This window comes from Saccostrea cucullata, unplaced genomic scaffold (assembly GCF_032062105.1).
Source record: "Saccostrea cucullata isolate Sc308-1 unplaced genomic scaffold, CSIRO_AGI_Scuc_v1 ctg1899, whole genome shotgun sequence".
NCBI lineage: Eukaryota > Metazoa > Mollusca > Bivalvia > Ostreida > Ostreidae > Saccostrea > Saccostrea cuccullata.
This window is the reverse complement of record NW_026924123.1, coordinates 530-72618: the sequence shown is the minus strand read 5'-3', so window position 1 is coordinate 72618 and position 72089 is coordinate 530. Positions and strand designations below refer to the sequence as shown.

Here is a 72089-nt window from a genome sequence, read left to right as displayed (position 1 = left end):
GTTATGATATGTTATGTTATGTATTTGTATTTGTACAATCGAGCAAAAACGCAGTTTCTTGGTATCGGTCGCGGAAGACGAACTACTGCTGTATATGCCGCAATTTCAGAGGTAAAACTGTAGATGGACATGTCATTAGTCTCCAAAATTTTTTAAAGAGATACAAAGAACATATGGCTGCAGCAGGCTAGATTAATTCGTAAAAACTTTATAACTAAAAATTTGTTCCGCACATTTTGTAAATAATGATGATCCGTCTGCAGAACATCCACTTAGTCTACCGAAAATTAGCTTATTAACTTTTTTTTTTTAAATAAGCCTATTCGAATATGTATCAGCATTTTATCAGTAATTTGTTTCGTTTATTTTTTTTGTAAGGGGGGGGGGGGTCACACAACATCTTATTATAGTACTACACAGATTAATAAAAATCCAGAAAGAGACTGTGAGTGGGCAATTTAAAAAAAATACGAATCAGATAAGATTTCTTTTTATTCACAAACATAATAACATTTTTCCATATGACTGAGGCATAACACAAAAAACATGTTTACATCAAGAACGTCCGCGGAAGTGACTTTATTTATAGCGCATGCGTATTAAACACAGTAAAAGAGTTCCCTTCAGGGGAGATAACTCACCTTTTGAAAATGGGGAATAGAAAATGATGAGGTGTATGTCATAACAGAATGTTTCTGCATGAAGTTAACAACATCCTGTGCATTGGCTTCTTTCAAACTCCACAAGAGATGATACACTATCCAATGCCCATCTGTTTTTAACTGTGAAAACAACTTGTTTTTATTACTGTTTCCATGTTTTTATTACTGTTTCCATGTACTTGGTGTTAATATTCTTGTCTTCTGACATGTTTCTTTCAGCTGCCGTTTGCAGCAGTTTAATAACTGACCCCCCCCCCCCCCCACATGTTGCATTTGTGGCCACATATTTTTCGATTGATTGGCAATGTGCTTTTGACTTTACAGGCTTTAATAATTTTCTGGTAGGATGAGAACTCAGTGATTTTACTCGCTCAACAAATTGTCCAAGTTCACAATCGAACAGTTCACAGAGTTTGCAACTGTTACAGTATCCGCCTTTTGCAACTCTGAAGTACAGCCAAGGAATTGTTTTCATATTTCACAGATGTGAACAAGCGAGAATCTGGTACAGGCACAAAGAACTTTATTCGGTAATAACCAATATTTGCCCCCCAAATCAAACTTTGATGGAGATATATTTAATTAAGTTCTTAAACAGGGGAGTATATGCTGACTTCAAAGCACTGAATATTGTCACAAGTAATGACGCCATATGTACGTAATGACGTCACAAACATGACGTAAATTTCAGTTTTTTATGAATTTTACAGAAAATTGTACATATTTCGTCGATATTCTGAGTAAAAGTCACCGAGCGCATGTGTGTTCAGGATCAATATTTTTTTATAATGTGTAGAATGATAATATCAATGAAATATGTCAATATTTTCCTGAACAAACTTGCGCTCTATAAATTTTAAAGCTAAAATTGTTGAAATTTTGTCTATTTTATCCTCTTTCTGAAAAAGGATATAAAATCGGAATTTGTGACCAAAAAACAAAAATTGTGAATACACTGCTTTGACACTATAATATTTTCTGTTAATTTATATTTCTATTTTGGGGTAGGTGTGTTGTACATCATGTGTTACAATTTATGTGAATTAGATTCATATCTGCACATTTCAGAAAGTTTTCAAAATTTGACTTTTGTGGGGGCAAAAATATGCAATATACCGCATATAGTTCTTTTTCAGAATGATCCGAGATACACTTGGTGTCACTGTCACAATTATCAGAGTCATACTTCATCAAAGTGTCATTAACGTCTTTTGAATTATTTGAATCACGCTGAACATTATCATTTTCTTCAAAATTTGTAGCATCTTCTTGTGGAATATCATGTGACTACTGGACCACACACATGACATCAGAAAAGCTATACAGGAGTTGAAGATTCAATGGAAATTACTCCGTTTGTCACCCTGAATACATCATTAGATGAACTTCTGTTATAAAAGACTATGTTGAACAGAAAGATGATATTTTTAGGTGCCTAGATTGCACCTATGAAAATGCTTTAATGCACTTTTATATATATTACATGCTGTTATGAGACATGATAATTACAAACAAACTACATAGTCGTAGTAAAACACAAGGCATCCATTTTTTGTGAACAACTTTTCAAAAACTGGTAAAATGTTACAAAGTACAAAAAATTTTGAGGAAAATATGCTCAACAATATTGAATTTTTTAAAAATTACATTGGTAATTTTTGGTCTATCAACATGTACAGAAGTATTTTTACCAAAATGTTCAGTCACTGTACGAAATTGGGAAATTATTTTTACAGGAAATATCCAATTGAAAATATTGATTTTTTAAATAGTAGCCTAATATAGTTTATAAAAGTATGCCCCCAAAGGGACCCCCCCCCCCCCCAAAAAAACACAATTTTATATAAATTCCCAATTTCAAAATCGACAGTGTCACCAATAAAAAACACAAATTTGCCTATAGAAGATTTTTAAAGATTGCACTAATTTTAGTGGTTTTGGCCCCAGGGGGGCAGGGACCATGAAATTCACAATTTTTATTCCCGTTTACCCATAGATGCTTTGTGCCAAAATTGGTTAAGTGTGTTGCAATATAGCTGAAAATTAACGAACAAAAAAAAACGGATAGCAATAGGTCATATATATTTTCTCTGGTGACCTAACATTTGAACAATCTGAAAGTCGGCAATTTGTAAGTTAAATGGCCTTAAAATTACTTTGTGTGTAAAATATATTTTACCGTTTGTTCGTATTCAGGTTAAATTGCTTCATATCAATGGGTTTTCTTTTTATAAAAAAAAAACAAATCGGACTACGGAATGATATCCGTCAATCTGATTAATACAATATATGAAGGGCTAACTCGGGCAGGACTGATCTTCATTTGATGCTTCATTCTCCTAGGCATTGATCCTACCAGTTAAACCAGGGGTTCGTGTTCTATGCCCTCTTCTGAGATGACTACTGTATCCTTCTTCTTTTTTTTTTTTAGATCAGTCCGTGTTCGTGACCGTCGCCCAAGTGGCGCAGTGTTAAAAGTGTTTGCTAGAGAGTCGTCGTTAGAAGTAATTCCTTACTTACGGGTTCGAACCACCCAGCAGGACTTGGAGACTAGTAGTGCGTCGGATAAGGCAACATAAATCAAGGTCCCATTTTGCTGACGCAAAAAGATAGGTACTTCATTGCTCAATGTTCAGCCCTGGCTCTGTCATCACCAAAATTCCTCAACCGCAATTGTTTTAGGTTGAGTCAATTGAGAAAAATCATCAAATCACCGTCACCGAACACTCTGAGGGTTTGTTTCCTCAGTTGAGGTGTAACAAATCTCAATTCAGCTCAGGTGAGACATGAAACTATTTGCGCATTTTATTTATGTTATTTTACGTTAAATATTGGTCTTCTGACGTTACGGTAGAAAATATGGCAGAAATTGACAATGAAGTCTTAAAGACAAATTTAAATCGGTAAGAATTTGTTAAAGGTACCGACGAGGTTAATATTCATACAACTGCACAAAAGAAAAAAACGGAGCTAACTGGTCGGCCGAAGAGATTAACTTAACAGAAGGATTCATAAAATATATAAACCAACCAACTTTTTGGAAAAATGTTGCGAGTTAGGGATCAGGGGTTGGACGAGAGCTTAGGCGAGTTAATGAAACATGGGGTATAGCCGACACTCTGAACGGGTAGCTACATATACATACCCTGCGGTCACCAGACAAGCTTTTTGGAATTGCTTGATCCTGTTGTAGAAGAAAGACTGGAGGTTGTGGTGTAGGGGGAGGATCCAGCGATTCAGGTAATTTTTGGTACGTCCTGGAAGTCCTGGTTCCCCGGCGCGCATAGGTGAAACCGACTTCCGCTTAGATTTTGCACGCAGCATGTCCTTGGAGTAAGAAATACAGGTTTAAAAGTAATCTAACTGACAAATGAATGATATATATGTTTACATATACATATACGATTTATATAATGGTGTTTATAGTTAAACACAAAGATTATATACACAAAGGTTTCGTGCCCACAACAGCACAAGGTGAGCTATGTGGACTCACTGGTCTTGTCAATTTAAAATAATTCACAGATAACTTGTATGCATACGAAAAAAAATGTAAAAGTGTTTGAAAATTAGATAAGGGGCCATTATTATGCCCCCCTTCGAAGAAGGTAGGACATATTGCTTTGCTGCTGTCTGTCTGTCGGTCCATTTAGTTTCCGTTCATTTTCTTCACAATCGTTGCACATACTGAAATGAAACTTGTTATACAGATATATCAGATGAATATATAGGTCAACCTCTGTTTGGGGTACGGTCACGCCATTTTTGACAGAGCTATGCCCCTTGGATATAGAAAATTTTCGATTATTTGCAGTTTCCATTCATTTTCTTCGCAGAGGTTGAACAAACTGAAATAATGTAAATTTAGTATACAGATTTATCAGATGACTATCTAGGTCAAGTTCTGTTTTGGGTACGATCACGCCATTTTTGACAGAGTTATGCCCTTTTGGACTTTCAAAAATTCCAATTTGGGGATGGGGGGCATAAGGGTTTTACAAACATCTCTTGTTTATATTTACCTTTGAGAGTATTTATTTAAGAAATAATTAAATGATGTATATAAACTCACCTACGAACCTTACAACAGTGTATGACACAACTGTGCAGAAAATATTGCAAATAAGTGGAAGTAAATACTCACAAATATAACTGAAAGTTACATTACTTAACCAAAAATTCGCACTGATGTTGAGATTGATTGTATATTGTTTAACGTCCCTGTTGAGAATTTTTCATTCATATGGAAACGCCATCACTTGCCGAGCTGAAAATTTTGTCCTATGCTCGGCACTCAGGGCCATTGAGGAGAGAGGGATCTTTTTCGTGCCAGCACCTACTAGAACACGGGATCTCGGTTTTAAACGGTCTCATCCAAAGGAACGGTCTCCATGTCCCATAGTGAGATTCGAAAAAGATTTTTAAAAAAGCGATGGTGTCGCTGATCTTCGAATTGCTTGTTTTCGTCTGTACCAGAAGTTTTGAAAAGGAAGAAAGATTTCGTATTGCTTCGTGACGACCTGGGTTTACGAAACTAACTACATTTACCGAAGCTAATGTCATACGAGTTATCTTTCTTGGACTAGATTTATCCATCTCAATAACATGACTTAACTCATAATAAGTTGAGTCGAATTATTTAATTTTGTTTCCTTTTATGATTTATTTCTACATGCACCAATTTATTTGTCAATAAAATATTAGATTTCGTTACGATAAAACATATTAATATAATGTTCTATTTCAACTGTTAAAGATAGTCAAGAGTTATTCCTCTTGTAAACATTTTGAAAATAATAATAAGAAAGAACAGACACTGAAGGTAACTAGATACCTGCGACCTTTGGAATGTCTTGTTTTTTCTGGCTGTTCAGTCCTTCGGACACATGATAAAGTCTTGTCGAACGTCATCGATGGCCTGCAGGGTTATTAATTTTTTCAACCGTACACTCCGACGGGTATGTTTACACTCTCCGGGGCCGCTTAATTTATGAAAAGCATCCGTAGCTTAAAACAAACCAACAGCTGCAACAGTGGAGGCAATGTTTGGTTTTGTGCATGATCTTTATTAGTTAATATTCTAATAGAGTCAACAAGTAGACGAGTGTAGGCCGCCAAAATCGAACTCCTTAATAAAGTTCGTCGACTGAGTTCACTTCCCTATGATTTTTTACTACCCTACATTCAGGTCTCTCTCTCTCTCTCTCTCTCTCTCTCCACAATAAAAAAACCTTCCTCTACGCCTTTCCGCAGTTTCAGTTTCTATTCGCTATTTTCTCGATTTTTAAACATTTCAGTATTTAAAACTCTGTCGAGGAAAATACAATATTTGCGTGTTGACGGTGACTTGAGGGTGATGGTATGAGGGAAACCTCAGAGATTTATGACTGAGTATTGAGTTGCGGGATATTGGTGACAGACTGACAGTAAGGCCTCTGTGCACAGCATAGGCCAAAATTTGCAACCATCAACCGACAAGTGGTGGTATCTCCATTTCAGTAAAAAAAACTCTCGAGAGGATATTAAGCAGCAAATAGAAATCATGATTTGTTTTGTTGTTTGAGGTCCCATCCTATCGCATTTACAGAAACGTCATCATATTTCAGGGAAGGGCTTCAAATTAATATATTTCGGCTCAACCTCATGGCTATTGCTCAGTAAGGGATCTTAATCGTATCATCTCCTGCCGACACGGTTTCGGGTCTCGGTTTTTAATGTCATATCCGAGAGATCGGGTCGCAAATTTCACTTCAAAGTGCCAAGCAGTTGGCGAAGGGACAGTCACATCATGTACCTATCTTTCACTACTGTAACTATGCCTGCTGCTCGCGTGTCACAGTAGTAGAGCGTCTATTCCTATACCTATGTCTACTGCTCGCATGGCATAGTGGTAGAGCGTCTGTTTTAAAGCGAGTAGTTGATCCTTGAATTTAAATATAAAAATTATTTTGTTAAAAATATTCTGTTTGTTCACAGGTACTCTAAAGTTGATATCAAAAAGATGTTTATGTTCTCCAGTGTAATTTTCAAGTTTACTAAGCTAGGTTTTTGCACACACCTATAACCTTATGTAGACCATATCACATCCACATTAAAGTAACACAAACACAAAGTTTGATGGATGAATTTGTCATTTATTATACATGTATAAATGACGAAAGATAATCAAAAGATTCATGAGATAAAAGGGGAGATCATTCTTTAAAATGTGTAAATTTGTACAAAATATTAGTTTCTCCCAAGTCTAACATATAACATGAAGAAAATCCAAATAAACAATCCAGAATCTGAAAAATAACAATCAGCAAAAAAGGTGGCAGACAAAAACTGCCTTGGCAGATAAAAAACTGCCAAAATATAAACATATTAAAATATATACATATTTTAAACAGTTTTTATCCATTTACTTTTTACATTGCATATTAATTTATCAGTACAAAGGTGGAATAATGATCAGGATGGTTGGTGGGCAACACTTGGAATACCCTTCTTACTGCGATCGAATCAAAACAAAAATTAAGTGACGTAGAATCTACACTCAGTGTCTCTTCTGATTGGTCGATAAAATTACCCCTATCGATCACTCGAATATTGACACAAAATCAAAACACGGATAAAAACGGATTGATTCACCTCTTAAAAGTACCAACTCCGTAAAATCATTACATGAGTACATAAATGCTATTATTTACAATAATGCAGTTTTGAGTTTCTGATTGACAATATCTATGTGGTTTTTGGAGACCAGGTCTTCCAACAATCTATTGGAATTCCCATGGGTACCAATTGCGCCCCGTTATTAGCAGACCTATTTTAGTATTCATATGAAGCAAAATTTGCCCAAAACCTTATATGTCAAGAGAAGAAAAACACTTGCTGTGGACTTCAGCTCGACATTTAGATATATATCGACGACGACGTATTGTCAATTAACAATGGTAACTTCCATTCTTATGTCGATACGAAATATCATAGGGAGCTTGAGAAAAAAGAAACTACAGAATCTGACACATCTGTTTCATATTTTGATATTTTGAAAAAGACGTTTATGAGAATCGAACAATCAAGCTCTATAATAAACGTGAAGACTTTAACTTTACAATCGTTAACTTCACTTACTTATGCAGCAATGTACCTTCATCGCCTGCCTACGGAGTTTAGATATCTCAGTTATTTCGATATGTATAAACAATTTCTAAAACGAGGTAAGTTATTGAGAAACAAGTTGATTTAACAAGAATATTATCTATCTCGTTTAAAGTCATCATTTCAAAAATGCAATGACCCTGTCTGCAAATACAATTTATCATTGCGTCAAATGCTGACTAACGTTTTTTATACATGCACAAATTATTAGTCCATTATTTATGTACTGAACTGACTACCGTTTTTCCGTTATTTCTCGATCATGACAAGGAGCACACGGCGGGTGTGACCAGTCGACAGGGGATGCTCACTCCTCCATGACACCTGATCCCACCTGTGATGTTTTGGGGGTCCATGTTTGCTCTGCTCCTATTTTGTAATGTTTTATGGACTTTTGATCTTTAATACTATTCGTTATCTTCATATGATTAATCCTTAAGTCGCGGGTTCTAATCCACCTGTTGGACGTGGAGAGATCGTATGAACCAAGATCCTGTTTCGCAGTAGGTGCTGGAACGATAAAGATCCCTTAGTGCTCATTTTCCCTGAGTGCCAAGTGTAGGTCAAAATTTGCATCTCTTCACCGGCAAGTTGTGGCATCTACATTGAGTTGAACCTTTTCGAGAGAAACTTTAAACAGACAAACCTATGTTTACACCTTATAGGTATATTGTAGTATGACGGTGCGTGCATGTACAATACATGTAATAGATGAACAGTTTCATATAACTAAGTATCTTGATGAATAATAGTCTCCCGCGTTGCGCAGTGGTTAGAGCGTCTGCTCTAGCCTCCTGAAGTAAGGAGTTGATCCTAATGTCGCGGGTTTGAATCCCACTCTTGGACTTCGGATGAAACCGTATAAACGGAGGTCCCATTTCGAAGTAGGTGCTGGCAGCTCTCCACCGGCAAGTGTTTGCATCTACATACATGTATGAGTGAAATATTTTCGAGAGGGACGTTAAACAACATACAACAAATTAAATTAATATTAATGAATAATAATTTAACGTTAAAGTGGATATATTTATGAACAGTATGGCAAAGAAAGTGGTTGAAGTTATTTAACTCCACGATCCTCACACGGATTCGATTACATAGTGAGATGAATGTTCAACTGCGATGGTGGAGGAACCTGGTTCATCCCTAAAGATACGAGGGTTGTCCCAAAAAGTCGTAGACAGAGTAAACAGTTAAGTTTCTCTTTGCTAAATTAAATTTCTTTTCTTTTCATAGGAAAAAGTAGCATTTTATGATTATGTATGTCAAGTTTCATGATGATATCACATTTAATAAGAAAATTATGAAAAAATAAAGAAAGCATGTAAGTGTATATCGGCGCACGAAAACAAGCATAATTTACGTCTTATAACGTCATGATCTCTTTTTCTGCTTCAAACGCGTCTGTCAACATCCAATACTTTCTTAGTGAAAAACCACTCAAGACTAAGGGGTTGATTTAAATTCACTAACGTCTTTCTTGTTAGCAGATTCAAATTCAGTCGAAAGACCACCTTACATTGTAGGCAGCAGAGAATTCACGTTCTGGCCCAGAACGTTCTCCACTGTCTGCGTTTAACTAACAGTACTCTACTTCTTCCATGCAATACCTATTTTCGGTAAAGAGCAAAAACCGTCATTGAATCTCATACCTTTTAAAAACAACTATTATACATGTATTAGAATCTAATGTGTAAGGTCACTTCTGTAACTCTTTTATCCCGTCTCTGATATAAACCATATCCAAAACAATTTATTACATCTCCGTGCACCGGTTAGGTGTTTGACGACGTCATTTTCATCAAACTCAATTCCAACAACAGTTTGAAAATCATGACAACAATCGTCTGTTTCTAATGCAATTCATCTTCGAAGGGGAGATAATTTAAAATTAGTGAAAAGTTAAGCATCTTCACAAGAACCACGGGGCTATGAAAGAAAAAAAACGCGTGTGGAAACATCTTCAGGTAGTATAAATTCCATTTTGTTCAAATCATGACCCCCGGGGATAGGACAGGGCCACAATCAACGATCAAAGTTTTACATAGAAAAAATACGGAGAATCTTTTAAAAACTTCTCAGCAACAGCAAAACCCTCGTTGGGCATATTTATGTGGAGCATGTGTAGATTCAAATTTGTTGAAAAAATGACCCCCGTGGTAGGGTGGGGCCACACTGTGTGATTGAACGTTTTAAATATAAACATTTAGGAACAAAATGCCCATGAGCCTCACTGCTCACCTGAGCACTGCGGCTAGAAAAAAAAGAAAACAGTTCAGTATTGAAAATTTGATTTAATAAGTGATCCCAACCTTTCCTTTGTCATCCGCATACGGCGTTTTATATCTCCCAGTTGATTCGATATGGAAGATCAGGTTCTACGGATGAACACTTACTTAAATAAAGTAATTAAACAAGTTGATGAAGCAAGAATATCAGCAGTTTAGTTAAAGTCACCATTTTGTTAGTTCTGTTGTTCTTTTTTGGGTCGATACAATGACCTTGTCAGCAAATACAATTTATCATTTAGTCAAATGCTGTCTGACTTTTTTCATACCGAGTTGTCCACGGATATTTCCGGAGCACACGGCAGGTGTAACCGGTCGGCATGGGATGCTCACTTCACCATTGCACCTGATCCCACCTCTGATGCTTTGGAGGTCTGTGTTCGCTCCTTTCCTAATTTGTAATGTTAAATGTATTTTTGAGCTAGAATACTGTTTATTTACACATATTTCATCCGTAAAGGAGAGGGGTATGATTTGAACCAACTTAAACTTACACTGTTTCTTGTTTGAAATATTTGTGATAGATGACAGCAAAACGCATGAATAAAGTTTGAAAACTGATAAACCGTGTCAGAAATTTAGGTTATGGGTCATAGTTGAAGATTAATGATAACATATCCGACACACGCACTGGATGACTTATCAAACCAGACACGAGACCCTAGTGTAACAGTCTTGTAATGCCTTACAAATATCTGCACTCGACTGAAGAACATTACACTTCAGTATTAGACTTTTCAACCATTGTCAATTTTGGTAAGAATATGTTGAAATATATTGAAGTACATTAGTAAGGTATTTAAAGGCTTCACACTTGAGGAGATGTTAATTTTGACTTTCGAACATGCACATGTGTACAAAACGTAAAACTCAAACCTTTTTGAAAAACATTATTTCAAAACTGAATCAATCTTGCAATTGAAACAAGATTTGAACCACAATTTCATTTTTATTTCATTGTGAATAATGATTTAACCCTCTTTTATCAACGATATATTATGTATGATGTAATTTGCTTTTTTATTATTCTTTACTGACACCAATTTTAGGGCTAGTAATTTGCAGAGTATTTTGTTTATTCCAAGGGCTTTTCCTGAAGAAGAAGGGAAACCGAGTTGTTGTTTGACTTTTAAAGAAGGAATTTATTGTATCGACAAGAAAGAGAAGTATTGGTTCTGGGTACATGTACGTGTTCGTCTGCATTATCAATATTTTGTCTGGCTTAGGGCATTTATGCTTACAAAGCGAAGTAAGGTAAGTTTGTTGTTGTATAGTGAGTGCATGATACTTTTTAAAAAATCGTAGGACCAAAACCCTCTCCCACTAACCATCCCCATTGCTTTATATCCTATTCACAGCAGTATAGGCATGTTTTCTTAAGCTGCCCTTTATAAAGGTATTCTCAACACTTCATGTGATTAGGACCGCCAGTTGATCATACGACAGCGGGAACATCTAGCACTTCTACGGCCTCTACTATTGACACAAGTTCGATTAGCACTGATGCAGTGTCCTCCGGAACTACTGGAGTATCTCCGACAGAAACCACGATTGTATCTTCTGGGACTACTGAACCTGCTACACCTTCACCATATGGAGGTATAATTGGCATTTATTTTAACTATACGTTTCATTGAAAAAAAGAGAATAATGTTTTTTGTATATATTAAATTAAAATAAGCCTTGGTTTTTTTTTGTGTATAAATAAGAGCAAGATACACAAATAATGCAAAACTTGTAATTGTAAAATATAAATGTGTTTCAATTAGAGAAAGTTATCCTTGTTACTGGTTTCCAGCAAAGGAGCAGATTTATATAAGTATTTACAAACCTAATTATTTCTATTATAATAAACAAAATGTGCTATTCAGATTGCAGAAATAATCCAAGTATCGACTGTAAGCTGTACAACTTCAACATGACATGTCCAGTTGATGGAATTTATTACCCATGGGCAAGAAAGAACTGTCCATTATACTGTGGTTACTGCCAAGGTACAAATGCAGTTTACAAGTATCCTCAATATACAAACTACAAAGATAACATCAACCATAGTTCATAAAATATTTCTAATTTGTTCTTTTTCATCTTGTTAATTAGTTCCAACACAGTCTGTGGAATGTAAAGATAAACTTCCTACTTGCGCCGAGTATCAGAGGGACTTGTGCACAAATAATCTGTTTAGACTATTCAGAGAGGAAAACTGTCGGAAATTCTGTAAAATATGTGAAGGTCAGTAGCAAACTATTGTAGCTCTTAGATAGGTTTCTTATAGCACTCAGTCTCCTATATTCATGCCCCCTCTCGAAGAAGGAAGGGGATATTGCTTTGCTGTTGATGAAGTTATGAAAACGAATCACTAATATAACCGCAAATAAAATACTGTAAATGCTTATAAAAGTTATAATCCATTTTATCTCTCCAAGGTTTCAATAACGTCAAAGAATTTTGACTCTTCAAATTAAATTCATTATTCATTATTCATTGATTCTCCATACAGAATACATGTATATATTTTAAAAATGAATATTTGTATCGGAGTAAATCTTCAAGTGAGGTGTCTAAGCGCTGATGATTATTTTGAATATTTTGTGGGGAGAGGGGGAATTTCGAAATTAGAGGTAATAAAAAAAGTGTTTGCAAATTACAAATGTTACAATATGTCTAGAAGTATCAAGAATAGTCTGTATATTGTTCATTATACAACCGAAGTATCTAATCATAAATGTAAAAAAAAAGTTTTAAAATTAATTTAAATCTATGGATAAAAGTCTTAAGAAAACATATCAGCTAAGTAGAAATGTACGACAAGTATACATTTTTATTAAGAAATGTTGGTCGAATAAATGCAGCGACCAAAAATTAACAAATCCCTATTGTATGAATTAGATGAATGTATGATGTTAAAAAAATCACATGGAGTAGGTTATACAATGTACATACAATATCATATAAAATCGATGCTTTTTGTTAAAATAGTAGGCTTATTGCTGTCCTTTTTTATTTTGCAGGAGTTGATTATATTCTGTCTCCACAGTCTTCATTTGGATGAAATGGAAACCATGAATTAATGATTGTCTTAATCATAATTTACATTGAAAAAATAAATACGAGTTCAATGCCAAGATTTTTTTTTATTCCAGTTATGCAAAATTTCAGTCACGAAAGAGAAAGGAAATAAAATGCTTTTTTTTTTTTAATTATATTTCCACAATAATCGCTTACTTGATATTTAGAAATTATTATTGATATATCTCTTAGTCGATTCGTTACGCAAGAACATGCTCTTCATGTACGTCTATGAACAATTTATTAAGTAAATACATGTAAGTAATTAAATCAAACTTCAATGTCGAGGGGTCAGAAATATCTTGTCAATTTTAAGAAAGATTTGCCGGTGGAGAGCTGCAAATTTTGTCATATACTCGGCACTTAGGGCCATTGAGCAGGGAGGGATCTTTTTCGTGCCAGCACGTACTGCGACACGGGTCTTCGGTTTATACGGTCTCATCCGAATGACCGGTCTCCACATCCCAAAGTGGGATTCGAACCCGCGACGTAAGGATCAACTCCTTACTTCGCGACTCTAGAGCAGACGCTCTAATTACTGCGCCACGCGGGCGACCGGAGGTACAGAAGTGATAATAGATAAGAAAATATTTCTAGTGGTCATCGGTATGGTGTTTTGGGCACTAGTTTGTAAAGGGCGGTATTTGAGAGTAGAGTTGTCGGATTCTTCATTGTATTAATAAATATTGAGCTAAATAATTTTATTACAAAAGACCTTCCGTAAATTGTCGACTGTAAGAGTCGGCGCTCCTTGCAAAATTCCATTAATATCTATGTGGTTTTAGAAGACAAGGACTTCTAAAAAAATATGTCGGAATGCCTTTGGGTACCAATTTAGCCCTATTATTAGCAGACCTTATCTTTTGTCATATGAAACAGAATTTGTTCGTAGTCTTAAACATGACAAGAAGAAAATACTTGCTGTGGTCTTAACTCGGCATTTAGATATGTCGGCTACATGTTTGTACTATTAATAAACAATCTTTACGGCGTTTTTCATTTATAACCTAAATTAAACTAAATTAGCATGTAATTCAAGATACCACAGAGTCTGACACATCTGCTTTATAATTGGCTACTTTACAAGAAAAAGAGGGCAACATACTACATATAGTATTAAACAAATAAGCTTTACTATGAACGTGTCGACTTAAAATTGTCAATGCCCCCCTACCTATGTACATACTGATGTCATTGAATATTCATGTACCCTTGTCATCTGCATATTATCATTTTACAAACAGCGTGACAGTTTGCTTGATGGGGCGTGCTAAACTTTTGTGTGCTGGTTATCATTTTACTCATCGATTGGATCAATGAAATCAATACTAGTTTGCATATGAAACTCGGAATACAACAATACCCCGATAATACTGGCCAATCACATTGAATGATTGTTTCCCAGTACGGCATTTGTAGTCAGGAGCAACACGTGGTCAGCCAAAGCCCGTTTTCTGTCCTCCCAAAAGCATGTATTATATTTGTTATGATTTGACCGGATGGGTTTTTAAATACGTATAAGAAAGTTTAAAGAATGGAATTAGTAAGGCTACTCTGCTACTGTTGTACTATGTAGCTATCAATATCATCATTATAGGAAGTAAAACTTGTTTTGTCCGTTCACAAGTAATTGTTGTTTACTCAATGCGACTGGTCAGTTTTGTCAGTGGCATTGCTGGGTTCTGTGTTTCATATGCAAAGTATCATTGATTCTATTGAAATCAAACATCCCATCGATGAGTATAATTAAATGATAATCAGCATACGAAATTTTAGCACGCCCTATCAAGCAAACTGTCACGCTGTTAGTAAAACGATAATACGGTGTTTATATCTTTCAGTTGATTCGATACGAAAGACCATGCTCTACTTACAAACACTTTCTTAAACGATTTAAATTATAAAAAACAAGTTGATGAAGCAAGAAAATCAGCAGTCTCGTTTAATGTCATCATTTCGCAAGTTCTATTGTCGGTACAATGTTCTTGTGCACATATAATCTATCAATTGGTCAAATGTTGACAGACATTTGACATACTAACTGTTAATATTATACTTTCATGTAAATTAGTTGAATCTGATTGGCCGAGAAACATTTGTCAAAAAACACTATTACCCGCTGAATAATGAAGCCACGCCCTCCAGCGTACAGTTGTAGCAGCAGTCAACATTGCTTGACGACAGGTGGTATTCCAAAAAATTGCGACTGCGTAGAATTTATGCGCGCACAGTTCACTGTTATATGTATTTGTATAAAACATTCAGTATGATATAATAAATATAGCATGTAGTTGAGTGTAACATTGAAAATTTTCACCCCTCGAAAACCATTGTCAACCTCGGCTGCGCCTCGGTTGACTATGGTTTTCTTGGGGTGAAAATTTTCAATGTTACACTCAACTACATGCAATATTTATAAATTGTTTACACACTGAATTGGATTTGTTTAATAATTATTTCCAGTTCAGCCCAGGGCAGGTGTGGCTGGTTGCAACCACTATTTTGAAAAAAAGCCTGTAATGAAATACGTATTTCAATAGTGGTTGAGAATGCATTTCAAAACCAAATAACAACTATTAATGAAATAATGTTCACTAATGAGATCTATAATGGATATAAATCATGCATTTCAGAAGTAAAACATGTTGCAATCATTATAATAAATATAACGTTCAGTTTAACAGAATTATTGTAAATGGTTGAGACTGCACTTCAAAAGGAAAAACACAATTTCACACACTTTCTAAAGAATGTACACCTTTGAAAAAGCTTTTGAAATATTGGGTTTTATAGTGGATGAATGAAATAAGTCATATAGTTATTTACATATACTAAAAACTTTTTCCCCTCATAGATAAATTCCTTTTTCAAATTAAAAGTGTGAATTAAAAAAAATGTGGTAAATATTACCGGTGTTGTAGAGTGGGATTTCCCCCAAAGCCAGCACTAGAGTAGGATTTCTCCCGTAGGGGAAATATCACACCAGAGCCAAATTTCCCCCTCTTTCTTTTCCAGAGAAGGATTTCCCCGTTATAAAGTCAATACAAACCACAGCCGCAATATTTAAAGTGAAAAAAAGATAAACGACAAGCTGATTTTTAAAAGATAAATGAGTGGGATTTTTTTACTTATGTTGTAAGGCAAATCATGGAATATCAACCAAAATATTTAGCTTTCAAATGAAATGTAAAGATTTTAGGGCGGAAAGCCTACTCTACAAGACCGGTATGTTATTCACAACAATATTGTAAAAATGTAGAAGAATTCTATTTTTTCGATCGGATTTGTATATCCAGATTTCAAGATACACTTGGTCACACTACATACACTGATCCTTTCAGATAATATAAAAGTCCAATTGATCTAACTTTTATTTCAATAGTTGGTGTTGTTTATAGTGGTTTAGTGAAATGATGGCCATTATTGAAATACTTACTGCATTTCATTAGCGAAATGGTTGCTTACAGGTTTTGATTTTGAAGTGCACTTTCAACCACTTATAAAATTATTATTTTAATGATTGTTATTTCAATAATGGTTGCAAACAGCGTTCGATTTTAAAATGTCCTCTCAACTACCTTTGAAAATAATTGATTATTTTAATAGTGAATGTTATTTCAATTGTGGTTGCAACAGTACTCGCTCCTCCATGGCACCTGATCCTAACCCTGATGTTTTGGCAAGCTTAATTGGTCCTTTTGTTCTCTTACTGAGCATAGCATAAAGTGAACCAACCTCTCTTTCTCTCTATCTTCTCATTGCCATGTTTTATTTCCTTTTATTCTGACTTGGTAACGCAGAGACCAATCATGGTAAGGTTAAAGCGATAAAAGTCATGACAGCAAAATGAACAGGTTAACGCAACCATGACCTAATAAAATTGATATGGTATATGTCTGTCTAAGCATTTCACATCTATGGTAATTTACATTTAACATTAAAAAAGACAATTATGATATACAAACAAAAGCTCGGAAATTCAAAATTCAATTGAACCATAAGCCATAAAATTATGTTGTACCGGTGTATCACCTAATTTTAAAACCAGTAATTGATCTTTTATATAAATGTAATTTTAATTATACAAGTTAAGAAGATTTTTAGCTCACCTGAGCTGAAAGTCCTAGTGAGCTTTCTGATCACCCGTCGTCCGGATCCGTCCGGCTAGCTGTCTGTCCGTCTGTAAACTTTTTACATTTCATTTACTTCTCACGAACCAATGGTCCATAATTAACCAAAATTGGAACAAAGCATCCTCGGCTGAAAGGGAGTTTACATTATAAAAACGAAGGTCCAAGTTTCCTTCAAATGGGAGATAACAGGGTAAGGCATTTTTTTACGTTTTACATTGACATATACAGTAAAAATCTTCTCACGAACCACTGTGTCAGAAAAGCTGAATCTTATGTGGAAATATCCTGGGGTAGTTGAGATTAAATTCAAATCATCAGCACTGGGTGTAGGGCGAAGCCAAAAAGGGGAATCCAATTTTTTTTAGGTCACCTGAGTAACTCAGGTGACCTATTGCTATCTGATTTCGTCCGTCGTCGTTCGTCGTCCGTCGTGTGTTAACATTTGAACATTTTCAGCTTCTTCTCTGAAATTATTGAACCAATTTCAACCAAATTTTGTATACGGCATTTATGTGTAAAGGGAAAGATAAATTCTGAATTTCATGGTCCCTGCCCCCCTGGGGCTTGGGGGGTGGGTCCAAAACCACTAAAATTATTGCAATCTTTAAAAATCTTCTCCTTTACTCCTGGACATCAAACAGGCAAACTGTTGGCATGAATGTATTGAGCATTGAGTCCTCTACCAAAATTGTGAAATTCATGGCCCCAGGGTCAGGGGTTCTAGTGCTACGGCGAGGCTATATAGATTATATAGTGAAAATGCATTATTTATTTAACAAATCTTCTTCTCTGCTGCTGGGTATTAAATAAACTAACTTAGTACATAGTTATGATGAACAAGAGTGCCTCTTCCAAAACTGTGAATTTTATGGCCCCAGGGCCAGGGTTTCTGGTGTTTGGGCGGGGCTCTATTGAATATATAGTGAAAATGCATTTATTCTTTGAAAATCTTTTTCTCCGCTTCTGGGTACTAAATTAACTAACTAAGCACATAGTTATGATGAGCAGAAATGTGCCTCTTCCAAAATTGCGAATTTTATGGCCCCAGGGTCAGGGGATCTAGTGCTAGGGAGAGGTTATATAGATTATATAGTGAAAATACATTAATTCTTTGAAAATATTTTCCTTTGCTCCTGGGTTTTATGCCAGTGATCCAAGTATATATATTTATGATGAAGAAAGGTGCATCTAGCAAATTGGTTATTTTTTTTATGCCCTCCCATCCCTGGGTTGGGGCGGGGGGTTACATAGTCTGAAAATAAATTAATGCTTTGAAATCTGCTCTTTGGTATTAATCAAGCATTTTATGATAAAATTTGCAAAATTTTGAAATATATGGCCCAAGGGTCCGTGGTTCCTTTGGGTGAGGTGCAAAACTGGTTATAAAGTGGAATTGCATTTTCTCTTTGTTACTCTGATCAACCTCTGGGTATTAATTAATAGAGTAAGCATGCTAAGTTTATAATTATGATAAGCAATGGTGCCTCTTTCAAAATTATGAAATGTAAATTTCATGGCCTCTTGTTTAAAACAAGAACCAAAGTTATTTGTTTGAAAGTTGTCACACGATACTCGGGTGACCTATATAGCCAGTGGGCCTCTTGTTGTGAAATATACAGGAAAAATCTTCAAAAATGTTCTTAAGAACCACTTGGCCAGAAAAGGTGAAACTTATGTGGAAGCAACTTGGAGTAGTTGAGATTCTGAATTCTCCAAATCATGACCCACTTGGGTGGAGTCATAATAAGTATTACAAGGGGGGAAATCTGGTAAAGAACAGAATAGCTAAATTACTCAAGTGAGCGATGTGACCCATGCAAAGGCCTCTTGTTTCTTCAAAAATAGCAGTTTTTATACAGAACCATTCAGTAAAAGACGATGGTTATTGAGCATTGTTTGCATTGAGATGCTGATTTCTTTAGAAAGAATCAATATTGTAGAAATGTAGCATTTAATTTTGGTTGATATGTGGACTTAAGAGATCTGAAAAGAATATCGGCCAAGCACAAAGTGCAAGGTCAGATGTTTTCACTAATATGTAAATATTTTAAAGGCTTTTAACGAATCCAAAGGCTATGATTGTTTTATTTTGTTTTAATATTATTAAATGTAAACAAATATTAATGACTAACGAATTTTAAAATTGAATAAATGTTATTCAAAATCTAAAAGGCATATAATTAGTAAATTACATCATAATTACTTTGAAGTGATTTTTTTAGTTATAAGCTCAAACTAGATCACGTGATCCTATCGCAACTTATCAGGCCTTTGAGACAGGCGGAAAAACAACCTCGAAAGTATAACGCAGAGACATGCCCCTCCCCGTTTCACAAAATTTGAAATAAATGTGAGAGAGCCTCTCTTATCTGTGAATAGTACCTAAAATATACTGTGAAGGGACTTTAAACTCCGTCTATCTGATACTTTATAATAAAAAGGAAGAAAATTATGAAAACTTTCTTCTGTGAACAACAATAGTGTCAATGTTACGAAGTCGCTTCTAAAAACAGATCCTCACATTACTTTTGCAGCAGAATACGAGGTACATGGTACAATTTTAATATGCCTAACAAGAACTTGGACAAAGCAACATGATGCATTCCTTAACGAAGGTTTTTGTATATCATAAAAATGTTCACTTGATATATGTACATGTATACGTTAGGTTATTTTTATCACACATACATATACATATTAAAGTTTAATTGTACAACCAGTGAGTTGTACGAAATAGGTCATCGATTTGAAGGCTAGAAAAATACGTGTCTGAAAGCATTCGAAAAATGAAAATCATATAATTATGCTGGTTTTAGCATTTTTTCTACTTTTATGTATATTTCTTTACATCCGTGAAAGAATGTAAGTGAAAGGATGAGAGAGAGAGAGAGAGTTCTGGACTGTATTTCACTAACGATCGTTCTCCAGTTCATTGTTATCTTTAGTACAAATTTTGATCTAAAATTCCGGTCACTTTGGCCCACTTTCTGCAAGACTTCTCTGCAGATGACCCATTATTGTGCTATATCTCTCAAGTATAATGTAACCAAGTACTTGACTTTCTTCTGCTGTTCAGAATTTTAAAAGATGTTTCAATCAAATTGAGTTAGGTTCCGTTCCTTGTATGCAAATCAAAACATGATATATCAAATATGTCAATTATTGTTACAATTTTATGTTTTTATTTGCATTTGTGTAATATTAAAATTTTCTAATACATGGTAATTTTTTAATCAGTATTAAAAAGAAAATATTCAGCATGTATTGCCTTTATAACCATATCATACCTATTTTTCTCCGTTTTAAAAGGAGGAAAAAACAAATTTAAATCGAAGAGACTTTCCTCAATGCAACACCTTAAAACACAGTCAAATATGATTCGGTAAAAAGACGGGCATTATGAAAAAAGTCACTTGGTATCTCTGGAACATATGCGAATTTGAACGTATAATTTACGAGAAACCACTTTACGTTGATCGTTCTGATCAATACGTATACTTAGTGCTAAAGGCGGATGTCAACTGGGGATCATTGCTACCCTTAGGCACGCGATCCCATCTGTTGAAGTACCTGGGCGCAAGCATGTTCACAGATTCATCTTATTTCTCTTTTTTTATTAATAGATCCATCTAATTTTCACCTTTTGGTATTTGGTATCATAATTTTCTGAGATCAAACAAATTGGGACATTAGGGCTTGAAGATTGCAGATTGCGTACATATACTTAGTATATAATATTTTCCTCCACATGCACTTGCCGTCTTTTAATATGAATTCTTCTATTTTAAATTTGTGTTGCATTATTAAGATTTTGAATCATGCATAAACTAACTCTTTAAAGATTGACATTTTCCAGTCACATTTTCACTTTTCCTCCCCTAAGAAATCGAATTACATCGTGACAGAAAATTTGTGAACAACAGAAATGTTATTCCGTCTTTAAGAAGTACAATTAGTACTTTTCTGTTGACAAGTCCATGTAGTTCTACCGAGTGCTACATTTTACGTCAACAGGTATAATATTGACCACTCAAAGAAAATGGCGCAGGGAATATGGGTAATTCAAGTGCAATGACTTTGCTTGGATTGTATAAAACCGAAGACCCTTCGCAAATTCGACCATAGTTAAGCCGTCACCAAGAAAGGTCCCAGAATGCAATAGGAGAATTAACAGGTGTCCTTATCTTATCGCCCACCGTATACTCAAAGACTCTCCCTTCGTTCACTTTAGCTGCGCAGGATCACGGGAATCACACCGGCAGCTTTTAGCTAACTTATAGAACAAATTATGAATTTCTGTGTTTTATTAACTAGCGCCATTTTGGCGGGATGTGTGAATGCACAATTTAGTCTTCATTTTGGAACAAATGCCCCAGCGCCTGTGGCACAAAATTCTGGTAAGAATACTCATTTCATTAAAACTGATAAGACTTTTGACCCCGAAAAGAAAACGAAAAATCGGAGAAAGTCGTCATCGAAATGTTGATGACATACGCCGGGACTTGATCACCACCAGTGGAAAATTATGATAAATAGGATATTGTCAACATCTGGAAGTCGTACCAACGGAATTAATCAAATCGAGGCTCTCCTCGATCGCGACTTTTTTTCTGAAGAGGAACGAAGAAAATGAAGAACTAATAACACAGTTATGGGTCTTTTTTATATTATTCTTCTTCTTTGTAGAAATCTTTGTAGTAGTCTCAGCCTTCTTTTTACGTTGGCATCTATTTAATAGGAGGAAATGTAATCGTACATGTCATGTACGTTTCGAATGTCCTATCGACTACCAAAAAATCATGTTATCGATATTTAGCTGTTGGGGTTCAATGTATATTAAAGTAAATCTAAGCTTCTAAGTTGTATGAAAAATGTGTTAATATTGTAATAATATTGTTTTTCCATCTTTTTTAAAAGTTTGTAAAGATAAGTTAGACAATTGTCCTGCATTCGGAAAGACGTCCTGTGTTGCTCCGTATTTGGAATGGGCGAATGAATATTGTCCGCTCTACTGTGGCTTCTGTCAAGGTAATGTGTACGACATTTAGTTCTTCCAAACTACATGTAGATATTGTAAATCTAATATTTTTTTTTAATTAATTGTTTGCCTAAGGCATACATCATATCGTATTTCAACAATAACATATAATCCAAAATAATGCAAAATCGCAATGTCAAAAATACAGTTTCTACCGAAAAATCTTATTTCATTGCAAAAAAAAACCTAATTTAAATGACTTTAAAAGAAACTAGTAAAAAAAACTTCCATAAATTTCAGAAAAGATTATTATGTCTAGAAAAGAATGAGTCATATTAAGAATTCCTTTAATGCACGATTACATATCGTATGTTGAAGAATTGAAATGAACAGATCATCAAATTGGTCATTTAAAATTAACATTGATTTCTTATAATGAAACAATTTCTTTCTATAAATTAATTACCTTTTTTTTACGATATAGGGCCCCCAACAACCCCTGCTCCTTGCGTCGATACAAGAAGTGACTGTAAACAATATGGCCAAGGAATCTGTAGTGATCCAAAATACGCACCCTGGGTGTTGGAAAACTGTCGCTACTTTTGCAGACAGTGTACTGGTAAGGTTTCTATTCTATTTCTTTGACGTGCGTTGAAATTTGTTGGTCCTTTGAACGTTTATAAAACAAAACAAAATCATGTTGTACTAATAGGATTATGCGTATTTAAAAATTAATTTTCAGAATTGCACTTCGGAAATGATTCTTAAGTTTGATCTAGTGTAATATAAGGAAATAAAAATTGCTAACTTTTATTACTGCAAGACGAAACGAATATTTAGCCAACGAAATTTATTGATTAATATATACAAGTACATGCACTTGAAATAAATGTGACATTTATTTGAAAAGAAAAAAAAATCTGAAATTGATTAATTACATGTCTTTAGCTGTCTTTAATATATCAAAGTATTAACTTTCTTGGTTTATTTCATTTTCATCAATAATTAATATTTCAGCGCAACAGCTTCAGACAGCTGATTCTAGGACTACAACTATTCCACCAGAGCGTAAGTTAATTTTTGTTCTTGTCTTCAATCACCATTCATTTATTGTCTGTTTCCATCCTTTCTGCTGTGCTTTTTTCGATTTTCCATTTTCACACTTTATATAACAGAGAATGTTCCTCTTCAGTTTTTAAAACTTAATTTTAGTTTGATTTAAATAAAAAAAATTTTATCGTGTCTTTGCAACATAACAAATTTAAAGTCAAAAGAACAAACTACAGTGTACCAGATACATTTAATGTATATATTTACATGTATTTATCTTCTGAATTATTCATTTTAATAAAGGTTGTGTTGATAAACTGGATAACTGTAAGGATTATGGACAACAAGCATGTAATACATATAAACCATGGGCTGAGGATAATTGTATGAATACATGTAAATTCTGTGTAGGTATGTAAAACCAATACAACTCCATTAGTTTACAGATTACTATTCAATGTCTTTATTCAACATTATCATATTATTAGTTGTTTAATTGATCTTGTTACATTTTTGGCTTTTTTTCGCCTTTTTAGGGCTTGCAACACCAGCGCCGCCTTGTATCGACAAAATTCCTAACTGTAAATCTTATTCCGCTGAGGCTTGTTCAAATCCTTCCTATCGCCCATGGGCTGAAGAGAATTGCCGAGCTCACTGTCAGTTCTGCACGCCATCTGGTGGTCAAAGTAAGAATAATTTAATTAAATGATCAACGCTACAAACATTTAAATCTTTTTATACGAAATTTACGAAAGACAACTGAAGCACATAATATGTTTGTATAGTTTTCTTATAGCTTTTTACACATTGAAATATTAAATTTATACCTATTTCTTTTGATGCGTTTTAAAATTTTTGCTGGATATTTGAATTATAATCATTTAAACGTTAAGGCATTTTTTGACAAAAGACTAATTCTTTTTTAATTTTAATGTCGCTGATTGTCATTTTAGAAATAATGTTTGTATTTAAATAACTTATCAACCCTTCTTTTGAATTCATATCCAAAACAAAGTTTTGGGAATAAAAAACATTTACCTAAAATACCCTAAAAAGAATATTTTCAAAATTATTGTCACAATTTAACATCACATGTTTTATGCTGGGAAACAGTGGAGAACAGGAAAAGAGCCCCGTATCCCCGATAATACATTCATTGATAATATTATCAGAATAGACTCCCTCTATCCTGACGCTGCGTGTCTTGATGATATTTTCAGCTCGAGGATTTCTTACTACCCTTCTTTGGTCGATCATGCTACCAAAAAACTTTAAAGAATTAAGTTGTGAACTTTATAAATGGGGGTCTTTATGTAAATATATGCAAATACAACATATTATTGACATAACTAATTCACTAGGGTAATTAAATCTTACTGAAAATCTACAAACAACATATTCGAAAAAAAAGCCCATCATTTTTTCTATCCTTTTGCTATTTTTTATAGTCTCTTTATAAGATATTATTGAGGTCTTTTTCTAGGCAATGTATTTTTTACAGGTACCATGGGAGTGCCCACACCTGCCATGCCTACGCCTGCACTGCCAACAAGTGGCCCTATGATATTGCCCGCAGGTAGAGGCGGGAGGAGAACAAACCTTTATCATTTCATTTTTGCTTTCAATGTTTTTAGGAGAAGCATACATGTTCTTCCTTGTTGCAGAGTTCATGTTTTTATGTTTTTTCACAAGGTCAACTTCTTCAGGAAGAAGACTTTTCAATGCACTGATTCCTGCTGTATTCAATGTTTATTACTGGATATCATCTTGATGTTTAATTTGTTTAAAAAAATTATCTACCTATACACCATTGAATGTACAAATATCCTTTGTTGCTTTGTCTGGTTCAATGTTCATAATAAATCTTTTGAAATTCGTGTCTTGTTCATTTTTGTCCCTCTCATGCCTGTATCCAATGTTTACCTATGTTATTTTGCCATCCTTATGTGTTAACATCGCCAATATTGAAATGCAACATAACTGTACTTGTCCATCTTCCTTTTGGATCCTCCCACACTTTCCCTGTATTATGAAAAGAATTTGAATAATATTTTGGGATTCTTTCTTTACTCATTGTTAATTCAGATCAGATAATATAATAATCTTAATTTAAAAAGTTAAAATTTAAATTTACCTGACATTTTCTTATAATCATTTAACTGTATCTATTAGGATTTGTCAACATTCCCACACCAGTTCCTGGTAGGACTTATGCTCCAAGCAAACGACTTGTTCCTCGTTAGTATAAAACTAAATATTTTGTGTGATCACAGTGTATTTAATCCAATGTCTCCTTAGAGGGAGGTAGCTTTATTTTTTTTTTACCTGTTACCTACCTGTATTGATCTAGGTTTAATATGATGTAGTTTTCTTATGGGTAATATTATTTGTAATCAATTTGAATTTGAAAAAAGATAAATTGTAAAGGTGAAATAAAATATTTCACGTATTTAGTGTTTGTCATTGTTACTATATACTTACATTATTCTTAAGTGATAAGATTGGGAAATATCTGCTCTTTCCTAACTTGTTCATTGATTGCTTGACAGCACTCAAACGTCAAGTGCCTCAGCCTCCTGGAAGCAGTGCAAATCATGGTGGACCAGTGCCTTTCGAACCTCATACAAAACGTCCGACCACCACCACAACTACTGAAGCTCCTACCACCACAACCACCACCACAGAGGCCCCAACTACCACCGAGGCGCCAACTACCACAGAGGCGCCAACTACCACAGAGGCGCCAACTACAACCGAGGCGCCAACAACCACCCCAGAACCCACTACAACTACTACAACCACAACTCCCAAACCAACAACCACCACAGAGAAACCAAAGAAAGTCTGCAACAACCTTATGGTTCCTGGAAGTGGTCCAGAAAGTATGAGCTTTCTTTATAATCTAATCCTTCTATTTATAAGAATTTTAGAAGTTCATGATGCGTCTATTTTGAGTATTCATCACTTTGATTTATTCTTTGATATACAGGAAATAACAATTTTGAAATAATGTTATCACATTTGTTCTACCCAAGTTTTTCGTATTTTGCAGCGGACATGCAACATGGTGGTATTCAACAGCCTGCCCAAGAATGTAATTTTATTAGTTTGTAAATTTTTGTAAAAATTATATTTTTACATACTATGGTCGTTTTCTTCTGATATCAGTCAGCAGTTTCTCACTTGAGACGCATTTACAAGCCAATAATGAATTTTATCTTAAAAATAAAGGGAATTGTACTTTGAAGGTCACTGGGTCACCGCCAAACCAACTGAAAAGCCAGAAACTACCACACCAAAAATGACAACCCCAACACCCGAGGTTACAACAGAATCAGTTAACACAACAGATAGCGGTAATGAAACGACAACAGAAATGGCTACAACTATGGAGCCCCAAGTTACAGATAACGGCACTGGAATGACTGGCAATGAAACAGATACGAATTCTACTACCCCTGATAACGGGTCCGGTATGATGACCACAGAAGGACCAAGTACTAATGAAACTACTCCTGAACAAGTTACAACCAATGCCCCTATTTCAACAACAGATAATGGATCTGGATCAGACAATGTAACAAGTATGGGAACCGGAAACACAACTGACTCCGGAGTAACTGAGTCAACAATGTCTCCTGATAATGGCTCAGGCACTAATTCAAGTGGAGGAGAAGCAACTACAAGATCCGGCGGCGAAGGTCAGGGAACAACTATGGGGTCTTCTGAGACTACTCCAGATAATGGTTCAGGAACAACCTCAGGCAGTGGGTCAGGAACAGCAGGCGGGGAAGGGACAACAGCTGGAGGCTCTGGATCAAGCGTAACAAAACCAACTCCTGACAATGGATCAGGAGCATCTACAACTGAAGGAAGCAGTCAAACTGGTGGAAATAGTTCTCTCGTTCCGGTCCCTTGTGGTAGTGGACCTGACACTTGTGGACAGGGTAAAACAAAATACATTTATTACTCATGAATTAAACTTTTATAATGATATTTTTCTGAGCTTTTTTATTTATTTGTTTCCTCATTGTTTTTACGTTTTAGGTGTCGTGACAACCGACAGCACAGGTAAACTTAAATAATTTCTTAAAGATGGATCAGTGGGATTGCTTTCAGCATGCTTATATTTTCTTTTGCCTATCTAGAAGGTTTCAAAGGACAATGCTTTTTTTTTGCTTTTGCCTATTGCTTTTCTCTCCCTCCTAGTACCCTCAGGGGGAAATGCAAGTACTCCTGACAATGGCGGATCAGATAATACAACGACGGTTAGTCCAACTGAATCACCAAATGGACAAAGTACCATTGATATGGTAAATCCAACTAAATCACCAAATGGACAAAGTACCACTGATATGGTAAATCCAACTAAATCACCAAACGGACAAAATACCACTGATTTGGTAAATCCAACTAAATCACCAAACGGACAAAGTACCACTGATATGGTAAATCCAACTAAAACAACCCCTGTTGACGTACCAACTAAACCAGACAACGGGTCAGGAACCACTGGAATGGTTGATACAAGCCCACTTTCTACCGACTCTGCTATTCCCACAAAGAGACCACCTGGTAGCACAACTCCCTTGGTTGTACCAACAAAGCCAGGCTCGGGTAAGCTAATATCTCTCTGAGATACTAAATTGATAAATGTAATTGATATTCTTGCAGATGCTTTGAAAATAAATTGGGTTCAGTGTCTGGATTTTCAAGAACTTTCAAAACTGATTTGAATTAAATTTTATATTGCTTGAAAGTTAATGATTGAATTTTCTCTCTATTTTTAGGTTCTACCGATGTCACTAATGATAATGGCAGTGGTACATCAGGTAAAATTAGTCAGCCATGACTTGACTCCATCTTAAACAACTTAACGTTTGTGACGCTACTAGCACAGCATAAAAGCCGTGAACGATAACTTGACTATCAGTAATACAGCGTTAAATTCGCGTAACGTGACTTGACTACAACTTTGAACAATGGGACTTAATTCTTACAAACAAATTACATTGTAAAGATATTTTTTTAAAAGAAGGCAGTTATGGCAATACAGAAATTGAAGTAAGTTTAAGCATCAAGAAAGCTTTTTTGAAATAAACCCTGAAGGCTGCTTGATTTTTCCAACGCAAATATGGCTTAGCTTTATAACTCGCACAATTGACTCTTTTTAACCAAATGCTTTCTGCACTATTTACTTATTGTTACAAATTGATTTTGACATTGAAGCCTGCATATTAAAACATTCTTTTTCACATTGTTTCACATTCACTTTTTTGTGAGATATTTTTAAATTTTCGTTTATAGACAAATTTGATTTGTTAATTTACGAATTAGCTTTTCTCTCAAATTAATTATATATTATATATATAATTGATTATTTTTTTTTCAAAATGTTTTTACATCAAAATATAAAATTTATATATTTGAATGTATTCTATAATTAAGTTAGATATAAACACTACAGGCTAACATCCCAAATTGATCTTTTAGATTTTAAGGAATAAAAGATTTTAGATATCAAATATGGATATTTTTTTCAATAATATTATTTAAATCATTTATTTCAAATTTCATTTGACTGCATTTTTTAACATATTTGCATGATGGTTATGTTTCAGAGTACAACAGTGTGTGCTTTTTTAATTTTATATAAACATTTATTGAATGCTAAATTTGAATAAAATTGATGATTTTCTTACCTACAACTTCCGTGCAGCTACATGTCCTAGTATGTGAAAAGTCTTTATTACATAGAAAGCATTAATTATACAATATCCTACAGCGAATGTACCCACCAAGGCCCCTGGATCCTCTGCAGGTCCCACTAAAGTTCCCTCTGGCACCACCACTGGAAATGAAGGCACTGCACCAGTGGTAGGTAGCAGCGAAGTACCATCCCCTGGCACCACTGCACCACAAGTCCCTACAAAGGCCCCAAATGAGGGTACAGGCCCTACCACACAGTTTCAGATCCCTACGAAAACAGGTAGATTTTTTATTTAAAACCTGCATTAATATTAAACTTTACTTATCGAACTCTTTGAAAAAAAATCGATTTCTCATTACAAACTATTTTCTCGTTCTGTTTATCTAGCATCCAACACTCCAGATCTAAGCGTCACGAATGGTTATACGGCCGATACCAGTAGTGAGTCACGTCTTACTATAACCATGATAACGTTATTTTAAATGATGTCATCAAAATGATATCATAATGTTTAAATATCTGATTGATATTCTTCTTTCATATTTAATACGTAGAGAATTCATGAATGTTGTACTGACGAGAAAAGCATGAAGAACTCTGATTTGCTGTAATACTTTTTCTAACATACACAAAATAGTTTTACTTTCTGATAAAAAAAAAAGAAGGTTAAGAATGTTATTGCAAGGGAAAAACTATTTAAATGGATGACACATACTCATGTCCTTTTATCCTTTTTATTAAATTAATTATGCAATTCTTTTTCAGAGTGTGAGGATAATCCAGATATACAATGTATCTTGTATAACTATACACGTGTTTGTGACAGAGATGGTATATACGCACCATGGGCACAACAGAACTGCCGAGCCTATTGCGGGTACTGTCAAGGTGGGCATAATATGTGAAAAAAACGTCTCTGCACATTACGATGGCAAATAATATTACTAAGTAATACATCTTGTTAATACGGGTGATTTAATTGTAATAACTTAAAAAATAAGCAGGAAACACAAAAATGCACAGAGTGCTATTTCGGATGAAGCGATTTTTAAAATTTAATATCTTTTTAGTTTTAACAACAACAGTTCCATGTGTCGATGAATTACCAAACTGTGATGAATACCAAAGTGATCTGTGTACAAACAACCTATACCGATTATTCAGAGCCAAAAACTGTAGGAAGTTCTGCAAAATCTGCACAGGAGGTATTTATCATGAAATATATCATGAAACTTATATAAGGTCTCAAAATAATAACTTACTCTGAAAAATTGACTAAAATACTCTCTTTCGTTTTATTTTCCTCGATCTTTTGCAAAAGTTTTCAAAATTAAGTTCCTTTCAAGTTTTTCAGAATGAGGTTTTATGAGCAAAGTGACGTAATTATTTCTATTTATATTTGCTAAGTATATCTTTTCCGTACAACTATATTTATTTTATTTTTTTCAGATTTTGATCATATATCTGTCGCCCCATCATTTTAAATGCAATTTCTTCATTTAATGGCTGTATTATAAGTCAAAAATACGCAAGAGCTGTACATCTTAAAACAAATGTTTATACTAAATAAAACATAAAACATACTTAATTGTGTTATTCTATTAATATTTTACCACAAAATTCAATGATGTCTATGATATAAAACGTTTCTAGAGTAACTGTTGCATTTTTGTTCATCAAAATCTAAATTATAATTAATGATAGTTCTACTAGTAATAGGGCAATACTGTAATTACAATATTTTAGAATATCTTCTCTCTCTTGTCAAAGGCTGGTCAAGCATTTGTTACAAAGTACAAGTCTCGTGTTATCAATATTTTTTACCTGCTTCTTCCATACATTCTCATATAAGACTGTACATGTACTGGCAACTTGAAAGATATGAATGAAACATATGAAGATAACGAATAGTATTCAAGATCAAAAGTCCATAAAACATTACAAAATAGGAGTAGAGCAAACACGGACATTCAAAACATCAGAGATGGATCAGATGCCAAAGAAGAGTGTGCATCCCTTGCCAACCGGTCACACACGTCGTGTGCTCTTTGTCATGACCTGGAAATAACGGAAATATCCGTCATCAATTCAGTGTATAAATAATGGACTACCAATTAGTATGAAAAACGTCAGTCACCATTTGACTCAATGATAAATTGTATTTGCTGACAAGTTAATTGTTTCGACCATAGAACTTACGAAATGGTGACTTTAAACGAGACTGCTGATATACTTGTTTCATCAACTTGTTGTCAATAATTTACCTCGTTTTTAGAAATTGTTCATACGTAGAGCATGCTCTTGCGTATCGAATCAAGTGAGATATATAATATGCTGCATAAGTAAGTGAAGTTGGCGATAGAAAAGTTAAAGTCATCAAGTTTTTCATAGAGCTTTTCATGGTTGTTATATTACAATTAACGTATTTTTAAAAGTAAAATATCCAAGTATGAAACAGATGTGTTAGACTTTGTGGTATCTATCATTTCAAGCTCACCAGGATATATAATATCGACATAGGAATGGAAATTACCATTGTTAATTGACAATAAGTCGTCGATATATCTAAATGTCGAGTTGAAGGCCACAGCAAGTGTTTTCTTCCTTTCACTCATAAGATTTTGTACAAATTCTGCTTCATATGAATACAAGAATAGATCTGCTAATAACGGAGCGCTTTTTGTACCCATGGGGATTCTAATAAATTGATGGAAGACCTGGTCCCAAACACCACATAGATATTGCCAATCAGAAACTCGAGCATCCTCTTGATGTCAATTTCAGAGTACTTGTGTGTGCAATCAAATTATTGCCAACGATATCAAATAGCCTGGACTTTAATTTATCGCGGGGAATGGTTGTGTATAAAGTTCAAAAGTTGTAAGTATTTAAGATGTTGATTATGGTAAAATCTTGTGATTTCAAATTGTCCAAAAGTTCTTTAGATATCCTCATCTGATTCACACCACTTCTTGGATATATTGTTGCACAGTATTCTTGAAGTTTTTCCTTCATAACTGTCAATATCTTAGTGAGGATTACAGAAAAGGCTTGGTTGAACATTTATTTAATTTTCTATAATATATTCAGTAAATATTTTACTTACAGTCTGGGGAAGTGTTAAAATGACTGCATTATTAAGAAAAAATGGGTTGAAATGCTTAGCCATTCCATTCTCATGTTTGGAAACCATACTAAGTACTGAAAACATATCGTACATTCTCAGTATAAATACCTACAGACCTAGGTTTTTATCGTCATTTGACAGAGTCTATTATTTCTTCGTTCAAATATTTTATATAAGTAAATTCCCATCAAACCATGGGGAGATAATTATAGGAATCAAGTTGACAATAGTTTCATGTATATAATAACTCTGTCCGTATGTGCAATCATGACAGAAATTATTAACTAAAATACGAAAGAAATTTATATTTGACATAAAGCTTTTATTACCTGATTTGAACAATGACATTTCATGCTTTAGAACTACAACAATTCCATGGAGAAAAATAGTCCAGAACTGTTTTTTTTAACAAAAAGTTGCCTTATTTCTGAAAACTGCCGTCAAAAATCAAAGCATAAAGAACGTGCATTTCACGCATGAATTACCTCAGGACAAGAATATTTTTATACATCTCCCATCATTCTTTTGTGTTTTACTGTTGTTGCCTTCAGCCATATTAAAACATGTCGTCTGCAAGGTAAGTAATATCTTTGTTATGAGAATATCCAATATTGTAAGAAACCTTCTAACTTAAGAAATAATTCTGATTCTTCCTTTTGAACTCAAATACCTCAACATGGATTCCAAAACGAATCATTTAAACCTTAACAAAACAATGTAGTTAATGTACTCATTTATTATTTGTGACTTGTAACTCCATAGCGTTTTCTTAAAGGGCACTCTAACCCAGTTGTTTTTAAATCAAAAATTAATAATATTACCATTTTAAGTTCGAGACATAAGGTATATTACAAACGTCCATTTGTTGAGAATCTTTAAGATAGAGCACAAATGTTTTAAATAAAGTTGTTCTCATATACCGTACATCATGTTTATTTAATATGGTTAATGAATAATTTAATAATTTTTTTTACCTTTACTGAAATTGACCCACATAATGGTTTAAATAAGGATATTTAATATGTGAGACACTTTTAAAATTCTAAAATAATATATATTTTATTTTATTCACAAGACCTTCGGAATTAAACTCGTCTCATTTCCAGATGTTGCACCACTCTTCCATTACTTATCAATCACTGCTCTCTCTCTTTTTTTTTCTCTATCTCTCTTTTTAAATAGATTGCATGTTTCACAATTAAAATTTAGAATCAATTTATTGAAAGGTATTAAACTTTGCTAATCTTAAGCATGTTCAGTAAATTTGCATATTTTGTCATATCTAGCCGATTATTAATATCTATTAATATTTATAATTTAACAAAGAAAGGATAATTTATAATGAGGGGGAAGCATTATTCGGTACATGTATATACATGAAGTGATATTTTCTAACTATCAATCGTAAGGAGATAATAAGGAGAATAAATTGCTTATCCTCTCTACAAATATATATTATTAATCTTGTGAGATACTTGATAAAAGACGAATGCCGTTTTTAGATCATGATTCCCGATCAGTTACCTTGAGTAAAGCATAATAAAGTCTTGTCATTCGATGTCCTTTGTAATAGCCATGCCGGAAGCATTAACCAATAATTACTGCAATGTGTTGTGTGCGTGATGTATTTTACCTAACATTTAGACATGATTTATCCAGCAAAATTTACCAATAATTCGATATTTTGTAGAATATAAACGTTTGTTTTAAGAACAAGTTGTATTGCAATGTTTTGCTTAGTACGAAATTGATTGACATTTTCATGTTCCATAAATCATCGAACCCATTGTGGTCAAATATTTCTTCTGTCCAACAAGACAAAAACGTTAGGCTCAGCCAGCGGGCAAAAAGAAAATCATCTTATTATAAATAAGCAAATCTTAAAATAAATTATATACATTTCTCGTAAAAATGAAAATTAAAAGGACAATTCTACATGTCTTTTACACAATATTTTCTTTTTTAAATGCATCTACGTTAAGGAGTTAAGCAATTCTAATATTTTTCATAATTTTTTCATAATTTTGCATATGAAAATGGCAATATTTCTTCGTCTTAAGAATAATCAGTCAGAGGAATTCCTACTTCCTGTTTGTGGAAGTTTTGCCGGATTTGTTTTCTTTATTAGATTTTTTGAATTTTACAATGCCAAGGAAATACTTATTTCTTCAGACTATATTAAATTAGCGCTTTATAAATTCATATATATTATTATTATTATGAGTTAAAACATGACTTTTCCGAAATATTCCATTTCTATTAATTTACATTGACTGCAAATATGAATGAGCATTAAGTAGAAATTGTATTACAGCAAAGTAATATTACATGTACATGTATATAACATTTAAAATATTCTTATTTCTTCTTTTAATTTGTTCATTTGTACATATGTTCACTATATTCTTCTTTGAATAATTGTAATACGGTAAAATGAACTGTCAGTTGTAACTTTATTCATTTTTTACAGGATAAACTATTTTGGATTCTTTGGAGTTGCACTCTATCTCGCTGCTACAATATGCATGTCACTAGCACAATGTAAGCTATTCTCTCAATTAGCTGAATTTCAATGAATTTACGATATAAATGTAATAACAAATAATTATAAGATTGAATTCATATTGGGAATTGATTTTTTAATCAACTGTTGTTTGATACTTAAGATATATATATATATACTAAGATTTGGATATGATTTTTATCCAATGAGTCGTGTATCTTTTTTATTCCGAGCCTCGTCTAGGGGATTAAAGCACACAACGATTTGGATAAAAATCATATTCAAGCACAAATCCGGGGAGATTCTTTCTATCAGATGTTCCATGTATTCAAATGATGTTTATTTCCTTAGTTCTCCTGCAAAACGACTGAGCTTGTTTTTTGTTTTTTTTTGTTTTTTGTTAAAGATAGGCAAAAACAAATAATATCATGTAGAAGTGAAGTATGTAATTTATTAAAGTAAATGACAAAGGAAGTAAAACAAAGTTAAATGGGGGTCAAAAAAGGGGGACTCAAATATAGAGTATTACACATTTTAAGCAAAATATTGCACTATCATAAACATAATATAGTATACAAGGAGTGATATAATTGGGATAGGGCGTTAACATGTGATAAATATATATTTAAAAGAAAAAGAGACAATCAGAGATTTATGTGCACACTTTATTACCACATGTTAATTTTTATCCCTTTTTTACAGTGGAATGTGCAAGGTACCCTTTATGCGCCGATAGCATGTTCAAAAAGCCTATTGTGATAGAAACACGCTTCAACAACTCCTTTATTGAATCTGTGAAACTTTTAGAACGCTACTCGTACTATAAATGTGAACCCAAAGAAGAAAAATATGGAATCGGAGCGGATAGCAAAGAATGGTGGGTGTTCAAGGGCTGTGGAGGCGTCTTTGAGGTCAAAGAGTGTGCAGAAGAGGCCAATGTTGCCTTGCAGCAGAAACCTAAAGAGATGATTAAAAATCACCATCGTGAAATTGACAGAAAGTGTCGAGTTGGACTAGGGTTGGAAAAACCAGAGGTACGTATTTAATGTTTCATTACTTATTACTTTTGTTAAAAAAAATAATTGTCAATATTGTATAATTATACACATGTTAATTGAACAAAAGTTCCATTAAAAGGTGGTTTGAATTCCTCGAACCATTCTTTCGTTGCAATGAAAAAAAACCCATTTATTTTCACCATAGAACAAATAACAAATCAAACTATTAAATTAAACTGTCAATAAACAAGATGATAATAATGAATGTTTTATGTCTCTTATCTTTAACTTTTACATGCATGTACGTGTAATATTGCAGGGGTTAAATAAAACGAATCAATGTTCTGACATGTACAAAATATTTTGATTAAAAAAAAAAAGAGATGCCAAAGCGTAAGAAGAAAATATCTTAATAAAATAGTTTCTGCCACCTAATATATAGTGCATATGATATTTGTTTGACAATTAAATATACTTTAAAACTATTTTTTAAACATTACTCACATATGTACATTTAATGCTTCTGCCACTTTAAAAAAATATTGATACTGAAAAATAATTGTCTCTCTCTTTTCTTCTCTTTCAGAAAGTGTCGGAGTCTTTTTAAAAATTCACATCTGGTTGTGATGCCAATAAATTATATACCATTTCATTACATTGTATCTTGTTTTGATTAATCAAATTATTCACATGATCATTTAGGAAAGAAAAAAGAACAAGATGCGTTTGTAAAACATTGTTGCCCCGTATTGTAGCTGACATGGGGAAAGTGATATTTTCTAAAACGGCATGTCAAACTCAAATGTCACGAAATTAGAAAATTGGTACTCATCTATCAAGGATAACTGTGACAAAGATGTGCAATCAAGGAAGGAAAATATTCCTCTTGTTTGTTTTGTATCTCTTTTTGAGTCCTTTAATGCAATTACAAATATTTTCATCACCTTTGTTTATTCTCAAAAGTATAAAATCCAAATTTACCTATTAGGAAGCATAATTTGTTTATCATTTTGGAAATTATCAAGAATAAACTATAGTACGAGGATTAGGATTCAAATGCAAAAAGTCTCTGCACCAATACAAAATTAAAACAAATCAAATAAGAAACTTTTCTAAAACATCAGAAATATTAGTAACGTCCCCTGCCAACAGGTCACACCTACCATGTACATGTACTCCTTCATATGATCGGGTAAACAGGAAAACCTGTGCACAAATAAGTGAGGAAATAATGACCTAAGAATCTTCGGGAAAGCGTTTGTAATCCTTCGACATAACGATGGATTAAATGAATTATGAATATAATTGTACTAAACTTTCATAGAATTTGCAATTTGCTGACTTCAAACAAGACCGTTAAAACTATTATATCAAAAACGTATTTTATTAATACCTTGTCTTGTTTAAGAATTTGTTAGTACGTAGAAAATGCAATTGCGCATGAGCTCCCATTTGCAGGGAATAATTAAATATAACAGTAAATTGCTAGATCTAAAAAAGAAAAGTTGACAATAAAAATTAATAATTGATGACACTTGCATCTGCATGATGAGCAATTTAAATTCATTGTTACAGTTTCATAATACCAAATCTACAATATTTTTCATTTAACCAGAAATATTCTAAATATGATAAAATTTTCAAAATGGAATAATCTTATTCTTTTGCAGTAAAAAGATATTTAAAACAATTTATACTACTTTTATCTATAACTCACCTACAGACTTATCAGCCTAATCTAATTCCTGATCATAAAATATTTCCTATCACGTTATTCAAACAAAAAAGTAGAAACCTAGATATTTTTCATAAATCTTCTTCAGATAAAAACAAGAAATCAATTTTCATTTCATTTTCGTTTTTAATGAAATACACACTTTCCCCATCAATTTTTGATCGGGCTTACAGAAGTCATATTATCATATTGATTAATTCGATTCAGATTTCACAGCTGTATATTTGAATCTCGAAGAAAATCGGTGTCTAGGACGGCGACACTTGGTTATACCTAAAAACAAAAAAAAAAAAGATGCAACAAAAGGGACACTTCAAACATGTGGAATTTTATTAATTGTGGATTTTTTTTTATTAAGAAAACAAACAAAAAAGTAAAAACTTTCGACTGAATTGAATACTTTTCTATATACGTGTACCTGACCTCCTTTAAAGTTATAAAACATTTTTTGTTATCTAAGTATTATAATAGTATGATCCAGTGCATACATGTATATTTTGCTTTATTGACAAGAAAATTGATTATACTATAAAATCAACATACATATCAGAACAATAAAAAAGGTAATCCAACTCTAACAAATTTCACATCCATGTATTTACCCCTTCTTTTTGTTCCTTTCCTGAACACGTTTAGTACACAACAAATTAATAATGAACAATCGCATTCATTCTCAGTTAAAAGTCCTAGCAAATCATAACGATCTGTCATAATTCAATTCTCAATTAACAATGTAAGGACATACTAAGAAAGATATGCTTTAGAAACTTGTTAATTTGTAGACTTATAATAATTAAAATACATATTCCATTACAGTCAACCCTGTTCTTTAAATAATTTTTTTTTAATCTATTGGATATAATTGGTGAATTTTGAATTCTTCTATAAAATACACTAGCACTGGATTTCTTTCTAATATTAATTCATAAAAATGTGAACAAATAATATAAAACCCTTTTTTCATTCATTTTAATTCATGTGTAATAATTACCTTGATGGATAATCATAGTCATCGTCGTCGTCACTGTATGTAAAAATAGATCGAATCTATATTAACATGTAAAAAATATTCCAAAAAATGTATCTTTACAGGTTATTTCTAGTACTCTGCGAAATCATGAGTTTTAAAACAACAATATTATCTGATTTTCCTACTACTTAACTTAAAATAATTATAATTTTTGATCTTGCAAAGAATATAAGTAACATATTTACCTGAAATCTTCATCGTCATCTGAGTCACTACAAATATATTTTATTAATCTTAATAAGTTAAATAAATTATGTAGAACTAAAAAGTGAGTTTTATTTAAAATTCATATAAATGCCTTTTAAAAAACAAACATCTATAATAACGAAAATATAAAATTCAGACAGAGAGCATCTAAAAAAATTATTCCAATAATTGTATTTCTTGTGAAGTGTAATGAAGCCCATGTTTTTGTCTATATAATACTCACTCTCCATATCCCTCGCACTCTTTCATTCGCCGGTAGTATTTGGACAGTTTGACGGAAGTAATTATTACCGGAACAAAAAGAACTAAAGCCCAACCAGTACCAAACCAAAATCCATTCTGCCGAAAATAAATTAACAGCTATCTAGATTATTTCAATTCTATCTATATAGAAAAAAGTCTTTGACAAACATCTATCTAGATTATTTTCGTTCCATATACAGAAAAAAGGCTTGAGTAAGGCAAGTCTTTTAAGTTTGTCAACGAAAAATGAAGCTGATGTAAATAATATCTAAAGAATTTTAAGACAAAAAACTAAATTAAATCACGTTTTAAGCATTACAGTAAAAAACAGTTCAAAGAGCATAATAAATTTGAGATTTTATTAAGGTTCCAGTAAAGATAAAGAATTGGTCATACCAGGGCATCAACTGTATAACTACAGAGCATTGTAGTAAAAGATTCGTACATATTCCAAAGTGGTAGGCAATTGGCAAGGTCATTAAATATCTGTAATTAGAAAATAATGGTTGGTTTCACTGACTGATACATCGACAACTTTAACATTTTGAACCGGCAGTGCACAGAGTATTACATACCGATATTTGCATACGAATAATGATAATCTATACAATATTATAATTTGTAGATCTGCAGTTATTTTCCTATAGTAATACTACTGTTTGGACTTACCAGCCATCGTGTTCTTTCTATGTAGGAATCAATGTAACCTAAAATCAGGTTTTTATAGGTCAATGCCACCTGAAAAATATCTTTAAATTAGAAAAAAAAAACATTCTAATTGTTTTGTGTAACCAATCCTAGTCATTGCCGACAAATGTGTATGGTCTCCTCCTAAAAATTAAATAGGATGTAATTTAGTGAAAAAATATCGAAGCGAAACTTAATGAAAACTTGGTCTTCGAAGTACAATCATAAACAGTCGGACAGACAAGGTGGAATTCTTTAGTTTTTTCCTGTAGGGAACTGAAAGTAGATGTCTTTCAAAAGAAGGACATTTGCTTGAAATACTTTAAAAGATATAAAAAGATCTATTGCTTTAAAAAAACTATGGTCTTAAGCTTACTTTTTTGCTTCAACTGAAATGTGACATAACCTAGACGAATATTTTAATGCTTAGAACTGTTTTTTAAGGTAAGATTACTCTGTATACAATTAACAATGAAATTAAAGTATATTGGCCCGCAGCTTTACCTATTATATACTTCTAAAAAAAAAATGAAAATCTTTATTATAAATTCTTACATCAGTCAGGACTGCTGTGGCGTTAGTTTGAATCTGGTTATCTGCTGTCTGTGCTGTACTTATAACATTATCTATTTTACTCTGAAAGATAATAAAATGTTTATACAAATTCATCCATAGTTTACTTTTCAGAAGGAAGTCAAGTCAAAGTTTGTAATTGTTATAAATTTCATAAAGTCGCGTTTTCTACAAAATAAAATTGGTTAGGATAAAGTCATCTACTTGTTTGTAGACCACACCCAATAATCGAAATGTTTTACGTAATAATTTTATTCTTGCAAAGGGTTATATATCCTTAAATTCCAGGAAACAATCTTTTAAAGCATTAATTTACATCTTTTAAACGACTTTCGGATACCGAATTTAGAAAAATTCAAAATGGCTGATCGTAATTCAAGAAGCATTTTTTTTAAAATCAAGAACGAACAGCTAATTTTGGAGATACAAAAGCATAGATAAATAGAAAGCGGTTCTACTTTTATTCCAAATCCTTTTCAGACCTTGAATTATCTAAATGTCAAATCGCCCAACTTTATTTAAGATACAAAATTATGTACGCAATCTATAAAATCTAAAACAATGATACCCCTTAATGCAGCTCAAAGTCAAGATTTTCAGAGGTCAAACTCCAAAGTCAAAGTCAAGAGTGAGAACATTGACTCCGTTTTAAATTCCCTACTGAGAGCAAATTGAGAGAAAAAATCAGGTGGACATTCAATTTCTTGCCATCTTCTTGATCAAGCATCATTGTTTTATTTACCCAAAAATGGACTTACTGTTACACCACCAATAGATCCTTCTAGTTGGCCCATGGATGTTTGTAGAGTCGTCTACAATAAGAAGAACATGTAAACATTTGAAAATTTCAATGCCAAGCTCAGATGTAAACATTGATGATCCAAAATTTCATTGCATCAGTTTAAAATCCAAAACAATTACGAATCTTCAATCAAAACGACGTAAATTTACGAATGTTTCATCACATAGAAAATTTGAACAAAGATGTCAAAGAGGAACCAGCCTCACCTTTGCCGTTTCAACAGCGGGAAGGTGCGTGTCTCGAATGGTTTTTGTGTCATCGATGTGTTGTATCCAATTGTTCTGAAGTAGTTTATATCATATTCAGTATGTATGCAGTTTTCATACGAATAATGAAAAAAAGAAGATAATACAAAGACGAGTATAAAATAAAACAAAGTCTTACCCGACTTGTTCCAGTACATTTGTCCCTTATGGCCTCCATTGCAGATATCATGGAATTCAGATCAATGGTAACAATACTTTGTGATAGCTAAAACATTTACAAATAAATAAAACAAAACTTGAAAGAGAAAATGAATAAATTCTGAATGTAGTAGCCGAAGTTTTAAATTCCTTTGACATTCTGACAATTAAAAAGGAATACGCCAGATGTTAACATTACATCGTTTCTTGCAAATCAAGTAGACAAATTCATTTGTTTTAAAACATTTAATTAAATTCATATTTACTTTATTACTTAAAGTGCTTTGATATTTAATGATTAAAATGGGGGGAATAATCGTACCGTCTGATTGATAGAAGTAAAATTAATATTGTCAATTCCGGAATTCTTGAAGTCGTTGAGACTTTGTTCCATGTCCGGCGTCAGTACCTTGTACGACGACAGATCAACTGCACTGCTTATTTGGTTGATTTGGGTGTCAATGTCACCCATATACTACAAACGTAAAGATAGATATCCTTATTAAAATTTATAATATTTCTTAATGTCAACAAAACAGTGTGAAAAAATGGCATTGATCATTGCTCAAGATGTACATATACGTAGTTGATTAATTTTATTTTCATAATGTACTTTTTGTACAGTTAGCAAATTAAAGGGTCATTCAATATTTTGCAGATAAATCTTGCTAACACTTAGCATAAAACAATCTGTACTTCTCTAAGTTCTCTTGCATTATAGAGTTTATTTACCTGACTGTAATTAAGGTAGTTGTCGATAGGAATAATTTGGTTCAGCTGCAGAAGCTCAAATGGGGCTTTGTTTAGTCTACAACCACTAAATTAAGAAAAAAACCATTAACATATGAATCTAGATTCTGAATTCTTTTAACTACAAGTACGAGAATTTCAAGATATTTTCTAAAGCAACAGAAAAGTTAAAATTATTATCTTGATAAAGTAGCTAGTTATAAGATTGTCTAAACTCATTCTGATTTTACGTCAACACTTTTGTATATATGTAAAAAAGAATTATCGGATATAAGGTATTTATTATTTAAAAAAAACATGAAATCCGAATACAACAACCTTCACTGTACAACCTTTACTGTACACTTAAGATGATTTTGCAATGACACTTAATGAAAGTAGACACATGCACTGACTAAACCAAGGGGTACAGTTTTTTTTATGCCTCGTTTTTAACGTGCCACGTGACCCCTTATTAGAGGTCTCAAGATGTAGCACCTGAGTGTGAAGATTTTCTCTCACACATACTAGAGCAATCAATACTTACAGAAAGGTCGCGTACAAGCTAATATTAGCGTTAGGATCGTTCAAAAGCATTTGTCCTAAGTTAAAACCTGGAATGCCATTCTGGTCCACAAACTAAAATCAAATGAAAAAAAAATTACTACTTATTCCCCCAAGGCACAATTTGTAGACTACATGTATGTCTTAAATTAATCAGTGGGAAAAACAAATACACGGACCGTGAAAATTATGAACACTCTTGCTTCACGTCAACCCATCCTGATTTTAATTGAAAGTAAAATGCATACCATTTTGTTGTTTCTTAAGTAATATACTTGATTTCTTTTCAAAATGATTTCTATGTGAGACACAATTTCCTTTAAATCTTACATCGCGGAAAATAGACATGTCAAAAAATGTTTGACAGATTTTCTCAAAGTTTCCTCCGATCATGAATGCCACAGTTGTCAGCAACATCAACAAGGCTCCAATGATAAACATAAGGGCAACAGCTCTGAAAGTTAAAATAAAGAATGCTTGTTTTGTCTACATGTAAACAATTTCTTTACTCTTCATTATACAGTATTATCATTTTAAAAAATTAGTTACATGCATATATATCTATTAAATTATGAATTATCGAATTTTAACTTGGTTTGAATGATAACAAATTCTAATTTTCTATAAACAGTGATAAATGGAAAAGGGAAATTTTTAAATCAGCTACAAAAGACAATTATGCAGAGAATGAATACAAATTCCGTTGAAATAATTTTGATTTGGGAATACTTTTACATGTAAGCCAATGGGACTTACAAAATGAGCAAACATCCTCCGCAACTTTCACAACCCCCTCTCTGTGTCGGCTTGACATCCTTTTTCTTGCAACAGCATCCACATAGGATACCAACGATCAGTAACACGGGAATGAAGGAGAAAATCGCCATCAAGCCATAACCGAAGTACTGCCTGTTTCAATTTTGATAAAGAACATTCCTATCTTTTATCCTTAACTTTTGAATGTGATTTTGGTTTCAGGAAACAAAACATTTACACAAACAAATAATGTGATAATGAGATGTGAATATCTTGAAAAAATATCCTTTTATATAATTGACCATTGAAACCTCAAAATAATCATATGTATAATGCTGTATTTATCTAGACAATTGCTCTTTAAAGTGACCAGCTGCAGATTGAAACATTCCAATGAGCAAGAGCCACCTGAGACCTATTTTGACCCTAAGAATCTCTAAAAATTGAAACTACTTGGTTTTAGTACACATCGTTCTTTTGTATTTCTTTTCTAGTTAACAATGCAGAATTTAGAGGCGTTCAAATTTTAGAACGCAGTTCGCTATTCGCAATTCAAAAGTGAACTGCGTTCTAGAACGCTGTGTGGTCTGAAATTTTGTGGGTGGGGTACTAGGGGTCAGTTACCACTTCTGTGAAAAAATGGTGATGGTACCATCTCGAGTTTCTGAGATATGGCCCTCCAGTTTTTAGCCCTACTATATATTACTATACGAATAAACATCGGGCTCAGGGACATCGAAGTCCCCTACCCCGGGATCTCAGATTTTGTGGGTGGGGTACTAGGGGTCAGTTACCACTTTTGTGAAAAAATGGTGATGGTACCATCTCTAGTTTCTGAGATATGGCCCTCCAGTTTTTAGCCCTACTATATATTACTATTCGAATAAACATCGGGCTCGGGGACATCGAAGTCCCCTACCCCGGGATCTCAGATTTTGTGGGTGGGGTACTAGGGGTCAGTTACCACTTCTTTGAAAAAATGGTGATGGTACCATCTCTAGTTTCTGAGATATGGCCCTCCAGTTTTTAGCCCTACTATATATTACTATACGAATAAACATCGGGCTCGGGGACATCGAAGTCCCCTACCCCAGGATCTCAGATTTTGTGGGTGGGGTACTAGGGGTCAGTTACCACTTCTGTGAAAAAATGGTGATGGTACCATCTCTAGTTTCTGAGATATGGCCCTCCAGTTTTTAGCCCTACTATATATTACTATACGAATAAACATCGGGCTCAGGGACATCGAAGTCCCCTACCCCGGGATCTCAGATTTTGTGGGTGGGGTACTAGGGGTCAGTTACCACTTCTGTGAAAAAATGGTGATGGTACCATCTCCAGTTTCTGAGATATGGCCCTCCAGTTTTTAGCCCTACTATATATTACTAAACGAATAAACATCGGGCTCGGGGACATCGAAGTCCCCTACCCCAGGGTCTGAAATTTTGTGGGTGGGGTACTAGGGGTCAGTTACCACTTCTGTGAAAAAATGGTGATGCTACCATCTCTAGTTTCTGAGATATGGCCCTCCAGTTTTTAGCCCTATTATATATTACTATACGAATAAACATCGGGCTCAGGGACATCGAAGTCCCCTACTTTCTCATGAGCTTTTCTGATCACCGTTGTCCGTCGTCTGTCTATCTGTCCTCAAACTTTTCATATATTCAACTTCTTCTGAAGAACCACTGGACCAATTTTAGCCAAATTTGATAGAGAGCAGCCTTGGTTAAAGGAAACATTAAATTATTAAAATAAAGGACCAAGTCCCCTTGCAAGCGGAGATAATCACGAAAAGGCAAGAATAGGGTGCTGGAGACTCTAAAGTGTTCAAATTATAACCCATGGCAGTCGTGCAAGGCCAGAATAGGGAATCAAAATTTGCATTAAATATATGTGAAAATCCTTTAAACTCTTCTCAAGAACGTCATGGCCAGATAAACTGAAACATAGATGCAAGCATCATATGGTAGATTGTCTAAATCATGACCCTTGGTGGTACATGTAGGGGTGGGGTTACAACAAGCAAAAGAAGGGATAAGGAACAGCATGGTTAAAATAACTCAGGTGTGTGATATTTAACTTGTACCCCACCCACAAAATTTCAGACCCCGGGGTAGGGGACTTCAATGTCTCCTAGCCCGATGTTTATTCGTATAGTATTATAATATAGGGCTAAAAACAGCAGTGCCATATCTCGGAAACTAGAAATGGTACCATCACCAGTTTTTCAAAGAAGTGGTATTTGACACCTAGTACCCCACCCTCAAAATTTCAGACCCCAAGATAGGGGACTTCGATGTCCCCGAGCCCGATGTTTATTCGTATAGTACTAGTATTATAATATAGGGCTAAAAAAAGCAGTGCCTTATCTCGGAAACTAGAGACGTTACCATCACCATTTTTTCACAGATGTGGTATCTGACACCTAGTAACCCACTCTCGGAATTTCACACCCCAGGGTAGGGTATTTCGATGTCCCCAAGCCCGATGTTTATTCGTATAGTATTATAATATAGGGCTTAAAACTGCAGTGCCATATCTCGGAAACTGGAGATGGTACCATCACCATTTTTTCATAGAAGTGGTATCTGACCCCTAGTACACTACCCTCAAAATTACAGACCCCAGGGTAGGGGACTTCGATGTCCAGGAGCACGATGTTTATTCGTATAGTATTATAATATAGGGCTAAATATTGCAGTGTCATATCTCGGAAACTAGAGATGCTACCTAACCATTTCTTCATAGAAGTAATATCTGACCCCTAATAATCCACTCTCGAAATTTCAGACCGCAGAGTGGGGGACTTAAATGTCTCCTAGCCCGATTTTTATTAGTATAGTAAATTAATATAGGGCTAAAAACTGCACTCTCGAAATTTATCATCACCATTTTTTCAGAAGTGGGGGACACCTTACCGTAAAAATTTCAGACCCCAGAGTAAGGGACATCCACGTCCCCAAGCCCGATGTTTTTTTCGTATAATATTATAATACGTATATTAAATGAAGGTACCATCACCATTTTTTTTTATAGAAGTGGTATCTGACCCCTAAAACCCTCAAAATTTAAGACAGTGCCATATTGTATTATAATATAGGGCTAAAAACTGCAGTGCCATATCTCGGAAACTACAAATGGTACCATCACCATTTTTTCAAAGAAGTGGTATCTGACACCTAGTACCGTACCCTCAAAATTTCAGACCCCAGAGTAAGGGACATCCACGTTCAAAATTTCAGAACTGAAGTGCCATATCAAACTAGAGATGGTACCATCACCAATTTTTCATAGGGACATCCACGTCCCCAAGCCCGATGTTTTTTTTCGTATAGTGTTATAATATAGGGCTAAAAACTGCAGTGCCATATCTCGGAAACTATAGATGGCACCATCACCATTTTTTCATAGATGTGGTATCTGACACATAGTAACCCAACCTCGGACCTTCAGACCCCAGGGTAGGGGACTTCGATGTCCCCGAGCCCGATGTTTATTCGTATAGTATTATAATATAGGGCTAAAAACTGCAGTACCATATCTCGGAAACTATAGACGTTACCATCACCATTTTTTCATAGATGTGGTATCTGACACCTAGTAACCCACTCTCGGAATTTTACACCCCAGGGTAGTGGATTTCGATTTCCCCGAGCCCGATGTTTATTCGTATAGTATTATAATATAGGGCTAAAAACTGCAGTGCCATATCTCAGAAACTAGAGATGGTACCACCTGACACCTAGTAACCCACCCTCGAAATTTCAGACCCCAAGGTAGGGGACTTCGATGTCCCCAAGCCCGATGTTTATTCGTATAGAATTATAATATAGGGCTAAAAACTGCAGGGCCATATCTGAGAAGCTAGAGGTGGTACCATCACCAATTTTTCATAGAAGTGGTGTCTGACATCTGACCCCTAGTACCCTACCCTAAAAATTTCAGAGCCCGATGTTTATTCGTATAGTATTATAATGTAGGGCTAAAAACTGCAGTACCATATCTCGGAAACTAGAGACGGTACCATCACCATTTTTTCATAGATGTGGTATCTGACACCTTGTAACCCACTCTCGGAATTTCACATCCCAGGGTAGGGGATTTCGATGTCCCCGAGCCCGATGTTTATTCGTATAGTATTATAATATAGGGCTAAAAACTGCAGTGTCATATCTCGGAAACTAGAGATGATACCATCACTATTTTTTCACAGAAGTGGTATCTGACCCCTAGTACCCCACCCTAAAAATTTCAGACCACACAGCTTATGTTTAAATTTTGAATTGCGAACTGCGTTCTAGAACGCAGTTCACTTTTGAATTGCGAATAGCGAACTGCGAACTGCGTTCCAAAATCTGATTGCCGAATTTAGAACTGTTTGAGTGTTTCTTAAAATCATAAAAACAGTTTTAACTTTTGGAACGATGGCTATGCTCATTTTTTGATCTTTTTTGCTGAAGGCAGTCAAATACGCTTGTTTACTGAAAAATTCAATAGCTTCCATTTTCACAAAACCAGTTTTTAATATCCAAAGTCTTAAAGATAAATTTTGTTTTAGGAAATGAGAACACTCCACCTCTACGTTGTTTTGATATATAAAATGAAACACAGAACCTAGCTGTTTAAATCCAATTTTTAGCGTCGTTCAGCATCTTAGAATTTTCTTGAGTATCTTTAGAATAATTCAGTGTAAAATGTTTGCTCTCTACATCTTCGTTTAGTCAATCGGAATAGCATATCTATTATAAAAAAGCAGTTATCTACCTGTATACGTCATATTCCAATGCAGATTTGAAGAAATTCCCCATGGAAGTTTTCAACTCTCGTGTATTGAAAGCCTGAAAGTTTATGTTTTAGATTAATAAAGTCCACTTCCTTCTAAAAACAATAATTTACAGTACATAATGTAACACAGTGATTAAGAATCGCTTACCAATGATTTCAAGCAATTCATTTCTATTTTTAAAGATTTTTTTTTCTATTTCACATTTTACGAATTAAATCTTTTTAAATTTTAAAATTATTGTATTTGTGTTTAGATACAATGTTACAATATGAGTGAAGAATTCTCTTAAAGGACGGGTATCAATCAAACTATATCATCTGTTTACATCATTGACTTGAGCCAGAAAACTATCCACCATGGTGTTTAATGTAGACTTGAAAGTGTCCAAGGTCGATTGAAGTGCTGAAATAAGGAAATTAAGGAAAACGTGGATAGGAATTAGAATACATATCACCATTCTAGATTCATAATTATAATATTTCCGAATAGCAATAATACGTTTTTATTAACTTCAGTTTTATGAGGATTGCAAAATTTTCGACTTACAAGATTGTATTGAGGACGTTTCACTATCTATTGTAACTTGCATATTGTCTAAAGAAGTCTTGGCCTGTTAAGAAATGGATATTGTTATTTCACATCTTGGCAGCCTTAAGCTTGTAAATGACAAAAATTTGGAAACATTTAGCTCAAAAACGTCTTTTAAAATAAAAAAACGACAGATTATTGATAAGTTTAAATTACAAACCTCTAAAGCTACTTTGGTTAAGTTTTTGGCCACAACATCCTTAATGGCGGTTTGGACTGATGATAAATCAGGAAGCTAGACATAGCAATAAATTTAAAAAAAAAAAAAAGATAAAAGTAATTATATTCAAATATCCACTCTTTGTTGTTATTTTTGAGAGAATAGTATGGACTTTTCATGTCATAGATGTCAATTTCTGCCTCCACTGCGCATTACATTATTCATCATGCAAAGAATTTCGAAATTTGCGCATTTTTTTAAAGTGCGCAAACAGAGAACAATTATTGTTCTCTTTTTTTGAAAAAAAATGATTTTTTTAAAAAAAATACTTCCTAAGGATATATCTTAGTTTTTGCCAAATTCCTAATTTCTGAAAAAATGGCAAAGAATGAAGAACTTTTTCTTTCTCTGAATTAATAGGATGGATTTTCTTCTTTGTCTTAAGAAACAAATCTATAGGAATACATGTACCTAATAATTTTGATATTTATTTATTCGAAGACACCAAACATGTCCTCTGACCTTTATAACGACCGTTTTTTTCAAAATATTTATTTATTTATTTACATGTTTATAAGAATTGTACTGACTACTTACCGCGGAGAAATCTGCGTTCATCGTCATCTGTGACGTATCAAATCCGTCGCAGGCAGTGGTTGGGGTGCAGTCGCTAGCACACGATGTTTTTGTGGAATCAATCCCTGACTTTAGAGATGACAGACTGGAAGACAGCGTGTTTGCTGCAGATACCAGGGAATTCTTGTCGGCGATGACCGTATCCAAGTTGTTATCAATCTCATTCAAATCTGTATTATATGGTTTTATTTACTGATGAATATGCATTTAATAGACCGATTTAAGAATTACAGTGGAATCTCATTAATCCGGACGCCTCATATTCATGGCCGACATTGCGGGGAATTACTTTTATACTTGCCATGCAAGTTTGCTCAAGACTTATGAACGTTTCATACTGGTATATTTGGACACTCATTCGTCCGGAATAACGGGGTGCGACTGTATGACGATTCTAAATTATCATAGATCAAGTTTCACAGATATCAAGCGAAACACAAGTTACATTTACAGTTCTGAAGATAAATAGAAAGAAAATCGTTTTTTTAATCCTCCTCTTTTTTTAAACACATAACTTACTTTTGTCAAGCGCTAAAACAGCATTGATAACAGGATCGATGTCAAGCACAGCAAAAATCTTTGAAGTTAAGACAGCTCCCATTCCTGTAAAACCATGCAAATTCCATTTTGTCTTTTTTTTTAATGAATACCCCTTTCACATAGATATACGAGATATTCTCTTAACTGATCTGATATTTCAAAACAGGCAAGAATTTTACTTTATTTTAATACATTCTTTAAAAATATTTTTAATAAGCGAAATTTACCTGAAATGTCCCTTATTATAGCATCTGCCACGATCGTGTACATATCAATGGCAATATATCGAAATTGCTGAAAAATATAATGACTACATGCTAAGAAATAATTACCATCATGCAACTGAACTCTCAACTCACGAGTATACTATATGTAGGTTAATTATCTCTAGCAAGTAGCACAAGCATAAAACCGGTAAATTTAATGACAAAATATTACATTTCACACACTGAACATTTCAAATCAAACATCTACTAGTATCTACGGGCAAAAACCCACATTTCCATAGTATTGCCAGGAGAAAATTAAAATGTCTCCGTAGTATATAATTAAACTTAATTAAACTTTAGTCTATAAGTTAATAGAATTACCGATTGTATGTTTTTGGAGTAAGCATAGATATCATCTAGGTTGTCTGCGATGTTGCCGTCAGCGTAATCCAGGGCCAGAGTGAAACGACTGTTTGTGGCGTAAACGCAGCCAGCGGAGGCTCTGAAGCCAGAAAAAAAATGTACATCGGAAATGCTTACCTCAAAAAACTTGTTTGCTTCGCATTTTTTAAAAAATACTTTAATTAAGTATTGATCCATATAACATTTGGAGAAATATCTCACGTCATCAGAATGGCCAATAAAAACACAGCTTGCGCATATCCCATTCTTTTACAATCTTCGTTGTCATCATATTCCTGAAAAACAATTAATTTATATATCATGCTTGTTTTTAAAATGTATATACGTTTACAACTTGATAAAAACAAAATTTCCTTGTACAGACAAAATTAACATGTGTTCCCGTGAGCGTCAAATCAGCTAACGTTTACAGAATTATTCATCTCTCTTTGGTAAATAATAAAACTGCTTATTAATTCTTACACTCGTATAAAGTGTTTGTTAGAAAAAATATCGTATAATTTCAAAGTTTTGAATATATAATTTGGCTTTGAAATGAGAGTTACCGCTTTCATGTCTCCACCGCAGTTACCACAGCAACGACAACAACAGAAGCAGCAGCCACATAATGGTAAAAATACAACGTACAACAGTCCAATAACCACGCAGATTCCAAAACCCATGGCGTAATTTATCAGCTGAAATAGGCCAATCAAAATTTACGATACAAGCGAAAATATAATTGCGATGCAAGTGGATCTTAACACGATAGGACCTATCAATTTCCCCCTCTAGGTGAGTGCCACGATACGACACTGTGAATAGTGATTGGTATTAAAAAGATGAAAAGGGAGTGGTAGGTGAGTATCTTAAGCTGATCTTCAAGTTTGTTCCAGGTAGGCACTCAATTGCAACAATGTTAAGTTCACATATTTCCTCTAAAAGTAATCTTACCTCCATATACTGTCCACCAATGTCAAATTCACCATTCATGATTTTCTTTATCAGATCTGAAAGATGACAAACTTTTCAATTGTGCTAAATGATAAATATTGGTAAACTTGAAAAAACAATAATTTTATTGGAAATTCTAACATTTGTTTCTTACTTAATCTCCATTTTGGTAAGCTTTGTGAAAAAATTCATTTCAATGATGCTGCTTCATGTACTTTTTCAAATGCAAAAGAACTTTATTGGGTATTTACCAATATTTGCCCCCCAAATCAAACTTTGATGGAGGGATATTTAATTAAGATCTTAAACAGAGGAGTATATGCTGACTTCAAATCACTGAATATTTTCATAAGTAATGACGTCATATGTACGTAATGACGTCACAAACATGACGTAAATTTCAGTTTTTTATTTGTACATATTTCGTCGATATTTTTAGTAAAAGTCACCGAGCGCATGTGTGTTCAGGATCAATATTTTGACGTAATGTGTAGAATGATAATATCAATGAAATATGTAAATATTGTTCCTGAACAAACTTGCGCTCTATAAATTTTAAAGCTTAAATTGTTGAAAATTTCTCCATTTTGTCCTCTTTCTGAAAAAGGATATAAAATCGGACTAGTTTGTGACGTCATAAAAACAAACATTGCGAATAAACTGCTTTGAAACTTTTATATGTTCTGTTAATTTATATTTCTCATACAATTTATTGAATTCAGCACATTTCAGTAAGTTTTCAAAATTTAACTTTTGTGGGGGCAAGTATATGCAATATACCGCATATAGTTCTTTGTTTTGTGTACTCTCAATTTCAGAACGCTTTTTTAACATTTTTTTTACTTTTCAAAAGGAAAATACAAGCATAAGGTACATGTTAGAACTGATAATACATATTTGTATTTAGAATATATTTATACTATATTTCTTTATAGCGATAAAAGACTCCGACTTTGTTTAATTTTTTAAACGACTAACTTTATGATAACATATCATCACCAGTTTTGTTAAAGATTCATGCTCAGTGATACGTACCGAAAGGGAACGGTTTTGATTGGATAGTGTTGATGAAACTCCGGGCAAATGCAAACAAGGCTCCCAGACCTCCATCATTATAACTATTCGTTGTTTTATATTTCGTACCCGCAGGTACGGACGCCCATAATATTGTGCCATTATCGTATGCTTCATTTCCGAAGTAATCCGTTATGGTGGCGGATCCAACAAAAGCAGCGCCTATAACTAACAGCGTCCCCACCACTATAAATACTCGAATCGCCATCTAGGTTGTCATATTGAACTTCTCATGATAAATATGTCAGCCATTTCTTTCTTCTTGTTCTCTGATTTAGGTCTCGATCTTTAATCGCCGATTTATGTGGATCAGATTAGTGAAGTTAAACACCCAAACTGCTTCATCGAGAGTCAAGAAAAAAATAATTTAAAAACTTAATCATGATTACGTTTGATATTTAATAAAGGTATTTAACCTATATAAACATTTAATCTAGGGCACTTCGTGGTTCAGAAATTAAACATGGTGGGCGAAGATCGAAAATCTAGTTTCTTTTTATTGTTTCGATGCGTTATACTTACTCGCTCAAATAATGAAAGTATTTTTTGTTTTAAGAAAAATAAACTTATATCAAAAATACCTCAGCGATGTATTTATTTTTTTCAATTTTCTTTACAATTTTTTATGTACATGGATATGTTTGATTCTTTGAGGAATCAAAATTTGCATGCATGTGCGTACACAACTAACTACTAGTGTATTCATTATTTTATACTTAATATAGAATTAATAATTGCAACATCTTTCGAAAATTTTGATGTAATTTTAATTTTTTAATATCATTAATAATCTTAATATCATTAACTTTAAAATTTTAACTTGCATTATTAATACTTTTATTTTTTAAATAATTTGAGTTTTTAGATACAGGGATACTTGGTGGACCGAGAGACTGATCGACCTTCAGACAGAAGCAGCACAGCAATATGCCGTTCCTTCTTCGAAGGAAGAGGATAAAAAAAAGTACAACACTTTTCGTGCTCAGTTTGGACCGATGGGCGAAGGTAAATCTCATTTGCATTCTATCGTTGGTGTTTGGCAGTAACGGAAATGACGGCGTTTGACCTGATAATAAAATATATTGTTTGGAAATCGTAATTAACATGAATTTTTAGACAGCCCATTCTGAATTAAAGATTAAAGATTTATTATATATGCTTGACCAATCTTGAATTTCTTCTATCAACGTTACGTTTTAAATTGACCTGCTACTTTTGGGAGACTTGAAGCTTACGGAGATAAATACATGTACTGACATTAAATCATCGTCAGGCCCCTCTCCGGTTCGGCCATACACATGTAATCACGCTGGATGCAGCTTGAATTTAAGCATGTTGAGGTATCATATTCGTAATCAATTCAAATATTTGACATCAATTCATAATCAATCCATTTTTTTTTTGTATTATGAAAAAATATTCATAACAAGAAATTATACATAAAACGAAATATAGAAATTAAATCTATTTATTGGCTAAAATTAAATGAACAATTAAGATCAGATAACAGAAAAAGTAACAAATTACATGTAACAACAACAAACTTTCAATAAATTAAATTTTCTATAGTGAAAAAAGTAAATTCTAATTTAATTTACAACAATTTTAAACCCCAACAATTACATGTTGACAAAAATTAAGTGACAATTTGAAATATTAATTTTTTTTCCTTCGTATATTAATGGTTTGGAATACTCGGTCTTTCAAATAATTGAAAGCAAATTCGCCTTGAAGAAGTCCTCAGTAAGTCGGTAGCCCAAGTTGTCAAAAACTAATCCATACATTGCAATAAATGTCAAATGATTACATATTAACTATATATAACTGTATATGATATTTGCACTAATAATCTCATTTTTGACTTCACATTTTAGTTTTTAGCAAAAATTTTCTTTTAAAAGCAGAAATGTTTTTCTATTCAGCAAAAATATTCCTTCGCATGTATTTTCAACATAATACTGTTGTCAAAAAACAAGTTCACATTTAACGTAGTGTTTATATATACTTAAATAACCATGCATGACTAAAGAGCAGTACAACTAAAAACTTGATGTATATATCAATGTAATTTCATGATTAAATGATTGTTGAATAAGATAAAATAAAGATGATTTTAGTTTCATCCAAAACCCTTAAATCCTACGGATGTTTTTTCTCTCGTTTTATTCTGTTCATCATTTTGATTCTTTGTCCAAATGTCATGTTCTAAATTTTGAATTTACCGGGTGGGAGTAAATACAAAATTAGTTGTCATGTTCTAAATTTTGTATTTACTCCCACCCGGTAAATTCAAAATTTAGAACATGACACAAATCAGGCCTCTTTCAGATTGGACACTACAGTGCATACAAAATTATCATCCTCTTTAGTAGAAATAGATGGTGCTTGTTATTAAAAATCAATGGACTTATGGTACTGATAGCCTGGTGGCTCAGGATTTGGTTTGAAGGTCCTGAAAAAAAAGCAAAAAATAAATAGCTACTTTAAAAATAAACAGAATACACAGAACCTACTACAGTAATGAATATAGCTAAGACTATAGACCAAAAATAACTTTGAAACAAAAAGCTGTTTTGCTCAACCATTTATCTAGCTGCAATAATGTAGCCCTCTCCGATTTTTTTTATCTGTTATTTTCTGGAGAGGGCTACAATTCCATCGCATCTCCGTAATGGTGCAAATATATTTTTTAAATACGGGCGATTGAAGGCAAAATAAATTATTTTTACATTCAACTTACTTCTTATAAGACGGAATTTTTATTCACCGTCAACAACATAACCTGCTAAACTCGAAAACCATGTAAACTATATCTGCATGTTTACCAGCAGCAGCCATGACAGTTCACGCGTGACGTACTGAAACTTTCGCTTGAAATTTAGAACAACTTAATAAAGCAAATGTCGATGTTTATAAACGACTGTGCTGAAAATTTTTAATGTATCACAAAAATATCGATAAATAAAACCATTTCAAGTGTTATTTTTACGCAAACAGCGATATGTATGCCTAAAATAAGGGAATTCCTAAAAGATCCGCTCCTATAGATTCTAAATTCCCATTGGCTGTCCCAAAATAAAATCTATCAAGGTCAGTAAACATGGCGGAAAAATTCAAGTTGTGATGTTGACATACACGAAAAAGAAGAGATATATGGGTCGTTGACTCGTTGTGAATATTTTTGGATCGATTTATGTCTTGCATAATTACTTTTTTTAAGTCCAGGTAAGAGATGTCAATGAAATAGCCGTTTACTGATGATTTGAGCCGAAATCCGTGCGGGAGTGATTCACTGCCGCATTGCACCATTACGGAGATCCTAAGGAGTTGTAGCCCTCTCCCCCCCCCCCCTCCCAAAAAAAAAAAAATCGTAGAGGGCTACATAATTGCAGCTACCATTTATCTCATTTCGCAAATCAAATAACCTCCAAGAAAATGTAAATGACATACAACCATACATGTATCTAATGAATTTAAAAAAACTTTGAATGACCGAGCTGCAAATTTAAAATAAGTTCACGCACAGTAGACGTGGGTCATACGCTGTACTAACATAGTGTTGGCTTGATGACGTGAACTGTATGTACATAATTATATAGATTGATTTATAGTGTGGAGAAATATAAGGAATCTGGTTAGTTCCATGCAGCCAGGTCGAAAAATATTTGTGCCAGAGTGCCATGTCAGCAAAATATTTTTATTTGACGACCGCAACATAATTCCTTGGAGGCCACAGAAAAATATATGGCGACCTCCAAAACATTTTGTGGCGGGCTGCCAGAATTATATGGCGGCCGCCAGATAAAAAAACTTTTTTCTTTTTGTAACCAACCGGCGTCCATAGAAATTACACAAGGTTTTATATGCATGTTTTTATCTAAAACTTCAATCACTCACCGTCCATAATCGTCAAAAATATCGTCATCATCGTCGTCGTCATCGCCGTATCCTTCACACTTGTCCATCTTACGGTAATATTTAGACAGCTTAACGGCAACAATGATAACAGGTACAAAGAAAAGGAGGGCCCAGCCGATCCCAAACCAAAATGCGTTCTGAAATATTTACAGTGAATGAGATAATTATCACAGGAAAAATTGTATTACAGTGTATACACGTAATAGTCACACGCCGGAAATTCCTTCCGAAACATCCATTACTGTAGATAAGTGGCATTTAAGTATAAGGATTCAAAATCATTGTTCACGAAAAAAAAGATAAAAAGTTATTTACTGATATTTTGTTTTATAGGCCTTTCAAAATCAACGACCACTACTCCACTCTATCTTAGCTAGTAAACAGAGTGATTACTAATCATGAAGAATGCTTTACTAGGCATACTAGTTAAATCAACTAGGTATTTCTCTCAGTGTTTCCTCTTCGTCCTTTTGACTTTTTGTGCTTTCTTTCCCTGGTGACTAAATGTTTCAAATAAAGCAGACAGAGTAAAATTGAAAAAGTTTAACTTACTAATGCGTCCATTGTGTATTTACAAAACATGGTCGTAAAAGAGTCGTACAGGTTCCATAGGGGTAAACAGGCGGCCAAATCATTGTAAATCTAGGAAAAATGTTATTAAATGAAGTTTAAATTAAAATCAATTTAAAATAAAAATATTGATTCAAATGCAGCTGGAAGACATAATTTATTAATTATTCATTTTTCTCAAGATACTGCTGAAAACCAACCAGATGTCTCGTTCTATTTATGTAGGAATCTATGTATCCCAGTATCTGATCTTTATAGGTTGCAGCCACCTGGAAAGAAATTTAATACATATATAAACAAGATATATTTTCTCTGGGATTATAAAAATCCATAATTTCACGAAGATGTTGTAGCAATCTCAAGATATTGCGATGGGAGCTGGGGGTTTATAGATGTATACTTACCGATGTCAAAACACTCGTAACGTTATTCTGTAGCTGGTCATCGGCATTTCTAGCAGTTGTCATGACATTGTCGATTTTTGTCTAAAAGTCAGTTGCAAGATTCGTATAATTATTCACATATGTTGATACGTAATTAAAGTACATGTATCTGAAAACGTCAGGGACTATTCTCTTAATTAATTGAGGGTTAATTTCACTATGCCAACTATAGAAAGTATTTATAATTGATTCATTAATATTCTTACTGTGACCCCACTTAATGAACCCTCTAAGGATCCTACTGATGTCTGAAGATTCGACTGAAATTAAACGAATATATCATGATCATTTTTATCATAAAATAATTTTAATTGTTAATGGCGTATATACAATAGTATAAACTGCTTACATATACTGTAAGTAAACACAAATTTGTGTTACAAATGTATGTATTGTATAAAATGGTAATTTTTAAGGTAAAGATGAAAATATTATATACGTTTGGCAAATATCATATACATGGTACATATACATTCATTTTTTACATCATCACTATAATGGTAATATTTTTTTCCCTAACCTGTGCTGTGACTAATGCTGGATAGGTAGTGTCTCGTATGGTTTCCATGTCCGTGATGTGTTGTGTCCAGCCCGCCTGCAAATGTTACAATTCAACCGGCATTAATTAAGTGAAAAATACATACATGAAATCAAGGTAGGACGTTATTAGGACGAATGAAAAATAACGTAAGATAAAACATGTACGTGTAATTACACTCACAGCAGCGGGCCCCGTGCATAAGCTTTTAATTGCCTGCATGGCTGATATCATCGAGTTGAAATCAATAGAACCAAAGTCTTGGCTCAACTAAAAAAAATAAAACAAGAAAAAAATAATTTTTAATGACGTTAATTTTATATAAAAAAAAAATATGTTTTCGCCAACATTTGCAAAATTTTTGAAAATTAACTTACCGAATTCGGATCTTATGTACTCACCGTTTGATTAATGGCTGTAAAGTTTATATTGTCGATCCCAGAGTTCTTGAAGTCGTTTAAGCTGCTTTCCATGGAAGGGGTCAACACTTTGAAACTACTAAGATCAATGCTAGTAGTGATGTCATTCATCTGCTTGTCAATGTCGCCAGTGTACTAAAACATCACATCAAAATTTGTCAGTCTACTTGACTATACTTTAGGTACATGCAGTTGTCAACTGCACTTGGGGGTGTGTTTTTTTTACCAAGCTATAGTAAAGAAAACTGTTGATGGGTACTAGTGCATAACCTGATCACAGTGTGGGTAGTTTTCAATTGTCAGTGGGTACTAGTGTGCTACCTTATATTTTTAAAGTCTGCTGTCAATAGGGACTACAGCATCACTATCACCTGACTATAGTTTACGTACTTAAGCTGTGTAAAAGTATTAGTATATTACCTGACTGTAGTTAAGGTAGTTGTCTATGGGAACTAGTGTATTTAAAGAAAGTAGCTCAAAAGGAGCCTTATTCTGTCTGCAACCTCTGAAAAATATAAATTAACTTTTTTAACAAAAAAGTATTAAACTAAAATAATAATTTGCTTTTTTAAAACTTTTTTTTCTTAAACCTAATATAAATAACTCTGTATTACTTAAACAATTACAAAATTTTCATTATATGTGTTTACTTATTTAAACAAAAATGATCAAGTAAACAATCATGAAAAACTCAGACTGAGGTAATCCTTATATTCAGATTCAATGAAATACCTCGGATCCTTATTAATTCGAACACCAAGAATCTAATATTTCACCTTCTGAACGACGCCTTAGGAGTAAATTATATTAGGACCAACTTTAAAGCAAGATTTGTTCCAGATTAAAAAATCGAATCGGTAGGTAGGCCTGAAATTTTTTCTCAGAAAATTTCGACATACATATTGACGGGATTAGAAACTAAAGGAAGAAAGAACAATTAATAATATTGTTTCAAAAAAAAACAAAAAAACTTCTCAGTTGGGCCCTTTTAGCAATTTGGTCAGGGGACAAAGAGACAATATTTTAAAGAGGTCCCTATAAATGCTAATGATGTTTCATTAACACGGATGCATAATTAACAATCTTAGAAAACATGAGCGTTTGGATTAACGAAGTCCGACTGTATCATGTCTGATTCAAGGAACAAATCATAATGACGTCACTCACAGTAGGAGATTGTAGATGCTGATGTTGGCGTTAGGATCATTGAGTAGCATGGATCCAAGAGAGAAGGAAGAAATGGCGCCAGCATCAATAAACTGTTGAGAGAAATTTAATCAAGAGATGAAATCAATAAAAATAAATGGATCAAAGAAAAAAAATTGCAATAATATTTTTCAATAATAATTTCTTACATCCTTAAATATGGTCAAATCTAAGAATGTTTGACATATCTTCTCAAAATTTGCACCAATCATAAAAGTAAAGGTGGTTAAGAACATCAGTATGGCACCTATCATAAACATGATAGCCACAGTCCTACAAGTAAATTGAAACATTACTTTCGATGTAAAAATGAATGAAGCAAAATATATGTTCTTAAATGTTCTTGAGCACTTATTTATACTTGAAAAATTGAAATAAAGTCAAAAACTTTAATATAAACTCATCTTCAAAATTTTATTTTTGCAAATCAGAAATAGTATATAGTATTTACAGTATTATGAGACAGCCCCCACAACTCGAACAGCAGCCTCGTTCTGTAGGTTTGACGTCACTTCCTCCACAGCAACATCCGCAAAATATTCCAAGGATATTAAGGACCGGAATCAGGGAAAACAGACCCATTAGACCATATCCAAAATATTGTCTAAAATAGTTATGAATATAGTCTTTACAGGTAAGTACCGTCATTTATATTCATTGTGTGTGTGTGTGAGGGTGTGTGTGTGTGTGTGAGAGAGGGTGTGTGTGTGTGTGTGTGAAGGAAAGGCGTGTTAAAGCAGACGTGTAGTCTAAGAAATGATTTTACCTGTAGACGTCATACGTAAGAGCAGTCTCGAAAAAACTTTTGGCATCTGATTTGAGTGAAGCAGTGTCAAATGCCTGTGAAAGGAAGATAATAATGTTTGTAGTGTCTCTAACAAAATGAATCTAATGACATTACTCTTTCCCATTCGGTTTTATTGTGCTCCGATACGAAGCACAGACCGTCGCCTTAATCCTTTACAAAAGTTAAAACTAACAAGCTAATTCAGAGGATTCGTGTCCCCCGCTTAGGGAAAAAGTCGGATCCCTCTGACTGAATTTGTAGAATTATTAAATGTTTACATGTATACTGAAGCAAATAAAATACATGTATGTCAATATGCATATAAAGATTTGATTGCTTATTCTTTATTATGTGTATAGAAGATTGTTTTTATATGGAATATTTATCACACTGTAATGATTATTTTATAACCACATGCTGAATACTATCATTTAGTAAAAAAAGTATTTAAAAAAAAAGGGGTCTTAATTCTGTGATTTGTGAAGCGAGACATACCACTAGACCACGGAATCGCTTTAAATGGGGTGAAGTATATGCACAACTGAAGTCACATACATGTATATATTCATGTTCGGTATTCTCAAAATTTTACGCAATCCATTTTGTTTGATTTATTTAGCCTTTATCAGACAGTTCTAATAGATGTAATAAGAACATGAAGTATGTTTTATACGCAATATATATCCTCATGCCCCTGTGCTAAAAATAGCGACATGTAATACTATAATATACTAGTAATGAAACAAACGGAGAGTTAGCATTTGAGCAGGGGTCGAGAGGTGTGTAGTTTATAAAATTACATTGCATAAGAAAATCTTCTAGAAATATGTAAATGATAGTGTTACACACAGACAGGATGTATAAATATACGACCTTGTACTTTGACCTTTTGACCTCAAAATCAATAGGGGTCTTCATTTTTCCACATGGCGTTACTGTTATGTAAAATTTCATTGCGATAGCTCAAATGGTTCTCGAGATATCGTGTGGAAACGAAAGTGTTATATAACAGACAGAATTTGTTTATTTATGACCTTTGACCTTTTGACCTCAAAATCAATAGGGGTCTTCTTTAGTCCATAGGGAGTTACTATGCTAAATTTCATTGCAAAAGGTCAAAGGGTTCTCGAGATATCGTGTGGAAACGAAAGCGTTACAGACAGGCAGAAAGACGGACGGACGGACAAACCCAAATTAATATCCCCCACTTTTCAAACGGGGAGCAAAAATAATGAGGACCATTTTCATCGGTAACAAATTTTCTGATCAGTCCCCTTTCATGAAAAATACTTTGATTTGTCTCTTTTCTCTTCATTTTAGAATTTTGTCCCCCACTTGAAAAGTGGGGGATATTAATTTGGGTTTGTCCGTCCGTCCGTCTTTTTATGTCTGGATATTACATCTATGAACTGTTTAATAAAGGCTAAATAAATCAAACACCATGGATTGTGTAAAATTTTGAGAATACCGAACATGAATATATACATGTATGTGACTTCAGTTCTGTATATACTTGCCTCCACGAATAGTGAGTCCGTGGTCCAGTGGTATTGTCCCTCGCTTCACATGTGAGAGGAACCGGGATCTTGGTCGATTCTTATTCTTTTTTTTTTTTAATACTTTTCTTTTTTTTTTACTAAATGATAGTATTCAGCATGTGAAATGAAAAAATTATGAGGCTATAAAATCATTACAGTGTGATAAATATTCCAAATAAAAAGAATCTTCTATACACATGATAAAGAATAAGCAATCAAATCTTTATATGCATATTGACATACATGTATTTTATTTGCTTCAGTATACATGTATACTTTTAATAATTCTACAAATTCAGTCAGGGGGATCCGACTTTTTCCCTAAGCGGGGGACACGAATTCTCTGAATTAGCTTGTTAAATTAACATTTTAGAACTTTACATTGTGGTTATCTTGTAACATGCATTTCCTTAATTCTGTGATTTAACGATTCCTTAAAAATTTAAATTACCCCATTTAGTTGACTCAAGAGATTGTCAACCATTGTATTTAATGTTGATTTAAAGGAGTCCATGGTAGACTGAAGAGCTGAAATATAAGAATATATATTTGTTGTCCAACATTTAGGACTAATTTCTATCATATATTGTATAAGGAGAGTTAGATACAAGCAATCGTGAGGTGTGTAATTTATAAAAAGTTTTAAGAACTTATAGTTATGTAATTTATTAATAAGAGTTTAATGTGCTACCTTCAGTTCTCTTCAAAAGAAAAAATACGCCATTTTTCAGGTACTGTTTACTTCAAGATAATGATTTTTGAAGAAGCGTTTCTTGAAATATTAATTTATATCAATCCCCCTTTCAATATTCAAAGATAAAGGGTGTAAACTTTCCAACATGTGTCAGACATACAGACAGAGGACAGCTAGAGGAAACGTGTTATTGAAACTGTGCATGTATTATCAAATCATCACTGAAGCTAACAAGAATGGGGAAAAATCCTCGGATTCATAATTTATGTTGGATATTCTATGCAACATCTAATAACTTACACGACTGTATGTTGGAGGTTGAAGAATTTATCGTCGATTCCATGTCATCCAGACTTGCTTTGGCCTGGGGAAAAAGTAAGTCTGTTTTATATTAAGCAGAGTATATATATGTTTGTAGCTGTGAAACTTGCATCTGTTATTATTGTTTCATGGGCCAATACTGACCGTTAGAGCTATGCCGGTGAGGTTCTGGGACACAACATTGTTGATTGCCGTCTGTGTGGATGTGAGATCAGGCAGCTATAATTGGATATCATTAAACAAATTTATAACAGAAAATCTGAAGGGAATAATAATTGCATACGTGAAGGTATATGGCACTAATATGTTTTATGCACTGCATATTGAGATAATTTAATTCTATGGTCCTAATTTTTCGATATATATATTCAGAGACATTGTAACAACATACGGAAGAAAAGTCGATCGTCATTGCTAAGGGGGAGGTATCAAAACTGTCACACGCTGTGGATGGAGTACAGAGACCGTTACACGAAGACTTGGTGGAGTCGATGTCACTTTTGAGAGTAGACAGACTTGACGTCAGAGTATTGGCGGCTGACGTCAGAGCACTCTGGTCTGTAATCACCTGATCCAGCGCTGATTTTATGCTGGTAAGGGCTAAAAGCATAAAGTAAAAACTGTTATGAATATACCGGTATGTGTATTAAACAAAATCAAACCTATAACTTCAATGTTAACAGTTTATTTCGTGCATAAATTCTTCTAGTTTTCTAAGTGCACCAATCTGGGTAGTCCTATTAGGTCAACATGTAAATTTGTTACATGTATGCTCGTGCGTATTAATCAAATTTTTACGTGTAAAAGCTGTAAAAAAATATACACATGGTAGGTTAAACATTAAATTCGAAAAAAAACCCACAGATTAATTCAAATTTTGTTACTTTGTGGTAGATGGTATTTTTTTAAGATGAGCCTCGGAGAAAAAACACATATGTATTATAGTAAGTAATTCGAACTCTTTCAACTCAAAATTCTGAACTTTTAACAAATATGCAGCCAAAATATTATTAATATAACATTTTTATGCCTCTGTAATAGAAGATTCGGGGGTATATAGTGTTCTTCGTGTCGTGTCCGTCTTCCTTTCTAATCTGTCTGTCTGATCGTCTGTTTATCCGCAAAAAGTTTAACCTTGCCCATAACTTTTGATTTAGTGGAGCTTTGACTTTCATATTTCACGTGTATATTTCTTGTGTCAAGATCTTTCTTTGGGCACAACCAAATTTGACCTTTTGACCTTGACCTTGGAGTTTGACACTCTTTTACACAAAAATGCAAACTTTTACGTTGGCCATAACTTTTCAACGGTAGGTACTACGACTTTCATACTTCGCATATATATTCTTTGTCACAAGACCTTTCATTGGATATCAACAATTTTGATCTTTTGACCTTAACCTTGGAGATTTATGCACTTAAAAAAACTTTAACCTCGTCCATAATTTTTGAATGGTAAGGGCTAGGACTTTCATACTTCAAATTGTAATTCCTCTGAGAAGACCTTTCATTGGACACCAAGAACTTTGACCCTTTGACCTTGACATTTGACCTACTTTGAAAAAAACAAACCTTGACCATAACTTTTAAAGGGTCAGGGCATGGCTATTTAATCCTTGTGACAAGACCTTTCATTAGATACCAAGAATTTGACCCTTTGACCTTGGAGTTTGACCTACTTTTAAAATAAAAACTATCCTTGGCCATACCATTTGAAGAGGTGGTACTAGGTACTAGGGCTGTCATATTTGCATTTAAGAAAAGTTTAATCTTTGCTTTGTTGCCTTACGGGGGCATCGGTGTTTCGCAAACATACCTTGTTTTTCTTTAATTTGAAAATTGATTCCCTATAATACTATATCTTGAGAGGATAAAACCAAATTAAATAACATATTCAAGTTATGATTTAGCTAAAAATAATTTGATGAAATATCAAATGCTCACATTGGTCCAGTGAAATAACAGCATTAATCACAGGGTCGATGTCCAGAACACTGAAAATGGCTTTCGTTAACACAACCCCTATCCCTGAAATTGGAAAGAAAGTTACAACAGGGCGTCAAAAGTTTGATGTACGAACTAAAATAATTTTTTTAAAAGATGTATCAAATACTATATAGCCATATCATACCAGAAATGTCCCGAATGAGAGCATCAGCCACAATACTATACATGTCTACGGCGACAAACTTAAATTGCTGAAAGAAAAAAAAATATGAATGAGACTTCAAATTTGTGTATTTGTAAGAAATAAAAGAGATCGAAATACATCTTTCGTACCATTCCTGTATTGTTGACGTATGACATGATATCATCAAGATTATCCGCGATGCTGGTATCGGCGTACTCCAAAGCTATTGTAAAACGTCCGTTTGTCATGTACACACAACCAGCTGAGGCCCTTAAAGATAAAAAAAAAGTATAGAGTCAGATGAAGTCCATTCCTTGTCTGTAACCTGTCCCAAAGTATGAAAAAAATTACTAGAATTCTTTTTTTTTTCAATGTATATAGGACAAGACGTTTGATTTTAGGACAAACTTACGCCATAACTACGGACATAAGGAACAGCGCCTGCGCCAGTCCCATTCTCTTACAGCCCTCATTTTCCTCGTACACCTACAGTCAAATTATATTACATAAAGTAATTGTATAATCACATAAGGTTATTCTAGAAATTATGTTATAGGCCTAAATGATGATTTAAGTCTACCTGTTTGCTATTTCCTCCACAGTTACCACAGCAACGACAACAGCAAAAGCAACAGCCACACAGTGGTAGAAAAATCATAAATAACAGACCAATCACAAAACAGATTCCAAACCCCATGGCGTAGTTAACTAACTGAAATTCAAATGGTTATTCATATATGCCAATTTAAAAAACCTAGCTGCAGATCTGTAGCGTTATGGTTTTATATATTTGTCTTTAACCGTAAATTGCACATTTTTTGCATTATGGGATCTGTAGCGTTATGGTCAAAGACAAGTATATAAAACCATAACGCTACAGATCTGCAGCTATAAAAAACCAAGATTGACGGAAAGCAAACAATTTGATTACTTAATTACTTCATGTAATTTTCCAAGACGATATTTTTTTTTATTCTTCATAATTAGCAATGAAATAAATAATTATTTCGATTGAGATTAGGTACACATAATATCACTTATTACCAATAGCTACCCTAATCTTTAATGCAAATATTAAATTAATTGTACTTCATTGTACGCAAATTGTGGAATTATCAGGGAAAAATAGAGTATATACCGTACCTAAAATATATATGGTATTTTTATATTAAGCAAAATAAGAACACCCACCTCCATATACTGAGAAGAAATATCAAAACTGCCATTGAGAACTTGTTTAATAAGTGCTGCAAATAAAAAGTCAAGGTAGCAAACGTTAACTTGTTTCTATTTCTTTTTATTGCACAAAATAAAAATGGAATCTTTAAAAGAGAAACAAAATATTCGATACTATTTAACAATAAATGTTTTGACTTACTTTGAATTTTTGTAGGAGAATTAAAAATAACAAATATAAACTATTTATTTAAAAGATAAGTAAGCGTATACATAGGGGGTTTTCCTACAGCACAGCACTCCAATATATAATACATGTACCACATAATTTCATACCCGCTGTTTGAAGAATTTTTGTTTTTAAAAAGTTGTTTGTACTATGATTGTAATATCATGAAAGCCAATGAAAATAAAATGCTACCTTTTTCTACAATCATGTACATGTACATGTATGTGCCTTTTTATTAAGTGAAATACCGAAGGTTACAATTTTCCTGGTATATATTTAATCAAAAGTTCTGTTACTTACTGAATGGAAACGGGTTTGGTTGAATGGTATTGATAAATCCATGAACAAATGCGAATAAAGTTTTCAGGGACCCCTCGTCGTAACTATTAGTTGTCTTGTAGGGAATTCCAGCAGGGACGGAGGCCCATGATATGGTCCCATTGTCAAATGCTTCATTTCCATAGCTGTCGGTGATGGTAGCCGCTAAGGTTAGCGGCAGTACCACCAACAGCAACACAAAGCCGCGGGACATTAGAATTTATTAAGTTCCTTCCGACATCATGATAAACGAATGTCCGTTTTTTCTTCCAGTGCTGGACATGACACTGTGACGTCATAGGACTGAGGGTATGGGGTGAAGGGAGTATGCATTCGCGGAATTTTTATTTTTTGGCTAAATCCTTCTAATGTACGTAACGATAGATTGATAGTAATTCTTATTACCTTAATAAGGACATTATCATGAAAAAAATTTCTAACATACTTTATTTACTGCATTTAAAAATTATATTTTTTTCTGTTTCAAATTCGAAATTTCCTTTTAGCGCCTCTTTGGTGTTTTGATAAGTTGTTAAAATTTTAACCCCTTTTAAAAACATGAACACAGTACAAAACCAACGCCTGAATACCCTAAGCACCACTTCATGCAATGGAGTGTCCAAATTGTCTGACCATTAACTTTTTAAGCACTGGCCATTGTAATATTTATCTATGCCCCTTTAATTTATCTTGTGGGGGGATTAATTCTCTGTGTCTTCGAGCTTGTGGTAAATACACATTTGATTATTTAGTTTGTGTAATAACTTATTACGAGTGAGATAAAATTATTATACCCTCTGCTTGAAAAGCGGGAGGGTAAATAGTAATCGGTATGTCCGTCCGTCTGCCTGTCTGTTACGCTTTGGGGTACCTATATCTTATCCGCAAATCCTCTTATACCACTGAATGAAATTTGATGAAGCTTTCACAGAATTTTTATTACATATTGCCACTGTGCACCTCCTATTTTACTTTTTGATCCGACGCATATATTGGGTTTCCCACAGCAAAACATGGACACTGCCATTATATTCATATGGGAGGCGGGTGGTATCATTTAGTGAGTTCATTGCTCACAGTATCTCCAGTTTGAATTGCAACTGTATATGTATAAAACTCGGTTACAGTGATATCACTAAAGACTTATGGAATTACTTCGCTTTATCCATACTTATAATTCATTTTATTATACCTCTGTGTTCATATAAAAACACTAAATATGCTATCTTTTTCAAACAGCCCCTGTGAAATAGTTTTTGAATTGAAATAGTCATCAAACTATTCATCGCTTTCTCGCTTTTCATAAACTTCTGGTTTTATAATTGTGACGTATATATATATTAAGTCAGCATCGGTATAATATGGAATATCATAATTGTGTGTACCCTGGACTCCCAAAAGTTAACAAAAGTTAAGAATATAATGGGAGTTTATCGTCCCCCTGTTTTGAAATGTTTGCTGTCTTGATACCCATAGCCAGTAAATAGGTGTATATAATATTAACTAGAGGTACTAGCCCTGCCTCCCATATGAATATAATGGGAGTAAAATATGTGTCAAGTAAAATTGAAGGTGCACAATGGCAATATGTAATAAAGATTCTGTGAAAGTTTCATCAAATTTCATCCAGTGGTATGAGTTGAGTTGCGGATAAGAGATGGGTACTCCAAAGCGTAATATTTACATTCCGTGTATTTTACCTTATGAAATTCATTAGAAATCCACGACATTCAAATTTCTACAACACACGCGAAACCTTGTCACCGCGCGTTAGAATACACAGTAGGAACTAAATGCATTTTCTTTAATCTAGGAACACCAAAATGTACAATGTTTTGTCTCAATTTAATTAAGGTCTTTCGCTCAGGCGGAAGACCTTCTCCTGATTCTGATGGTTAAGATTATTCCCTATTATTCTTTTCTTTTTCCTAGACGCCAACTTTGAGACCTCATAACTCGCTCATTTTTTAACGTATTTCGCTCAAATTTTAAGAGTTTTTAAACGTGACAAAACTCAATTAGAATGTTTTCAAAAATTTCAAAAATTCTCTTCCGCTTTCGAATTATTTCCCTTTAAATAAAAAGTTGGTACTGTTCGTTTCCAGACAAAGGCTCAGAAACGACAAAAGCTGGAGCAGAAATTTTACTGAATTCAAATACTAGAAGAATTGAAGTTGTGCACATCGCTTTTTCTTTTCCGATTTCTGTCCTCAAAACGGTGCTAGATAGGGGTCAAAAATGAGAATGCCTAAAAGCGCAAAAATTTACATATATTTCCTTATGTACATGTATCTTTTAAACTAAAAATAATTTGTTAAGACATGTTGAACAAATATTGTGCATAATTTTAAGATCTATCATTTGACATCATTAAAAAGGGTCTGGCCCCTCAAATTAGGGATCGAGGGAGCTTGAAAGTTTTTGCTCTATAACTGAAATTAACTGGATAAGAATAATATACCTAGCTAAATTGAATGTTAAACTTTGTTGAAATAAGATTTTTAACGTATTCTCTAGCTGGATGTCATACAGATTATTCAGAGACAACTTTCTCCTTGTGTTTAGTTTAAAGAACAAGACGGGTTAAATATTAATATTCAATGTAGCATTATTTATTTAAAAAATTTCAAGCTTAAGATAATTCACTGTCATTCAATTCATGCATCGTGAATTTTCCGCGGACCCTGAAAGTTTTGTGTGTACAGTTATCACATGGTTATGAAACTCGTTTATCGTGAGGTCAACATTACCGCTCTTTGATTTTTATTAGAGTCCTAGATTTAAGATCAAGAAAATATGTCATTTGCGCTAATCGTAAGAATATTTCTATACACAAATATAAAGGCTTTCTTGAACATGATTTTAAAAGTGTTGAATGTCGGATTCTATTCTTTGACGAATGAATAAAAGGTGCTGCGTTTACGCGCGCTTTTCTCATCTGCTGAGGTATCTATGGTCGAGTTCATCGGTTACACTGAAGGGTGACACAGGATGACCTATCGATAACTCTGCCAGTTTTGATAGTGATTTTAATTGCACATGTACAAATATTAATGTTAAATTCTACCCTTGTGAAGTTCATTATAGTCTCGTTATTTAAAAAAATTGGGGATATCAATACTGCAACTTGTTTTTGATTTGTACGGATGATTCTATTATTGGAAAGGTACACATGTTATACGAGGATTTTTTAGGCCCCGTCTCTCCCTCCACTTTGAAGTAATTGCAATACATGTATACGGGCCTATATCAAGTTATTCTAGTAATTGCTTTATATCAGAAAAATTTGCGATGTTGTTTAAATTAGCAAATACAAATAAACATGGCAAATGCGCACAGTAAATTGTAAGTGGAAGTGACGTTTCCAATTCTCATGAAAATCGAAAATTAAATGAAGCAACTTTGAGTTTTGCATGAATTGATACATAACTTATAATTGTATTGTACCGAGTGTATTTCTTTTATTTCCTCGAATAAAAAGAATATCACTATGACACGATTTTGCGGGTACATGATAGTAACTATGTACATGCTGTTTTACACGGAAGAGCCCCCAAAATATATACATTCCGAGCTTTCAGAATACGAGAGAAAAAAAAATGAATAATTAGAAATTTTTTTAACAAATGCAAAATTGTTTCTGAGAAAGCCATGTAGTTGCATACAAATATTCCAAGCCATTCTTTCGTGTTTATTGGACTAAAAGAGATTATTAAATTTCCTCTCTTCACGATACGTAAACCCCCTTCCCTCAAATGATACAATGTTTTCCTGCAGAGTCGAGAATGTCAGTTGGTTAGTTTGTTCAGGTACGTACAGGTCAGGACTGGTGTTGAAATCCATGATTAATCCATAACCTATTATAATGTTAACCAATAGTCATACGCGACATTTTTTTATTTGCAGGTCGTCAAATAAATGAAAAAAAGATTAGTATGCGTCACTAAACTCTACTATATATAATCGTTTTAATTTCTAAAACTTGTGCCGATTAGAGTGTTCAATCGAGCATCAAAGTGTGTACATGGACTACATGTATTAGTTTCTTTGGGAAAGGGGAGGTACCAGTTTTTGCTGCAATTGATTTCCGGAATTTAGCATTGCATTTCCGACACTTAATAATTTCATTTCTAACATTCATTATTTTCATTCTGGATTTTTACACTATATTTCAAGCAATTTAAAGTCAACAAAGAAGATGGAATCATTATTTTAATAGAATATATTTGGTTAAAGTAATACAAGTGAACTTGTGATGAAAATTTATTAAACGAAAGTCAAGCAAAAAAAAAAGTTAAAGTTTGTATTTTGAAAAATAAATCAAATCAAGTCACAGAAAACAAAGACAGGTTGTAAAGCTCACACACCGACACACATACAAACGTTTTGGTAACTCGGAATAGTCCAGAGTAAAACTATATTTTCTTGATGACGGAATGTCCAGTACATCTAATGTTCACGTCCGGGATAGTCCACGGCGGATCTAAGAACTGACTCTCTCACAAAACATACGGGATTCACTCAAATTTCAATCATACATACAAGTCAGACGCTCTTTGATGTAGAGGATTGACACAAATTCCTTAGATAAATACTGAGTGACAAATTCCTTTTTACTATTTAAACTCAAATTGATAGGTAAATAATTTAAGCATATGTCAAAAATAAACATTATAAATAATTCTTTTCATAAAATTAAATTCTGTTTAAACAATATAACTCACTAGCAGCGCAAAAGACAGACTTCAAAAAAAAAAAAAATCAGAGGTGGAATCAGGCGAATTTAATCCTTTTATGACACCACCTACCCCGTAACGAGACAGTTGTGTATATGTTCTCATCGAAATGACCGGTCTCCGCGACTTGAACCTCCAACGTACATGTATTGCATGTACTTGAATAATATGTATTAATAAGTCTTTAAGGAAATCTCATGTAGGAAACCTGATTTATATTCTAATATTTTCTAAATTTTTTTTTAATATTCGTACTTCTCAATTTATCATGTTCAAATTATACGACTAGAAGATATGGCGTAAAAGAAGTCGAACATGA

At 33.6% G+C, this 72089-nt stretch overlaps 5 protein-coding genes and 1 long non-coding RNA gene across 7 annotated transcripts; 4 read left to right on the top strand and 2 right to left on the bottom strand.

Annotated features, from left to right (window-relative positions):
- Positions 1–11428: 11428 nt before the first annotated feature.
- On the top strand, positions 11429–12347 carry LOC134265785 (uncharacterized). The gene is made up of 3 exons (XR_009991833.1): positions 11429–11695; positions 11968–12090; positions 12197–12347. It is a non-coding gene; the product is annotated as an uncharacterized LOC134265785 (long non-coding RNA).
- Positions 12348–21411: 9064 nt separating this feature from the next.
- Positions 21412–30619, top strand: LOC134265795 (mucin-2-like). Of its 2 annotated transcripts, XM_062748005.1 has the most exons (17): positions 21412–21695; positions 22216–22326; positions 22761–22895; positions 23294–23344; positions 23630–23737; positions 23863–24012; positions 24828–24902; positions 25499–25564; positions 25876–26208; positions 26379–26420; positions 26575–27273; positions 27374–27397; positions 29112–29315; positions 29424–29477; positions 29802–29924; positions 30107–30241; positions 30486–30619. In XM_062748005.1, the coding sequence occupies exons 1-17, from the start codon at positions 21587–21589 to the stop codon at positions 30518–30520; spliced, it is 2454 nt and encodes an 817-aa protein (XP_062603989.1). In that variant the 5' UTR covers positions 21412–21586; the 3' UTR covers positions 30521–30619. The 2 variants fall into 2 exon arrangements, with proteins under 2 accessions (XP_062603989.1, XP_062603990.1); XM_062748006.1 differs by lacking the exons at positions 24828–24902; positions 25499–25564.
- Positions 27404–28423, top strand: LOC134265796 (mucin-2-like). Its single transcript, XM_062748007.1, has 2 exons — positions 27404–27943; positions 28117–28423. Exons 1-2 carry the CDS (start codon positions 27637–27639, stop codon positions 28176–28178), a joined length of 369 nt encoding a protein of 122 aa, XP_062603991.1. The 5' UTR covers positions 27404–27636; the 3' UTR covers positions 28179–28423.
- Positions 30620–32657: 2038 nt separating the features above from the next.
- LOC134265784 (uncharacterized) lies at positions 32658–36316 on the top strand. The gene is made up of 4 exons (XM_062747996.1): positions 32658–32740; positions 34634–34704; positions 35369–35700; positions 36251–36316. The coding sequence occupies exons 1-4, from the start codon at positions 32727–32729 to the stop codon at positions 36269–36271; spliced, it is 438 nt and encodes a 145-aa protein (XP_062603980.1). The 5' UTR covers positions 32658–32726; the 3' UTR covers positions 36272–36316.
- A 1234-nt stretch (positions 36317–37550) lies between these two features.
- LOC134265789 (prominin-1-A-like) lies at positions 37551–52954 on the bottom strand. The gene is made up of 27 exons (XM_062747999.1): positions 52708–52954; positions 51673–51728; positions 51285–51416; positions 50941–51014; positions 50698–50818; positions 50335–50401; positions 50087–50170; positions 49529–49737; positions 48932–49006; positions 48730–48793; positions 48509–48585; positions 48162–48235; positions 43395–43547; positions 42969–43092; positions 42622–42713; positions 42078–42162; positions 41668–41820; positions 41326–41412; positions 41148–41222; positions 40898–40951; positions 40122–40202; positions 39549–39617; positions 39276–39365; positions 38860–38975; positions 38615–38641; positions 38391–38423; positions 37551–37672 (listed from the first exon to the last, which is right to left on the bottom strand). The coding sequence occupies exons 1-27, from the start codon at positions 52952–52954 to the stop codon at positions 37648–37650; spliced, it is 2544 nt and encodes an 847-aa protein (XP_062603983.1). The 3' UTR covers positions 37551–37647.
- A 2114-nt stretch (positions 52955–55068) lies between these two features.
- Positions 55069–67248, bottom strand: LOC134265801 (prominin-1-A-like). Its single transcript, XM_062748015.1, has 25 exons — positions 67017–67248; positions 66503–66558; positions 65892–66023; positions 65724–65797; positions 65461–65581; positions 65312–65378; positions 65125–65208; positions 63572–63780; positions 63325–63399; positions 63160–63223; positions 62617–62693; positions 60607–60680; positions 60292–60444; positions 59990–60113; positions 59802–59893; positions 59055–59139; positions 58617–58769; positions 58399–58485; positions 58198–58272; positions 57884–57937; positions 57639–57719; positions 57435–57503; positions 57217–57306; positions 56644–56801; positions 55069–55198 (listed from the first exon to the last, which is right to left on the bottom strand). Exons 1-25 carry the CDS (start codon positions 67246–67248, stop codon positions 55138–55140), a joined length of 2547 nt encoding a protein of 848 aa, XP_062603999.1. The 3' UTR covers positions 55069–55137.
- Between the last annotated feature and the right edge of the window lie 4841 nt (positions 67249–72089).

Bases quoted from the DNA above. Each gene is read 5' to 3' on its own strand.
- LOC134265795 (XM_062748005.1), top strand. From the start codon at position 21,587: ATGAATTTCTGTGTTTTATTAACTAGCGCCATTTTGGCGGGATGTGTG. The intron at 26,421-26,574 runs GTAATTTTATTA...TGTACTTTGAAG, and splicing joins TCAACAGCCTGCCCAAGAAT to GTCACTGGGTCACCGCCAAA. The intron at 27,274-27,373 runs GTAAAACAAAAT...TTTACGTTTTAG, and splicing joins ACCTGACACTTGTGGACAGG to GTGTCGTGACAACCGACAGC.
- LOC134265796 (XM_062748007.1), top strand. From the start codon at position 27,637: ATGGTAAATCCAACTAAATCACCAAATGGACAAAGTACCACTGATATG. The intron at 27,944-28,116 runs GTAAGCTAATAT...CTCTATTTTTAG, and splicing joins ACCAACAAAGCCAGGCTCGG to GTTCTACCGATGTCACTAAT.
- LOC134265784 (XM_062747996.1), top strand. The intron at 34,705-35,368 runs GTAAGCTATTCT...CCTTTTTTACAG, and splicing joins ATGCATGTCACTAGCACAAT to TGGAATGTGCAAGGTACCCT. The intron at 35,701-36,250 runs GTACGTATTTAA...CTTCTCTTTCAG, and splicing joins TAGGGTTGGAAAAACCAGAG to AAAGTGTCGGAGTCTTTTTA.
- LOC134265789 (XM_062747999.1), bottom strand. From the start codon at position 52,954: ATGGCGATTCGAGTATTTATAGTGGTGGGGACGCTGTTAGTTATAGGC. The intron at 48,586-48,729 runs GTAAGTCGAAAA...TCCTTATTTCAG, and splicing joins AACGTCCTCAATACAATCTT to CACTTCAATCGACCTTGGAC. The intron at 43,093-43,394 runs GTAAGTCCCATT...TTTAACTTTCAG, and splicing joins GGAGGATGTTTGCTCATTTT to AGCTGTTGCCCTTATGTTTA.
- LOC134265801 (XM_062748015.1), bottom strand. From the start codon at position 67,248: ATGTCCCGCGGCTTTGTGTTGCTGTTGGTGGTACTGCCGCTAACCTTA. The intron at 60,681-62,616 runs GTAATTTAAATT...TTCCTTTCACAG, and splicing joins TCTTGAGTCAACTAAATGGG to GCATTTGACACTGCTTCACT. The intron at 57,938-58,197 runs GTTAGGGAAAAA...GTTTAATTTCAG, and splicing joins CAGCATTAGTCACAGCACAG to TCGAATCTTCAGACATCAGT.